Here is a 62,038-nt window from a genome sequence, read left to right on the forward strand (position 1 = left end):
ATATGATATGTCAAAATACATTCTACTGTCATATATAATAAAAAAGAACAAATAAATTTTTTTTTAAATTAAAAAAAAGAGGAAAGTAAAAATGGATAGAAGAGGTAAAGGACATTTTAGCCAGGTCACTACACAGCCAGAACTTCCCCCTCTTTATCTACTCTCTGAAAGTTTATACATTATAAAATGTTTATGTCGTGTAACTATGAATAGAAACCCTTGCAATTTTGTGAATTAAAAATAAATGAGTTAATTTGAAAATAAAACATTACATTTCCATTTTTCTCACAGATGCACATTCAAAACAATAAATTTCCTAGGTTGTTTGTTTTTGACCAAATCTCTCTTTTTTGAAATGCAGATGACTGAAATAAACATTCTTATAAGCTCCATAGAGTTCAAAGTGTCTTTTTCAGAGATCCGTTTAAAAATTCCACACCAATAAACCAGCAATGCAAGTACAGGTGATGGACTATTTGGGCCTAATGAGATCCTAAAACTGACTTTCCATCACAGAGATAGAGGAAATTAACTTTGCAGATCAAAAGCATTTACAGTGTCTTAGAGGCAAGCCACCTGGGTTCCCTCTCCACCCAGCCAGCATAGGAAAGGGGCATTTATAGTTTATCCTAATCAACCTAATTTCTCCTGATGAACCAAGAAAATGCATCCTCTTTCTCAATCATTCCTGTCTACATCCATCTCAATTTGAAGAGAAATGGTTGAGTTTGGGTAGAGGCTTCCATAACTAAATTCCAGATCCAATTATTGAATAAACATTGAGACTACTCAAAAATATTTTTTAAAAAATGACTGTGCTAAAAATGGCTAAATAAAACAGGTTAAAACAAACATAAAGCAGTATGTGGATACTTCCAACAGTTAGTAGCACTCATAGACCCTACAAGACTGTGCAAGAACTCCCTAATTTGGGGGCAAAGAGCATGTGCTTTTCAGGGGCTTTTGTTTTTTTTTGTACTGGAGATTGAACCCAGGAGTGCTTTGCCACTGAGATACATCCCACATCCCCAGCCATTCTTTTATTTTCTTTTAAAACAGGGTCTCACTAAGTTGCTTAGGACCTTGCTAAGTTGCCAAGGCTGTCCTCAAACTCACCATCCTCCAACCTCAGGCCTCCCAGTTGCAAGGAGCATTCTTAAAATGATCATGTAAACTGGGAAGGACTATAAATGCATAAAAAGCTTCCAGGATCTGCCTCTATATCCCTAGACACAGTCTCTACTCTATCTATTATCTTCGTATGTAAATATCTTCTGCCACAAATACTGAAAAGGGTCAAATCCTGGGAAGTCACTAGTTGGCTGTCAACATCCAAAGGAAGCACCTGCTGTAAGATGTTTCCTGTCTGAGGCCATCTTCCCTTGCCAATTTGTTGCTATATCCACAAAGCCTTCAGTGGTGCCTGGGGCTTAGTAGGAACTCAGTAAATATTTGTGGAATATTAAATGAATTAACAAATAAAAGTTCTCTTTGTTGGTGAAGTGCTCTCTTAACTAGCTGCCTTGCCACAAACCAGCCTTGTCCTGACCACTGGTCTCTGTTCTCTCTGAATTCTTGCCCTGTATGTCCTAAGGGTTCCCTCAAGTATTTCTCAACTTTCAAGGCTCAGCCTGGGTTTGGCCCACAGACACTGACCAGACCAGCAACGTTTACAACTGTCATAGAATTAGGCTATTCACCAAAGTGACTTCAGGACTTCATTACTCCTAAATTGAAGAGCTACAGTGACAGAAGACCATAAAGAAAGAGAGAGAGTAAAATTTGGGGGGGGGGGGGGCGGCAGGGGTTATTAAATGCAATAGCCAGCCTCCAAGATGTGTCTGTCTCTTGATATCCATGCCCTTGGGAAATCTCCTCTCCTTGAATATGGGCTGGACTTAGTGCTCATTTCTAACACATTGAATGGGGGTAAAAATTTAAAGATGTCACATTCAGATTTAGTTATAAAAGAGCACTGCTTCTCTCTACCCCACCTTGCCCCTCAGGTCACTCACTCACAGGCAAGCAGCTGTCATGTGGAGCAACCCCATGGTGAGGTCTGTCAAGCACAGGACTGAAACCTCTAGTCAACAGCCCATGAAAAGCTGGGATCTGCCAGCAACCACCTGTGCCAGCTGGAGGTGGCTTCTTCAGGCCCGAGCAATCCTTGAAAGGACTGCAGACCTGACCAATAGTTGACCACAGACTCCTAAGAGACTGAGCAAGACTCAGTTACAGAAGCCTCCCTCTCTGACTCACAGAAACTGTGAGATAGTGAATGTTGGTTGTTTTAAGCTGCCAGTTTCAAGGGTTTTTGGTTACATACCAAAATATAATTAATATGCTAAACTAGAGGTTGGCAAGTACTTTCTTAAAGGGCCAGAGAGTAAATATTTTGAGATTTTTCTGGCCATATGGTATCTATTGCACTCTTTGATTCTGACATTGTAGCTCCGAAGCAACCAGAGACAATATGCAAATGAGTAGACATGGCTACATTCCTATAAAACTTTATTTATGAAAACAGTCAGCCAGCTTGCAGGCTGCAATATGCCAAAACTTGCTCAAAACCAGTGTATTTTCAGTCTTTATAGTTTCTAATATTTTGTTGTCCCGCAACTGTTCCACCAAGAAGAAATTGAGCCACTTCAGAGAAGCGTTTCTTTTCCAGTGTGAAGAAAAGAGCCCTCCCTCTAAGATTTAAAAATCGAAGCTGGTGTCCAGGGGCAAGGAAAGTACGATGCAGGTAAAGACTCTTCCAGGGTGAAGAAGGAAAAGAAATCTTGAGTTTTTAATGCAAGACAGTTTAGGAAGAGAATAATGAGAACCTGCAGCAGAAGGTTGGGTGCCTGGTTTTACACACCATAGAAAAATTCTGTGTACAGACAAGGGGAAATGCTTCAGATACAACCAGCTAGGAACAGGAATCTCAGAACTTCAGAACTGGCGGCACAATTGTCTGGCTCTAGGGGTAGAAACCCTCACACAAAATGGCCCCAAATTCAGAACACATATTTGTTAAAAGAGCCTGAAATAACACCTGTGGCCTCCCAGGGATTGGGCATAGCATGCAGAAGATGCTAATGGCTCCCACATGGAATCAGACATTGCTGAGTGCTAAGGAAACCACTTGGACGGCACAGTCCAAGGCTGATTATGGACTGGGCCTCAATGACCATAGGCAATGGCAGGATCTAGGTTAAACCCCAAGGGACAGACTACACATTGACTTCTCTCTCCTCTCTGGAAAGGATCCTCTCTGACTCTTATTTTTTTCCCCCAAATCACCACTCTCCCAGGGCAGACACAAAAGTCAGATAGGACCAGCTGTAATACCAACAAGTTTAGCAGAGGCCACCAAACAAAGATAAATGGGAACAGATCCATAACCAGAGGCTGCTCATGAATAAATCCACTTTCCCACATTTACAGGAAGACACTTGGGGCCCCTTCCACCTTGTTTGCCTGTGAACCATCTTTGAAAGAATAGAAGTAGGGACAGGAAATCTGGAAGAGCTACATTTTATCCAAGAGTGACTGAGCAACCTCCACCTTGTGTGAAACAGGAAAGGATTGAAATACATACACTTCATAAGTTCACAGTGCTTTCCCTGACAGCTGGAGGGATGAAGGCTCAGGAGAAAGTATATCTCAGTTATTACATTCGTATTGCTACAAATATAGTGACTGAAAACAACAAAAATTTATTCTCATACAATTCTATAGGTCAGAAATACAGCAGGATCTTAGGGCTGCTTCTGTTCTCTCCAGAAAGGAGAGGTCTTAAGGGAGAATATTTTCCTTTTTTAGCTTCTAGAGAAGGCTGGCATTCTTTGGCTCCTGGCTCCCTCCTCTCACCTTAAGGCCAGCAATGAGAATCTTTCTGAGCATGCGCCACTGGCACATCTCTTTCCCTCCCCAGCCTGAAAGGCTCTCCCCTTCTAAGGATCAGTGTGATTAGGTTGAGTCCACCTGCCAGGTAAGGTAACCTATCCACAGGCCCCAGGCCTGAGAACACAGACATCTTTGCAGGGAAATGGGGAGAATATTTTATCTACCATTGTTATAGAAAATAAATGCTTTATTTAAATTCAGTTTCTGGTATGAATAAATTTGGGACCCTGATGATAGTAACCAACATATAAGTATAATTTATTTTCCACACATTTTGTAATTTATAAACCTTCCAAACCACAACACATACTATATGAGTAGCTAATTCCTTTCACTGAACTATCATTGAATTAAAAATTCAGAAAAAAAAAATACTCAGATTATGTCAATTTGAGGCAGCAGCATTACCCAAGAAAAATCCAAAAGCTTCCACAGATTCATATCTCACTGAAAACATATTTCTATGTGGAATTCCACCCAGAGTATGAATCTTTTGCAACCAGTGAGGGATAGATAAGACTTCCAGAGGAAGAATTTGCTCCAATGACAGCCTAACACACCCATGTGATCCAACATTAAAAGAAGTAGTCTTTTTAACTGCTTGAAGGCACCAATCATGTAAATCATACCAGAGAGTTGCCTAAATTATCACCACCAGCTTTAAAATATGGACACTCTAAATGAATTAAAAGTACCAATTATTACTATTAATGAGTATATAATACTTGAGCATTTTGTGCTAATTTCATTTTGTTGGAGAACTTGCCTTTTATTTGGAGAGTTTTGTTTTGTTTTCAGATAGGGAATATTATCTAAATGGAAGCTATGAGAATTATCATTGTGATTCTTTTAAGCCATCTGTTATTGTTTGAACTTTCAGAAAAGATGTTCAGATGCTTGATGATTAATTCAGAGAAAAATGCATCCATGTAGTAGATGACTGCCTTATCTTAAATAAATTTTCAAATATCAGGTTTATCAGAAAGTAGACAGGTCTGCAAAACAATGTTCCAGAAACAGAGAAGGAAACAATGCATCTGGCGAGTATAGTTAAAAAGTCCTTAACAGAAATCAAATGTGTGGAGTTCATACTGGTCGTGTATCATTGATGCTATAAACATTGATACAGTTGTACTTTTCCGAGGTCTTCTAGCTGCTGAAAATAAGTTCATTTTTACTAGAAAACATTCCTTTTAAGGCAGTTGCATGAAGACCTAAGCCCAAAATCTTTTTGAACACTAACAGAATTTCTGTCTTTTATCAAAAAATTCTTTGAGGCAAGCCTCTACGTATTCTACAGAAACGTCCTCAAAAGGCGTGAAAAGACTAAAACATTATAGTTTTTAATTGTTGTCCACATTTCTGCAGATTCCATCTTCTGTTGATCTTCTGTCTATTCAATCACTTGAAGGCAGAACAGAGAACGTAATCAGTTAATTCAACAAAAACTAACCACCTGCGATGGACAAGTGAGGCGGTGGTGTCACGTGGACATTTATTGTGTATAAGACAAGTAGCTGAACCAGATATGGGTATGATAAAAGAGAAAAGTTCTAAAGACATGCAAGAAATGCAAAACTGAATGTCACAGAAAAGTCCAGATAGGAGAGATGGTCCTACTGAACATAGTAAAGGAAAAATTCAGGGCAAGAATGAACTATTTTAAACTGAGCCATTAAGATTCAGAGGGTTGTAATGATTTAGGGAAAGAGTTTACGAGAGTCATCAGGATCAGCAATAAGAATTCCTGATTTGCAGAGAATAACAAACAATACACAGATGTTCCCAGCCTTAGCAAACTGAAGTAGACACAGATCTTAGACCACACAGAGGTAGAAAGAACACAAAGTCTGAGGGTTGAGGAGGTCCAGTCACCAAGGTCATTTACTGATTTGATAACCTTGAAGAAATTACTTTACCTCTATGAGCATGTTTAATCTTCTGTAGACATGGAGTGTGGTAAAAACAAGTCCGTAGGGTTGTTTGTGTTTGTAATGGAGAAGCATAGATCCTAGTGCATGACTGTTTGAAATAACTGTATTTTGCTATATTATTATTGTAAAGTTTCTTCATAGCAAAAATACCACAGACCTCCGTACTTCCTTATAAGTAGATAATTTTTCTCTTTTAAGATTACTCTGCATCTAACTTCTAAATTCTCTTTCTAAAATTAACTCTGGGATCTGGAGACTAGAATAATAGAAACCTCACATGACATTTTTCCAGGAGAAAGCTACTGAAAAACTGTTAAATACAGTAAATATAAAGAGGAGGGAAGTGGAAAACTATGGAATATAGGAATATTATGGCTATAAAATGATGAAGAAATCATGTGGTAAAAAATTTAAATGATAGAATTTCCTATAAAGCTTAATTGCATTTATTTTTGAAGAAAAACATTTTGGAATGCTGGGTTTTAAAAGATTTTCATATTTTTTGATCCACTATTTCCTATTAAACTGGAACTTCACCCTCAGTCCTCATACTAGAGATGTGTCATTATCTAAACAATCATTTCCATTTCAAAGAAATCCCAGGACTGTTTTTCTAACAATTGAGCCATAACTGTGATGTTCCCATGGTTACCAAGAGTTCTAATTTCAGTTCCTCAATATGTATTTTATCATGTTTGATTGTACAACACTTCAGAATAGGCCCCTTTTAGTTCCACATGTTCTTCTTTCTATTATTTTTCTTCAAGTTTCTCACACCCAATCCCTGTTGAAACTTCCCTTTTTGCTCTTTTTTTGGCTTACGTTTGTGTGCCCAACCTCGATGGTGATCATGTTTCTAGATAATCATTTCAAGGCAAAGAACCAAAGTTAAGGGGAAGGAAGTGGGCCAAGATTAGAAGAATTGGCTCTTCCTGCTTCACCATGGCTCTAGATTTAGCCCCATAAATCCATGGCCCTAGATTTTTTTCCCCATGATGGTAAGGGAAAGAACAACAAGAATTCCATACTAGGAGACCCTAAGAGTCAGTGATTCCACTTTTTATTAATTTGAATTCCTCTACTATAAAGGAATTTGGATGCTCATAGCTCTGGAAGATGCTTTCTGTAGACACTGAGGTCTTACACCAGAGTCCACAGAATGGTCTTCAGATGAACTCATCAGGGACCTGAAATTATGTGTCAAGGTGGGTATGTGAGTGTGCTTGTGAGTGTGTCTTCGGGTAGGTAAGGCATTTCCCTTAAATGGGAAGGAGGCCCATAGCCTTAATCAGATTCTCAGACATAACTGCATACCATAGATGGTTTAAGAAAATCATTTCAATTAAGAAAAATCTGTGATTTAGGGAAGATCTCTGTGTTAGTTAGCTTTGTATTTCTGTGAACAAAATACCTGATAAGAACAACTTAGAGTAGTAAAACTTTATTTTGGCTCACAGTTTCAGAGGTTTCAGTCCATGGTCAGTTTATTCCATTGCTCTGGGCCCAACATGAGGCAAAATATTACGGCAGAAAGGCTTGGCAAAGAGAGAGAGAGTGCTGGGGCTGGAGTGGGGACAGTTAAATCCTTACCTGGCACTCCATCAGACTTACTTCCTCTAACTGAGTCCTACCTCCCAATAGTCCATGTACCTATCAATGAATTAATCCATCAAATGGACTGATGAGATCAGAGACCTTATAATCTAGTCATTTCCTGAATGCCCCACCTCACCTCTGAACCTTGTTGCATTGGGGAGTATGCTTTTAACATATGAGCCTTTTGTGGGACAGTACAGATGCAAGCCACAGCAATCTCTGAAGGGCCAAGTTGTTAATAATAATAGTTTGGGTTGCATTTTAAAATTTGGAATATAAGTTTTGGAAAATCAATACTGAATTATTTAACAGGACCCATAAAGATGTTCTTCCTCTTGGATCCAGCCATTGCAATGCAAGGAATGTACCTGTAGGAAACAAGAAAGGCCAGAAAGTAGAAATGTTTACTTCAATATTATAAATGATGGAGGAGAAATAGAACCCAGAATCAGAGACTGGATGAGCAAGTACTATGACATCAACACAATGAAATGTTATCAGGTCATAACTACAGATACTCTAAGGAAAATAAAACATGTATGATGAAACATGAAAATGGAAAGTAAATATGAGTATGTGTAATATGAGTAAAACTAGGAAAAATATGAAAAGGCCTTTGCAAAATAGTTGAACTAATGTGATTTTTGTTATTTTTAAATCCTCCCCATTTTTAATATCCTATTAAATAAGTGTTGAATTAAAAATAAAACAGATTTCCTTTAAACACAGGAATTTGAACATGTCTTCATCATTTCCTTACCACACTCCACTAAAATAATACTAGAGATATGAAAAAAAATAAGCCTACAAAGGATATGAGGAAAGAGAATGCAATGACAATATCAAAAGTTTAGAATCTATAAAACCAACAAATGGGGATGATGAACTTAGTAAAAAGGGAAAAATTTAAACATACCAGCAATGGAGTAAGATAAGGAATAGGTTTATTGACCTCAAAGATCTCTGGGAAGTGTGAAAATTGAAGACCTCTTTTACCTCTGGACAAGTAGGCAAGAGTTGGGCTGAACCAGGTAGATATTTTAAAGCAACTTCCGAATCAGAAGGCAAAAACCAGTTGCATCCAGATCTGCCAATCCTAACTTGCTCAGAGACCTCCCTTTCACCACTCAAGAAAAATTACTTTTTATAGAGATCGAAGGAGAGGGAGCATACATCATAAAAGTCAAATCAGAAGGGACATAACTGAAAATAAAACTTTGAAAGGATGACTGACATACTGCTTAGTGGGACTCTGCTTTCTGCACCACCAGCCAGTGAGACCCTTTGGTACAAAATCTTAGGATAACCAACCTGTAAGAAAAAAATCTACAGACACTGATGGTCATAGATCCTTCTGTGAAACATCCAAGCCAAGCATGCCAGAAAGAAACTGATCAGAGTCCCCAGCCAGCCTCTGGTGCATAAAGTTACATGTGAGGGAAGACCAAGAAAGCACAGACATTTGAGGGCATTCTCTAACATAAAAAACACCAACCACACCACATAAGCACTAAAAGAAACCAGGAGAGATGAGATAGTGGAGACAGAAAAACCCTTCCCCAGACAAATTATTATCCACAAAAAGATAAATCATTGCTTCTATGCAACAAAAGGCAAGACACTATTTTTTTTACAAGATACTATTTTTTAAAGACAAGAATACAAGAAAGAGTGTTTGATATTTAAAGCATAATATAAGAAAGTTAAAATGTGTAGAAGAAAGAAAACAATCCAGAAAGTAAAATAAAAGATGAAGAATGAACCAGAAAAACAGGCCTGTATGTCCAACATTTAACTAATAGAAACTTCAGATGAAAAGAACAGAGAAAACATTGGACAAGTTTTGTCAAAGAAATGATCTAAGCAAGTTTATAAGAACTGAGCTTGCACGATTCTCAATACAATGAAAACAGGTGAATCCACACCAAGACACAAAATTGTGAGCTTCTGAAATACCAAGTGGGAAAAGGTCTTAGATCCTCCAAAATCAGAAAGAAAAATAGATTACACACACAAGCCAAGAATCAAACTCACATCATGTTTGATTTTTCAATGACAATCTGGTGGTGGAGTGATGCTTTAAAAAATTCTAAGAGAAAATGACTTTCAGTGTTGAACCCCATGCCCAAATTATACATCAAGAGTGAGAACAGACTAAAAATACTTCAGACATGAAAGATCTCAAGAAAATAAATAAATAAGTGTCTGCCATGCTCCCTTTCTCTGGAACTGATGGAGAAAGTAAGCAAAGAAAGAAGAACAAGGAGGAAGGAAGAAGGAAACAGGGTCTCCAATCCAAAAGGTAATTGAAGGGGTTTTCCACGATGATGAGGGAGATACTAAAAATGGCAGCTCTTCTGGACTAGACAGCACCAAACCCATCCTCCAGGAGGAAGCCTTTAATGCTTTTCAATGAGCTTGAGAGATCATTTGATGTGTTTGAATACATTGGAAGAAGATTTACAATCCTGTACAAGCAACAATAAATGTTGGAAAAGACGTGGGGGAAAAAGCATACTCATATATTATTGATGGGACTGCAAATTGGTGTAACCACTGTGGAAAGCAATATGGAGATTCCTCAGAAAACTTGGAACGGAACCACTATTTGACCCAGTTATCCCACACTTCAGTTTATACCCAAAAGATTTAAAATCAGCTTAACACAGTGATGCAGCCACATCAATGTTTGTAGCAGCTCAATTCACAATAGCTGAACTATGGAATCAACCTAGGTGCTCTTCAACAGATGAATGAATAAAGAAATTGTGGTGTATATATATGCAATGGAATATTACTCAGCCTTAAGGAAGAATGAAATTAGGCATTTGCTGGTAAATGGATGGAGCTGGAGAATATTATGCTAAGTGAAATAAGTCTATCCCAAATAACCAAAGGCCAAATGTTTCTCCCATATGTGAATGCTGGTTTACAATATGGGTGGGGGGAAGGGGACAGTAGAGGTACTTTGGATTAGGCAGAGGGTAGTGATGGGAGGGGAGAGGGTTGGAGGTAGGAAGGATAGAATGAATTGAACATTATTACCCTATGTACCCTATGTACTTGTGTACTATATCATGTATATCATGTATCATGAGAAGTTATACTCTATGTATGTATAATGTGTCAGAATGCATTCTACTGCCTTGTATAACTAATTACAACAAATTAAAAAAAAATTTAAAAATTTTTTTAAAAGATTTATAATTTATAATTCTGGCAAAAAAGTTTGATGTTGAACTATGATAGGTACTAATGAAATTAAACAAATGGGGAAAAAATGATACAATGTCACTCCAAGAAAAACAAAATTTATATAAAAAGGAAACTAAATCAGAGAGCACTACACTGTTCGTCAATGAATAAAATCTAGATAGTTATAAAAATATATCTTTGTTTTCTTCCTTCTGTTCTCCTTAGATTTGCTTGGATTTCACCCCTAATACTGATATCAATGAATTTATAATCTTTCTTTTAAATACTGAAGATACTGTAAAGTTATAAATGTAAATAAAATTTAAATAAATTTTAAAAATAAATTAAGGCTCTCTTTTGAAAAGTCACAACAAAACAATGACTTTACTATTAGAATAAAAATTTGAAACCTATTACTAGTCAAATTAGCAATCAAATATAATGTAAAGTAAAAACATTTAAAATACAGAAAGATTCAGAATGTTTACTTCCCACATGGCCTCTCCTTGGGAACTTATTTAGGGATGCTTTCCAGGAAAAGAAGGGAGGAAACCAAGAAAGAGAAACTTCAAGCCAAGAAATGGGGGACTCCTGCCAGAAAAGAAAGAATTATCAGTCACTAGATGAAATCTGCAAAGAGTTCAAAGGAACAGGCAGAACAGATGAGCAAAGAGGCACTCAAGCAATAGAAGTAGTTCTTAAATTTGATACTTTGTAATTAAAAATGTTTAAGTCCTTGATAAAGAAAAACCAATGCAAATTAGAAAAAAAGGATTAGAAACTCTAAAAAATTTTAAAAAGCAATTTAAGAATGAAAATCAGCATATAATTTATGGTACGCATAGTAGTTTAATAGTATTAAAAGATGAATAATGCTTTGTTGATCCCTTCTTTAAACTGAACCTCTACTATTAATTTTATTGATAAAACTAATAAAACTTTTGATAAAACTCAGACAGCAAACAGCTGATTGATTAGAGTAAGATTCATAACTAGACAAAATCACATGAAATTGTCAAATTTTTAGATTTTCTAGTCTATGAAAAGGCCAATTTTATATAGTTCATTCTAACACTTTAAAATAAGTTTGAGCACAGGGGTTGTGACTCAGTGGTAGAGCACTTGCCTGGCATGTGTGAAGCACTGGGTTCAATTCTCAGAACCACATATAAATAAATGAATAAAATATAGGTCTCTCGACATCTAAAAAATATTTTGAAAAAAATAAGATTGAAATTTCGTCATGAAAATCACAGACTCAATGAAGTCTTTTACTTGGGTAAAAGAATGGACACATAGGAATGAGATATGAAATACTGTCATGCGGATCCAGGATATTTCTGAAAAAGAAACTCTGATCTACCCACAACAGAAACCCAGACCTAAAGTCTACCGTTTGCTGCCATTCTAAATGAGAGAAGGATATACCAACCATCCCATTAATGGCCCCATTTATTGGCAAATTCAGCAATTATGAGTATCCATTGATTGGGTGGTTTCTTGCATTTATAGTGTAAGAAATAGCTACAAACAAGACTAACCATTGTATCCACAGAATCAGCCATGTACTGAAGAAATAGTGGTTATTCAATATATACCTCTTTAATTAATAGTATGTAAAATTGGGTCATGAGGTTTTGAACAAAAATATGGATACATCAATCTATACACTGAAAATGGTGCAGTTAGAAGCATCAATGGAATACCTACAAGAAGTAAATTATTAATAACAGAAACTTTCTTGAGGAATAATTCACATGCTTCTTAAATTCATAAGTGAGACATGTGATTAGCTCCCTACTATGCACACTCTGCACCAGCAACACAGAAAAACACATAGCTAATTTTCTTTAGGAAAGCAACTTTAAATCTAACTGGTGAAAAACATTATAAAGATAGCATACTAGCCGACAAGGCGTGTTCTACTTAAGTACTCAACAAATAAAATTGACAAATCGTAAAGCATTATATATTGTGTTGGATTTATTCTCCATGAAAATCAAACAGAAAGAAGTCAAGAAGCCCAGATTCCAGTCTTGACCATGACATTTTCTAGTAAGAATGTAAATTACCATTTAACAGGGTTAAGTTTGTTTATTTTGCTGGATTGTACACTCTTCAGTTCTTGAAAATTTTGAACTAATGGTCAACACCATACTAAGAAGTAGTAGTGTTCTTTTGAGGGTTAAAAAGAACTTTTGTGGAAGTTTTGTGGCAAGATTTCAACAGATGTCAACCTCAATTTGCATTTCAAGGGTTTAAAAAAAAATTTTAAGTACCATAATACTTTAAACACTCCAAAGAACCCTGTACCAGATGTTAACACATTGGTAACCACCAATTTATTAACTTATGTTTCCGGTTTGACTCATTTCTGAATGGGTCTCAGAATAAAGGCTTCTACAAGTGGATCCTGAAGTTACAAGGTAATCTGCTAAATACCTCTTTGTAGTTAATTTTCATGGCTAATTATGATTTTTATAGTGTATAAAAATACTAAAATAAATTAGATGTTAAGTGTCATAATAGCTCTGATTCCAAGTTTTGTGTTAATCAAAATACACCATTGATTTCATTTATTGCCTATGTAATGAGTAAATTTGTTCAGTTTGAACTCATAAAGTTGTTGTTACTAATAAAATATGCTCTACTTTTAATACAGTATGGTACCATTTAAGATTTTATTTGAAGGGAATTATTTCTGAAGGAAGAAAGAAAGAAAGAAAGAAAGAAAGAAAGAAAGAAAGAAAGAAAGAAAGAAAGAAAGAAAGAAAGAAAGAAAGAAAGAAAGAAATGATCTGAAGAGTATTACACAAGTCAAATAGTGTATGATTCTCAAAATTCTGCTGAACAACAAAAACATAATTGTCTCGTGTCCCAAGATGTTATAATATCACTCGTTATGCACACCATATGTAAGGCAACTATCAGAATTTGCTTACTAGTTGAAAACTTTTCTCTTCCCACTTGGTTTTGCACAACACCTGCAATTTAATCAGGATGTTTTTGGGTGTGCCTGCACTTCCCTGTCAACATTCAGTTTTGGGCAAATGCCAACCTGTAAGAGATTTTCATCTTGAGACTGTTTCCCGTCTTGCAACATCGGCTGTACTCCTGCCAAAAACATCAACCTACTGAGGAAACATCCCCCTTTACTCACTCCCATCTATTTCTTGGTTCAGACAATCAACACTTAGTCCTGCATGGGTCCACCTTTTAAAAAGATGTTCTTAATACCCTTGTCTATTTTTCTTTCTTTCTTTCTTTCTTTCTTTCTTTCTTTCTTTCTTTCTTTCTTTCTTTCTTTCTTTCTTTTTCTTTCTCTTTCTTTCCTTTCTCTCTCTCTCTCTCTTTCTTTCTTTCTTCACTTATTTATTGTAGTGCTGGGAATTAAACCTGGGGCCTCTCACATACTAAGTAAGAATCCAACCACTGAGCTACAACTCCAGTCCTTGATTTTTGTCTTCTGTCAGAGGACTCAGAAGATTTATAGCTGCCAAAATATCCATCACCCTAAGAGAACTTGACTCTTTAGTCCTGCACAGGAATAGGAAAGCTCTTTCTCTTCTTCCCCATTGTGGTATTTTTTAACCTCAAAGTTACTCCACATTACGTGTTATGAAGGCAATGCAAATTGAAACAACAGTGAGATACCAGTAGCAGTGAGAAGCAACGGTGAGACACTAGTGTAGAAGCCATGACACTCCTCCCAAATCCAGGATGCTGACAGCAACAAATGCTGATGAAGATGTGGAGCAGAGGAGCTCATTCACTGCTGGTAGGAAAACAAAATGGTATAGCCAATATAGAAGATAAGTTAACTGTTTCTTGCAAAACTAAACCCTCTTTCCATATGATCCAACAATCACACTCCTTGGTATTTTCCCAAAGGAGCTAAAAATTCATGTTCATACAGGAACCTGCACATAGATGTTAGGCATCCATTCATAACTGCCAAAACTTGGATGTAATCAAGACATCTTTCAGCAATTGATGGATCAACTTTGGCATCTTCAGATAATGGAATTTCATTCAGTGTTAAAAAGAAATGAACTATCTAGACATGAAACACATGAAGGAGACTGAAATGCATATTACTAAGTGGAAGAAGCCAATCTGAAAATGTTATATACTATATGGTTTCAATTTTATGACATTCTGGAAAATGCAAAACTATGAAAAGAGTTTAAAACAATTCGTAGTTGCCAGGAGTTAAGAAGGAGGAAGGGAGGAAAAATCAGAACACAGAGAATTTTTCTTATATTCTGTATAATATAATAATGGTGTACTCATATCATTATACATTTGTGCAAACCCACGTACAACAGGAAGAGTGACCCGAAGGTGAACTATAGACTTTGAGTGACTACATTATGTCAGTGTAGACTCATCAGTTATAACAAATGTTCATTCTAGTGGGGCATGTTGTGTTAGGGGAAGCTGTGCACATGGAGGGTAGGGAGTATATGGAAAATCACTGTCCTTTTCTCTCAAATTTTTGAATCTAAAACTGCTCTAAAACATTAAATCTCTAAAATAACAAAATGTCAGCTTTTATTATGGTTTGGATATAGAATATACCTCCCAACTGGGTACATGTTCAAGACTTGGTCCCCAGTGCAGTGATGTCCAGAGGTGGGATCTTGAGGAAGTGATTGAATCATAAGGACTCTGACCTCATCCTGGACTAATTCACTAATAGTTGAATGGACTGCCAGGAGGTGGTAGAAACTAGGCATGATTGAAGGAAGTAGATCACTAGGGGCCTGACTCCAGGGGCTATGTCTTGTTCCTGGTCCCTTTTTCTCTCTGCTCCATGGCTGCCATGACTTGAGCAGCTTTCCTCTAGCACACACTTCTGCCATGATGTTCTGCTTCACCTCAGGCCCAAAGCAATGAAGTCGTTGACAATAGATTGTAACCTCTGACAGCCTGAGCCCCAAATAAACTCTCCTCCTTTAAATTGTTCATGTCAGGTGTTTTGGTCATAGTGATGAAAAGCTCAGTGCCTGCATACCTGCAAAGACCTTTGTCCTTGAATTGAAATTCTAGGGGAGACAGTTCTGATCAGCAAGGAAGGCCTCAATGTGTTGAAAGGACAAACTTAATCTGAAACCATCCTATTGAAGATGGACAAGTTTTCCCCAAGAAAGAAGTTACAGACAAGAAGGTTGTATTTATCTAAATCTGGGTCTGTATTTGGCTAGAGAGACTTTTTCCCCATCACCATTCCACTTTTACTAGCAGAGAAAACTGATTGCTCAAATTGCTCAAAGATGTTAAATGTTTATACTTTCTTGAAAATCTTAAGATCAAGAGGAAAATGCACCTAATAGGAACCGTCTGCTGGAGTGGTCAACAGGCCTAGTTCAGACTGGGATGTTTTTGAATCTGGTGAATTATTTAAACTTGGATATTTTAGAGAGTACAAATATTAAACAGCTACCACATTCAATGATTTTTTCTTAAATAATATTGAGGCTAAGATGTTTCGAGTTAAAAAAAAAAATTCAAAGTCTATTTTCCTGGCATGCATAGATTCCTTCCCAGGGTACAAATTAGAAGGAAGTTTATCTTCAAATACCTAAAAAGTAATGATAATAAATGAGGTAAGTCATTAGACTAAAGAATAAGTTGAAAACTCTTTACTGTAGCCTTCAATACACTTTTTATACTACAAACTGTTCCCCTAGTTCTTTCTGTACAAGCCTCTCTGGACCTATTTTGGCTCCTCAACATAGCTGGCTTCCTGCTGGCTTACAGAATTCTACCTGCCATTCCTTTTTCTGGAATGTTCTTCCCTAATACTTCCCAAGACTTAACCACAAGAATGAGGAATTTTTTAAATTTAAATTTATTTTAAATGATATATAAAAATATAAAAATCATACATATTTATGGAGTACCAGGTAATGTTTTGATGCATGCATATGTCATACAACATGTAAATCAAAACAAACATCTATCTCCTTTAACATTTATCCTTTTTTTTTTAAAGGTGAAAACATTCAAAATCCTTTCTTCTAGCTTTCTGAAATCTTCAGGGTATAATTATGCTCCACAGTCACTCTATTGTGCAAGAGCACATTAGAACTTATTATTCCTCTGTAACTATAACTTAGTACTCATCAGTCAGTCTCTTCCCACACCTCTCTCTCCACCACTCTTCCCAGCCTCTGATAAACTACCAAATACTCTCAACTTCTATGAGATGAACTTTTTTTTTATATTTCACATAGAAAATGAGATTATAAGAGTAAGAACTTTTTAACTCAAGAGCCTGAATCCCAGGACACAGTGAATTAACACACGCAAGTGACTAGAAATGTAATTAAATTTTTAATTAATATGCATCACTATTGTTCTGGTTGTCATTGTTAGCCACCTATTGGACAGTAACTCCCCACAGAGGAGCCTCCCCTGAACGTTGAATGCAGAGTTTCTCCTGCCACACTTCCTTTGCCAACTTGTCAATCTCTGTCACATCACATTTCCAGTTTCCTTCTTGCAAATGAGGTTTGTCTCAGGAGCAGCATTTTATAAAAAAGCTGAATTCTGGAGGGACCAGCTTTATTTTTAATACTAAGAAATGTTTTCTCTGATTTTCACAGGTTAAAAAAATACACACACACACACACACACACACACATATATGAAGTCTGTCACAGTGGTGGTGACAAAGAGCCAACTTATTTTTAAGTGAATCGAATGACAGTGTAAGTGGCATGCTGGCACTGAGGTTTCTTGCTGTGGGAAAAGAGGCTGGAATAAGGAAATGCATGATTATCTGTAATGTGCTGTCTTTCTTCGAGCAAGTCAATGGAATACTATCTCCTGGAGACAGTGGCTAGGAAGGTAATGAGACTCTTCATATTTTGAAATCTAAGATAACAACATTGAGTAATTTATATTAAATTCGTGTGAGAAGGAAAGGTTAAGGAAGAAGAGAGTCTTAGGAATAATATTCCAGCCACCTCTCAGAGACTATGATTTTTCTTTATCCCTACAAGAAAATCATAAAATTTTTACTTGATGAAAATCATTGCCCAAAAATAAGGTAGTGGCTGAAAACCTAAATACATTCCAGAGATTTTAGATGAATTCTTGCATAATAGTTGAAATGAATCATTACAGTGTTTAGCTTCTAATTTTTGAATATTTTCCTTCCTGGAGACAAATCCAGAAAGCAATGTCCTTGGTACCCATACAAGAAAAGTCCTGGGATAGAACTGGTTGCTCTGACCACCCCATCTCTAATATAAGCACCCTGACATTCTGATATTCCTTCTTCCCGTTCCTTTTTCAGGTCACTATTTTCCTCCTCCCCATATTTAGATCAGATGAGAAAAATAAGAAACACTGCAGTGCAAAGTGGATGTAAGTCAGGATATTTTAGAACAGTAAATTCTTTCCTCTTCTTCCCACACTTAAATCTCCAGTCTCAGATCACCCTGTGAGAGAGGTTGAGTCCTGATCTCTGGGTTTCTCAGACGGTGATCTTTTCACCAAATTCTTGTCCAGTACTTCTCACCATTACGGCCTCAGTCATCACAGGCAACCCAGCCTTCTCATTTCCCAGTTATTTCTTTTACAAACAAGAAAGCTAAAGTCAAGAGAGAGTGAACAACTTATCAGGTTTATTCCAATGCAGAAAAGAAGACGATATTGAAAAAAATCACAACCAATAAATTTCTTGACTCACGGATGAAGTGAGAGACAAGTTATTTCATTTGGTGCTGGAAATAACTACTTATTCTCAAGTTTGCTTGTATAGGGCTCCCAGGATAAAGAGAAGCCTCACTCTTGCATAACCATGTGGAGTGGGAGAAAGGGAAAGTCATGTCCTGTGAGGACGGGTGGGAGGCAATTCAGAGGGAGAGGGATGGGTGGAGTGGGTGTGTGGAAGGCTAACCATGGAAGGATGCCGCATGGGCTGTGAAGAAACAGTGGGTCTTTGGACCAACAGGTCTGACTCAGCCCCCAAAACTAGATCATCCTCTTCAACTTTGTCTTTGCAAAGGAAAGGTTGTTTACTCACCTCATCTGATACCCTACCCTAGAAGCATTGAATGTATTTTCTCCTTTAATTCTCACAGCAATCCTAGATTAAAAGCATCACTGCCTTTATTTTAGGATTGATGTTAATAAAGTTTGAAGCAATTAATGAACTAACAGAAGATCATGTAGCTACTACATGGAGAAGCCAAGCTATCAATCCAGACCCTCCTGATTCTAAAGCCTTAAGCAAAGATAACTATGCTTTCCATAGGGGAAAAATGTTCTGTAGAGAAAAAGTAAGGCCTCTGTACACAACTGACTTCACCACAGCTTGCTCCCTGAGAACACAGACTTTTGGTGGTGGTGGAAGTCGTTTTCATATGCAAGTTTTCAATAGAAAATCCTTGCATGCATATCCAATAAATGTGTTTTACTTCTGTATAATATTCACATTAGCGAGGGGCTAGTTGTGGCTAATAATAGTAGCAACAGGAACTGATAGACAAGTGGCAGTAGAAAGATCTCTGTCCCTACCATCACTCAAATGCCTCCAAAGGATCATGGGCAAAGTTGATTGTGTAAGGCAGCTTTGAGAGGCAGAAATACTCACCAGGAGGACTAGAAGACAATTTTTGAGATTAGTCTGAGTTGAAGGAGCAGTCAGAAAAGGAGTCTATCAAAGAACCAAGGATTGGCCTACTCTGTCCTACTTTCAACATTAACCATGTGACCTAGAAGGTGTGTTGGCTCTCTGCTGCTGTAACAAAACTCTTGAGACAATTGACTTAAAAAGAGAAAAGGTTTATTTTGATCCATGATTTTGGAGGTTTTAGTTTATGACCACCTAGCCCCATTATTTTGGGCCTGTGGCAAGAGTGCATGGAAGAGGAGGAGGCCCATTTACCTCATAGAGACAAGAAAGTAAAGAGAGAGAGAGAGAGAGTGAAACCTGTGTTTCATAATTCCCTTCAAGATCAGAATGCATAATGCCCAAAATCTCCCAGTAGGCCCAACCTCTTTAAGTTTACACCACCTTCCAATAGTGCCATGCTGAGGACAAAGCCTTTAACACATAGGCCTTTGGGGGACATTCCAGATCCAAACTATAACAGAAGGTAATAGGTGTGCATTATAATATCATTGGCATCATACTATTGTATGTGTTTTAGTCCTTTTTCAATCCTTCCCCTTCATGCAATCACTATGTTCTTCAAAATGCAACAGACATCTCTAAACATGAGAAAGTTAAATCAGAAACTTAAAAATAAATACATTGAACTCCCTCAACCTCCCTTTAATAAATTTGTATGCTGCAATAAATGATATCCACTTTATTCTATAGTTCTTCACAGACTATGCTCACAGAGATTTCAGAAATTAAATTGGGCACATAATCTACTGTATTTTATTTTCTATAAATAGACTACAGGAGAAGAACTTACTATCAATAACATGACCTTTTCAAACTATCTCTGAAAATGATAGTATTTCCACTTATTTAGCTGTCAAAAATGATTTGCTATACAAAATCTAAACTAATATTTGCTGTCTATCTAAAAACATTTGTTATATATCAAGCTCTGCTAAATGATTTGGGGGATTCAGAGGAATATAGGGAAAAGGCTCTGCAACTGTATTCAAAATCTAGGTGGAAAAGGAAAACATCACATGTCAGGACAAGCAGGATAAGAACAGTATGTGCAAACTTCAGTTGAGTAACCAGGGTTGTAGAAGAAGAGACAAGAGGAGGGAGTCATCCAACTTTTACCTCTGGTGGCCAGAGATGCTTCATGAAGAAGACATGATCTAGAACTTGAAGGACTGGCTGAGAGGAATATAAATAATTATTTATTAATTGCTCTTATATTACACAATGTGGTGTTTCTCCTTGACTCCTTATACTCTTCTTAAATCTCTTCTTTCCTTTAGTTACTCCCTGAAAACTAGAAGTCATCTCTAACACCTCCCTCTCCCTCACTTCCCTGCATCCAATGCATCAAGTCCTGCATCAAGTCCTTTTGACTTCTCTTGCAAATGAATCTCCAATGCAACCATTTTTCTCTGTTTCCACTGCTAATGCCCTCGCCTCAAGAGCACTGCATTAACTTCCTTTCCATTCTTTTAAGGCTACTGTTGCTTCTTTCCAAACTCTTCTTTCATAGTAGCCAATGCAATCTTCCATTCAATGTATGTAGGATTCTATCCTGGCTAAGATCACTCAGTGACTCCTCCTAGCCTTTGGAATAACACGGATTGCCTTTAATAGACTCCTCAAGTCTGTGCAAATTTCTGGTCCTCATTGACTTCTACAGCTTCACACTCAACCATTCTCTCCTGGTAACAAACACCAACCTATCTGGACCCTGTTGCTGCACTATGAATCAAATATTCCTTACCTAAATTTCTCCTCCCTCAACATTCTCTTGTATGGCTTCTATTCAACTATTATATCCCACCTTAAGCAACCTTTCCATAAGATAAGACTTTGCATAACCAGTCTCAGTTACCAATCCTCCCACCACCATTCCTGATAATTTCTCTCAAAATGCCCTGTACTTTACAATTATATATGTAGGGTTTTACTTAAAGACCGTTTCCCTTTAGTCTTGATAGTCTATCGTATTAGGAATAATGTGTATTTTATTTACCACCCTATCTTCACTGTCTAGATCCCCCAATAAAAAATTAAATGAATAATTAAATTGCCCAATTTTAACACTTAAATTCATTTCCATTTTTTTCCACCAATACTGTTTCACAGTTTATTTTTAAGTATCAAAGCAAATATACTTAAAAAGTTTTGCAAGTTTTTCAACATCCTGTACATCTTCTTATTGGTCAATGCTACAAGCCCTCCCACTTTACTCTCAAATCCAAAGAATTAAAAAAATAGAAGTGCCATACTGCTGGGATGGGAATGTAACTCAGTGGTAGAGTGCCTGCTCAGCATACATGAGACCCTAGATTTTATCCCCAGCACAGCAAAAAAAGAAAAAAAAAAAAAATTCCATGCTTCATGCAGACCCAAAAGCACTTTATTTCACACTTCAGTTTCTGAATGTCTTTTTTTAAATTTCATTCTTTCCGGTTTTACTTCTAAACTTATTCCAAATATGCAAAGCTGAATCATAACTTCAGAAATATTTCCCCTTTTAATCTTAAAGTCCAGAAGAAGAAAAAAATAAACCTCCCAGAATCCTCGAGGGGAAGAAAAAGAAAGGAAACCTCAGAGATGGGGAGAAGAAAGCAACAGAGGCTCACTCTGGAGGTCAAACTCTGTCCCTAAACAGGTTTCCTATCCCCAGGGCTTCAAATACAGGCCCTTTCCTCCCCTGACCTTACTCTTCATATTTTATCAAAAACATTCATAGGAGTAAACAATTCCATGGGACATGTATCCCAAGATTATCCTAAAAATTAAAATAGTAGTAGTGAACTGAGTGTTTACTAGCCAGTCACTTATCTAAATATTTTACATATAGTAGAATACTCAGTTCTTTCCCAGGAAAGTCTATGTAGTAGGAATTATTTCTGAGGAAAGTAGGCCCAAAGAAGCTAAATAACCTGTTTAACCTCATTGAGTTGTTAAGCAGTATAATCATTTTTCAGTGATAGAAATGTTATGTACACGCTCTTGCATAGTTCTGCCCTTGTAACCAGGTATTTACAAGAACACTTATCAGATGACCTCAGCAGATACATGCATCCAACACTGTGCTGGGCTTAGGAGCTTCAAGAATGAGTAAATCATTCTTTCCCTCCTAGAGCGTACAGTTCAATAGGAGACAAAATAATGATTAGAATAAGAGACTCTCCATATGAGTCTCTGTGAACATCTCAGGAAACTCACACCTGAACTGGGTAAACTCAAGTCAGTGGTCTTAACTCTGAGTGATCCCTTTAAAATTACACAGAGTAAATACTTAAACCCCAACTTTCAACAAAAGAACAAAAAGAATGAATGAAGAAGTAATGTAGTAATAATCACTTGTCCTTGTAGAATCTGTTCCAAAACCCCCAGCAGATGCCCAAGTGGTTGATAGTATCAAACTATCTGTCTCTGTCTCTCCCCATATAAATTTTTTTTCTTACACTTACATGCCTATGACAAAGTTTAATTTCTAAATTAGGCACAAAAAGAAATTAACAACAATAACTAATATTGAAATAGAAAAAAATAGAACCTCGCTGTAATGAAATGTATGTGGATGTGCTCTCTTTCTTACTCTCAAAATATCTTTTTTGAACACAATTGACTGAAACTGTGGAGGTAAAACTGCAGATAAGTGGTGGTGGGGGTTATGGTTTGGATATTAGGTGTCCCCCAAAAGTTCCTGTGTTAATGAAGGAGTTGAAATGATTGCACTATGAAATCCATAGCCTAATTTATGGCTTAATCCATCTGATGGATTAATAATTTGAATGGATTGCTGGGTGGTGAGTGTGAATGGAAGAAATGGGTCACTAAGGTGTGTACCTCAAGGTCTATATATTCTGTCTCTGGCTCCTTTCACTCTCTACTTCTCAGCTGCCAAGACCTGAGAAGCTTTTCCCTGCCCTGCCCTTCCACCTGATGTTCTGCCTCACTCAGGACCAGAGCAATGAAGTTGGTCAACCATGGACTGAAACTCTGAAATTGTGAGTTCAAAATAAACTTTTCCTCCTTCAAGTTGTTCTGGTCAGGTAATTTGGTCAGAGCAATAAAAATCTGAGTAATACAGGGGACTACTATAGATGGAAGGAAGTTGCAGGGTTGTCCTGTGGGGAGATGAAGGCTATAGCCTAGAATTGGGGGTGGCAGAGCAATGAGTGAATTAGCTCTACAGAACCTCAAAATGGCTTAGACTGGAATCACAAGGCACCTCTCAAAGGCAACCTAAAAACCTGCCTGGAGTTTTTAGATGCCTCCCCCAATTCTGTAGTACCAGAAGAATTTCTCCCCACAACTATGGGCAGAAGATAGGAAGCTTACTTCCAAGAAAAACAACCTGAGAGGTTCTTAACTCAAAGAAGTCCAAGCACAGCTAAGGGCAGGGGCAAGGTACCAAGAGGAGATGGAAGACATGAAAACCTATGCACTGGATGATGAGGTCCTTGAGCCCTTTCCTAAGTCTGGAGTTATACCTCTAGGCAGGAAACTCTAAAATTCATCTCTGCACAAGGCCCTGGGTTCAATCCCCAGCACTGCAAAAAATTTTAAAAATAAATAAATTAATTAATTAAATAAATTAAAATTCTTCTCTGGGAAAGTAGAATGATCCCAGAGAAGAAAACTACAAGATATTGACATTTGGAGTCTCTCAAGGAGAAGATTGAGTCACAGCTCATCGCTTGCTGGCAGCTGGTCTGTACTGCCCAGGCACACAAAGCCTTTGTGGGCCCCACTCATAACCACGCACAGACAGGCAGGAATCTCCACACACTTGAGGACATCCTCTCACAGAAAGACATATCAAAACAGTGCGGGGGAAAGCAGGCAGGTGGATTTGACATAAGAAATAGAGATCTAGGCAACAGTCAGTAAGAAAATTTCAGGGAAAAAGCAAACTCGAATAAATACCTTTAAGAAGATGGGAAGATGCTGTATTTATAAAAGAAAACTGAGAAACTAAAATTTTTTTTAATTTATATCTTTAACACACAGATTATGTTGTATTATCCTTTATGCCATTTTGAAAATCATGAATATCCTTTTGAAAAGTAAAAAATATAACTAGACTGAAATCATAAAGCTTTATTACTAGTAAAAGATATTAGTTTTCTTATACTTCAATGAAACTTTTGATAAATGAAGAATTAGAACAGAGCTCATAGTTCTATGAAAAATGAACAGTCAGAAAATAAAGAGCTCTTGAAATTAAAATGACAGCAGGATAAGTCAACAGAAAGGTTTTAAGACAAGAATCAAGAATGTTTCCAGCAAGTAGAACAAGAAGATAAAGATTTTGGAAATGGAAAAGAAAGAAAATAAGCCAATCAAGTCAAAATATTTTTGACTTTTTTTAATTAATTTTTTTTTTATTTTTACAAACTGCATTTTGATTCATTGTACACAATAGGGTACAGCTTTTCATTTCTTTGGTTGTACACAATGTATATTCACATCATTCATGTAATCATACATATATATAGGACAATACTGTCTGTTTCATTCTATTACCTTTCCATCCCCCACCCCCTCTCACCCCATTTTCCTCTATACCATCCAAAGTTCCTTCATTCTTCTCTTCCCCTCCTCTACCACCCCCCCCCCCCCGTTATGTATTGTCATCCACTTATCAGAGAAAATATTTGGCCTTTGGTTTTTTGGGCTTGACCTATTTCACTTAGCATGATATTTTACTGACTTTTAAAAAAAATTTTTTTCATTCTAATTAGTTATACATGACAGTAGAATGTATTCTGACACATCATACATAAATGGAGTATAACTTCTCATTCTTCTGGTTGTGCATGATATAGAGTTACACAGGTCATGTAATCACATATGCACATAGGATAACAATTCTGATTCATTCTATTATCATTCCTACTCCCACACCTCTTCCCCTCCCTTCATGCCCCTCTGTCTAATCCAAAGTACCTTCTATTCTTCCCTAGCCTCCCTATCCCCCTTATTGTGAATTAGCATCCACATATCAGAGAAAACATTTGACCTTTGGTTCTTTGGGATTGGCTTATTTCACTTAGCATATTCTCCAGCTCCATTCATTTACCTGCAAATGCCTAATTTTACTCTCCTTTAAGGCTGAGTAATATTCCAATATTCCATTGTGTATATGTACTACATTGTCTTTATCCATTTACCTGTTGAAGAGCATCTAGGTTGGTTCCAAAGTTCAGCTATTTTTAATTGAGCTACTGCAAACATTGATGAGGCTGCCTCACTGTAGTAGGCTGATTTTAAGTCCTTTGGGTATAATTGAGGAGGTCAACTTCAAATATTTAACATCTAACTAATATAAGACCTCAAAATACAGACTAGAGCTTCAGCTACCATCTTATCTCTGTTCTTTCCTTTTTATCAAGACTCCTGGAAAGAGCTATGCACACCTGCTATTTACAACCCTTCCCTTACCTCTCTTAACCAACTTCAATCTGATTTTCACCCCTACCACTCCACTAAAACTGTTTTTTACCAAGATCAACCATAAAAAGTTCATTTCCCAGTCTTCATCTTACACTATCAGTAACACTGGACAAAGCATATTGTTCCCTTCTCCTTGGAAATCTTTCCTTGCTTGACTCATGGAACTCCAGGTATGCTTGCTTTCTCTTCTATCTACCTGACCATACCTCTCAGTCTCTTATGTGGTCCTCTACTCATCTCTAAAAATGGGCAGTTCCTCCAGTTTCTCCTAGGTCACTACTCTTTATAATCAACCCTCATTCACTCTCTGAGACCATCTCATCTAATTCTATGGGCATATGTACCGCTGGGCTGTTGACTTTCACATCTCCATGGCCAGATCACATTGGCCCCCTGAACATGCAGACCTAAGTGTCAAAATGCCAACTTCCATCTCAGTTTGAATGTGCAATGGACATGCTTTCAATATCCAATTCCAAATTTGCTCTTTTCCCTCCTCTCCCTCCCAACCAAAATAAAAACCTGCTTCTCCTGGACTGCTCCCTCTTTCAGTTTTTAGCAACTTCTTTTTTCAGACTTGAGTCAAAACCTTGATGCTATCCTTCCTTCCCTTTTGTCTCACCCCCTAGATGTGGTCTGTGCACAAATCATGACACCTCTTTTTTTTATTTCTTCTAATTAGTTCTACAGGATAGTAGAATGCATGTTAACTCTTTGTACACAAATGGAGCACTTTTCACCTCTCTGGTTGTACACAATACAGAGTCACATCATTCATGCAATCATACACATACACAGGGTAATAATATTGGTCTCATCCCACCATCTTTCCAACTCCCATACCCCCTCACCCTCCCTCTCCTCTGCCCAATCCAAAGTTCCTCCATTCTTCCCTTGCCCCATCCCCATTATGGATCAGCATTCAATTACCAGAGAAAACATTTGGCCTTTGATTTTTTGGAATTGGCTTACTTCGCTTAGCATGAAATTCTCCAACTCAATCCATTTACCTACAAATGCCATAATTTCATTCTTATTTAAGGCCAAGTAATATTCCATCACATATATTTACCATAGTTTCTTTATCCATTCTTCTATTGAAGGGCATCTAGGTTTGTTCCATGACACCTCTATCTTTAAGACACATAAAGGACTCAAGCACTGTGCACAGTCTTACTGCCACTAACTGATAAGAGCAACCATTACCTTTTTTGTGTTCTTACGACTGCCCCCTAAGTGGTAGCCTTCTTCTACCTTTGTCCTCCTTCAGACCATTTTCAACACACCAGCTAAAGTGATCTCATTAAGATATAAGTCAAACCACATTTCTCCTCTGTTCAAAACCCTCCGGGGCTCTTCTGCTACCCACGAGGTCTTGTCGTGATCTGAGTCCCAGCTGCCCTCAGCTTCACCCTCTCAGCTCCTCCGTCTGCATCCCTCACTATAACCACATTAGCTTATTCACTATTTCTGAGGTGCATGTGGATTTTGAACTTGAATTTTTTTCTTCCTGAAAGCTTTTCCTCCAGAAAAAGAAAATGTGAACTCCTCCAGAAAAGCTTTTCCTTCATTTTCTTTACGTTTTCTGAAAATTGAAAGAGGGAACAGCATAGGAGGAGCAGGTTTTTATTTTGGTTGGAAAGTAGAAGACAGAAAAGGGTAAGTTTTGAATAGGATTTAAACCTCACTTTCTCAGTGAAGACTTCTTTGATCACTCTATCTAAAATTACAATATCATTTATGCACACCATATATTAGAAACTCCCTTCCTTTTTTGTGGTACTGGGGATCAGACTCAGGGCTTCTCACATGCTAGGCAAGCATTTTACCACTGAGTTATAGCCTCAGCTCTTGATCTTTTCTTCTTTAGCATTTTTCACCACCTAATGTACTTTTATATATCTGTCTATGTATCTCTACCAAGAAAATGTGAACACTCCAGGAAAGTAATACTTTTTGTCTTTGTTTCTTCTGCTGTATCCCCAGAGCCTGGCAGCTTGCATAAACATAATAAAGATGTTTAATGATGAGTAAAACAACCAATAAAATAGAAAGGAGAAGATTATCAAGGAAATAATTCAAGAAAATGTCTTAGAACTGAAAGACCTGAGTTTACAACCTGACACCTGTTGCCTTGTTGATAAATAAGGCCTGTACCAAGACCCAACTTCATGATATGCAAAATGTTAGAATTTTTTTTAAAGACACTAAAACTTACTGTGGCAAAAAAAAAAAGTCATAATATGCAAAGAATTAAGGATTAAATTGGTATTGAACTTCTCAGAAACAATGCAATATAGGGGGAAAGCCCAGTGCCTTTAAGTTTCTGGTAGAAATTTATTTAGAAATTCGAATTCTGAAGATTGGAGTTTCATGTGAGCCCAGATGTGGTAGTAAGACCCAGAAATTAGAGACATGAGGGTAGTTGGCCCAGCTGAGTTATTGGTAGCCAAGAGGAAGCACCCACCATATCCATGCCAAATGACTGGTGGCTCCTTGGGAGAAGCAACATAGTCTGGAATGTGAACAGAGGCAGGGGAGACAGGAGACATATAAAGCCAGTACCTAATTCTGAGGGTAAACTACTATTGCAGCAAGAGAGTCAGAGGAGCTAAATTCTTTCTACTGCAGTATTTTGAAATAATGTCTACCTTTTCAAAGAAAAGTGATAGATAGATAGATAGATAGATAGATAGATAGATAGATAGATAGATAGATAGATAATGATAGATTAAGAAAACACCAGAAATATCTAAGAGGTGAATCTGGTTGCTCCTAAGGAATATCAAAATTTGCCACAAGAGACTGAGCAAGGACAGCCTTGCAGTATGATTTTCATGATTAACATATTTAAAATTATAATTAAGTTTAAACTAAAATGCGTGAAATCCTTCTATACAAAGAAAAAGAGCTCTGACCTCTCAGAAGAGATAGGAGCCCCTGGAGCAGCCTGCTGTGTAGAAGGTAAGCTCGTCAACAGGAATGGTAGGATATACTCGAGGGACATAGGTTGATGGTGGATTTTAATCTATGCTAACGACTTTGAACTTGAAGCTGTAGGACTTAAGGGAGTTAGTGAAGAGTTCAAAGTAGGAGAGAGATGTGGTCAGATTTGTAGAAATAGTATTCAGGCTGCATTGCAGAGGACACATTAAATAAAGGAAAGCCTGGCATAGGGGCAGGGAGTCCCTTTAGGAAGCTTTTAGAAAAGTCAAATAGAAAGATAGGTCTAAATCAAGTATACTGGAAACAAGGAAAAGATAGACCCACCATTTGTTAAGGACCTGTGGACCAATGGGAACCAACTTCCATCTTGAGCCGCAAGGGAGAAGTTAAGGACGAGTAGAGCAGAAAGATGCCAGTCATCCCCCCAGAGAAAGCAAGAATATGGCATTATTCTTGGGAACATCCCAGGCTGCATCCTATGTCCTCTGGTGTGAAGCTCTCCAAAAGAGGCTTCTATTTACCAATTCCAGTCATGGTTATTTCTTGAATATTTTAAGTGAACGTTTACAATGATTGCAATGGTGCCTTTCTAAATTACTAAGTGGGAGCAAGTTCCTGTGAAAAGCGACCTCTTAAAGGAAGAATTATTTTTAAGTGCTAACTCCTCCCTAGGCAACACTTCTTTCCTATTGAAAAAAATATATATATTTTGCTCTTATCCACACTGAGAACACTGCTTATGGCCTCATGGGATCTCAGTATTTCCTCCTCTTCTACAATCAGCTGTTTCTTCTTTCCTTCCATCCTTCCAAGTTTTCTTCTAAAATTCCATTTTAATTATGTTACTCATTAATTAAAATTCTCAAAGAATTTTTTTTCTTCCCTGTAGAACAAAACATTCTCCCCGTACAGTGTGTGTTCTACATCATCATTACCATTAATCACCCCCAGCAATCTAGAGGGCAAAGTATCATCATCGTCCTCATTCTGTATAGAAAAGGGTCAAAAAGGAAACAGCAATTTCTGAATCCAAATTGAATGCTTTTCTGTTTTTCCCCTTACTTCTATTTAGTCTGTTACCTAAAATGCTTCAAGATCTGCATACTCTTCCTATTAATTTCTTTCAAGATGTTTGAAGTGGAGAGATTTATGAACGTTACCAGGCTCCCTTCTGATGTTCGTGGGAAGGCTGTATGTACATAAACTCCTACCAATGCACATAAAATTTTGTGTTTGTTTTTTATGGCTTTTTGGAAGAGAATTCAAAATATTTATCAAATTCTTCAGGCATCCATAGCCTTAAGAACACTTCTTAAAAATACTTAAGAACACTACTCTGCAAGAAACCTGCCCCAAGCGATTGGGCTACGCTCCCTCTCCCTCCTCTGCTCCTTCTCTAGTTCTTCCCTTCAGCCTTACATGACTTCTCCCCTCATAAAAAGCCAACTTTCTCTCCCAGACCAGGGGCACATCTCCTTCCTTGCGGTCTTTGTAAGTCATAGGGGCCAAGCTCTCCCCTGAAGTTTTAGCACTCCTGTTTTATGTAACAAATCTAGTAATTAGTGATAAGTAATAGTGGTACCTCTTGTGTTTTTCTCTTTTGGCTACTGTGCCACTCTGTTATGTGCTTCATAGATTTTAAGAATCTGGGATCCGAGGTGTCCTCATACTCTCTAGAACTTCTTTCCCAGAGCTCTGATCAACATGGATATTCAATATATGTTTGCTGATTTGATATGAGACAAGTATATAACTCTTTAAAAAAAAAAAAAAAAAAGGCCAGCTTTAAGTATGAAGATTCCTCAGAAAACTTGGAAAGGACCCACCCATTTGACCCAGTTATCCCACTCCTCTGTTTATACCCAAAGCACTTAAAACCAGCATACTACAGTAATGCAGCCACGTCAATGTTTCTAGCTGCTCAATCCACAATAGCTAGATTGTGGAACCAACCTAGATGCCTTCAATAGATGAATGGATGAAGAAACTGCTATATATACATAATGGAATGTTATTCAGCCATAAAGTAGAATAAAATCATGGCATTTGCAGGTAGACGGATGGAGTTGGACAATATCATGCTAAGTGAAATAAGCCAATTCTAAAAAAACAAAGGCCAAATGTTTTCTCTGATAAGTGGATGCTGTTACATAATGGGGAGTGGAGTGGTGGGGGGTGGGTAAGAGAAGATTGGGGGAACTTTCAATTGTGTAGAGGGAAATGGGGGAGGAGGGGATAAGGAAAGATAGTGGACTGAAACAGATATCATTACCCAATGGACATGTATGATTACACAAATGGTGTGAATCTACATCATGTACAACCATAGAAATAAAAAGTTGTACCCCATTTGTGTACAATGAATCAAAGTGCAGTCTATAAAAAAAGGAAAAGAAATAAAGAACTTATTTTAGTTAAAAAAAAAAAAGGCAAGCTTTATTCCAGTGTTTATTAAATGCCTACGATATGCCAGGACATTTCATGGCGGTGGAAAGATGGAAGAACTCCTTATGCAAGGTTGAGAGAGGACCATTTAATCAGGACCTCCACTCGTGATGAAGTATAGGCAGAAGACATGAGAGAAGGACATACTCAAGGACATGTTTAAGACAACAACAACAACAAAAAAAAATGGGGGAATAGGAGTTGAGAATATCAGGAACAGAGAGAAACTTGTAGCCCCACAAAAAGATGAATAATAGGAGGGAGGTGATACCAATCAACCTTCCTTTATAATACAGAGGTAAATCTCGAAATCTCTGTACGGCAGTGGCCTGTGATCACAAAATGAATGTGTGTGAAGTGTATTGTGAGACACAGAGACACACTGAGATGACTAAAAATTTGAAATACAATTTTAACGTGTTGGTGAATTTAAAAATAAAAATTCAAACTTGACCCTTGGGGAGCTCCGTGTCAATCTCTATGAGGGCCACATCCAGTTGTGGGTGCATCCCATGCTGGTGGCTGTAGGGAAGAACACTGCATACTCCTTGTCTCCAAAATATTACGTATCTAGTTTGTGAAGTAAAATTAAATACAAAAACATGGACCAACAACATAGTTGATAATAGGAAGCTAGACAAAAATAAATGGGCATTAAGTATCGGAGTGCATTTGCCATTTCTGAATTATTTTTAAAAATTTAAATGGTAATCATGTAAATTTTATTTCAAAACCAAATTCAAAAATATTTTTTTGGTAATGATGTGCATGATCTTTTCTGGGTTATATCTGAACAAAAATCCATCAAAAACACTGACCACCAGCATCGAAATGACCCTAAAATGAAACGCATGTTAAATCAACAGAGAACACATTAATTCTAACCAATTCGTGACATGAGTTTTGGGTACTGAAGTTCACTGAGACTTATATTTAATGAGCTGATTTAAATTATATTTAAGATTACGAAGTTTTAGAAAGCACTCTGAAACAATGTTTTAATTGTCTTAGAACCAGGAACATATAATTAGACAGATTAATTTCACTGGAAATGAGTATTTTTGGTAGCCTTATATGAATAGGTTTTTAATTGATTATTAAATCTACTTTTTCAGAAAATGCTTCCATGTTCTAAGTAGAATGTCACCAATAGTTTTTCTTTGGCTAAAAGTTCTTTTTTATTTTTCTTCTAAAAATGATTATTTTAAAAAATGATGTGTTCACTATTATAAGCTAGACTTCATTTTCTCTCCAGATCCACTCAACTATTGCCACCCCCCATAACTCCCAAGAAGTCAGAAAAGTTATTGTCTCTTCTTTTTTCTTTGTATTTATCTATGTAAATACAAACAAGTATATGTATATTCTTTTTTGGAAATGTAGTATGCATATTCTTTTAAAATTTTGTTTTTCCTATTAACAGTATGTCCTGGTCACCTGTCCATATTGGTAGACTTAGAATTGCCATACTTCTTTTAATGAATGCATAGTATTCCGTTGTTTGAATAGAATTTTATAGGTCCCCTATTATTGGACATTTAATTTATTTCTAATTATCTCTATTATTTAACATAAAGCAATGACAATCCTTGTATAAACATATGTAGATAAATATTTTAAGGTAAATTGCTAGAAGCAGATTTACTATAATATACCTGCATATTCCCTTTAAATTTTAATAGATAATAGCACAATTGCCCTATGAAATTATTGTACCTTTAATAACAGCTCTTTAAACATAATTCTGATAGCATAGTTCAAAAATTTTTGAAGGTTACCCAGTTCCTAAAGAACAGAGTTTAAAATCCTTAAGGTTCACTGTCCTCTCCAATTTCAGATCGATCTGGTTTTGTTTCTTGTTTTTGTTTTTGTTTTTGTTTCTGGTCCTCTCCAATTTCAGATCGATGTGGTTTTGGTTTTTGGTTTTTGTGTTTGTTTTGTTTCAGGTACTGGGGAGTGAAGCCAGAAGTGCTCTACTTCTGACTTGCTTCCCCAGCCCTTTTTCAAAATTTTGTTTTGAGGTAAGTCTTGCTGAATTGCAGAGGCTAGCCGTTAACTTGCAATCCTCTTACCTCAGTCTTTAGAGTAACTGGCATTACAGGTATGTGCCACTATGCCTGGTTAGTTTTTAAAAAACACCATTGGGCCAGCATCTAGAGCAGCCCGGTCAGGAGCGTGACAGAGTGGCGCACGAACGTGAAAGAAAGCCGTGCCTTCCTGTCCCCAAGCCATTCTAGACGCGGGAAAAATGCTTTCTGAAAGCAGTTCATTTTTGAAGGGTGTTATGCTTGGAAGCATTTTCTGTGCTTTGATCACTATGCTAGGACACGTTAGAATTGGTCATGGAAATAGAATGCACCACCATGAGCATCATCACCTACAAGCTCCTAACAAAGAAGATATCTTGAAAATTTCAGAGGATGAGCGCATGGAGCTCAGTAAGAGCTTTCGGGTATATTGTATCATCCTTGTAAAACCCAAAGATGTGAGTCTTTGGGCTGCTGTGAAGGAGACTTGGACCAAACACTGTGACAAAGCAGAGTTCTTCAGTTCTGAAAATGTTAAAGTATTTGAGTCAATTAATATGGAAACAAGTGACATGTGGTTAATGATGAGAAAAGCTTACAAATGTGCCTTTGATAAGTATAGCGACCAATACAACTGGTTCTTCCTTGCACGCCCCACTACATTTGCTATTGTTGAAAACCTAAAGTACTTTTTGTTAAAAAAGGAACCATCGCAATCTTTCTATCTAGGTCACACTATAAAATCTGGAGACCTTGAATATGTGAGTGTGGAAGGAGGAATTGTCTTAAGTATAGAATCAATGAAAAGACTTAACAGTCTTCTGAATATCCCTGAAAAGTGTCCTGAACAGGGAGGAATGATTTGGAAGATATCTGAAGATAAGCAGCTAGCAGTCTGCCTGAAATATGCTGGAGTATTTGCAGAAAACGCAGAAGATGCAGATGGAAAAGATGTATTTAATACCAAATCTGTTGGGCTTTTTATTAAAGAAGCAATGACTAATCACCCCAACCAGGTAGTAGAAGGATGTTGTTCAGATATGGCTGTTACTTTTAATGGACTAACTCCTAATCAGATGCATGTGATGATGTATGGAGTATACCGTCTTAGGGCATTTGGACATCTTTTCAATGATGCATTGATTTTCTTGCCTCCAAATGGTTCTGACAATGACTGAGAAATGGAAAAAACATGTGTTTGATTTCCACGTAAGACGTGTTATTGTTTGTAATAACAGCTACGTATCTTACTACAGCAGTATGTTTTTTTTTTTTTTTTTTTTTAATCTGGTGGCACTGGTACAATCACACATTAAAGTTTATTAGTACATTTAAAATAAAAAATAAAAATAAAAAAATAAAAAACACCATTGCCTCACAGTTGGTTGAAGAGACATTGAGGAGAACCATGAACCTTATACTAAAGATGCTAAAGTCTATTCTCTAAACAAATGCACTCTTTCCTGTCACCTTACCATTCCAGGAAAGCATCACACTTTCTTCCTCTAGCATTGCTTATGCAGTGTCCCTTTCCTATAATTTGGTCACTCATTCATGGATAGAAAGTTCTTGTGATCCTCTGCCTGGCTATCCCTCCAACTCTCTTGTTCCTCCTTTCTGTTTTATGGCACATCCAGCACTCCAGTCTCCTGGCCTTGGTACCTGCCACGCTCTCTGCTTATTTTTTTTTTTTTTATTGTAAACAAATAGGATACATGTTATTTCTCTATTTGTACATGGAGTCAAGGCATTCCATTTGTATAATCATAAATTTACATAGGGTAATGTTGTTTGATTCATTCTGTTATTTTTTTCCCTTCCCCCCACTCCTCCCACCCCTCTCACCCCTCTTTTCCCTCTATACAGTCCTTCCTTCCTCCTCTCTTACCACCCTCCTTAACCCTAACCCTAAACCTAACCCTAACCCTAACTCCTCCCACCCCCCATTATATGTCCTCATCCGCTTATCAGCGAGATCATTCGTCCTTTAGTTTTTTGAGATTGGCTTATCTCACTTAGCATGATATTCTCCAATTTCATCCATTTGCCTGCAAATGCCATAATTTTATCATCCTTCATGGTGGAGTAATATTCCATTGTATATATCTATCACAGTTTCTTTATCATTTATCAACTGAAGGGCAACTAGGTTGGTTCCACAATCTGGCTATAGTGAATTGAGCAGCTATGAACATTGATGTGGCTGTATCTCTGTAGTATGCTGATTTTAAGTCCTTTGGGTATAGGCCAAGGAGTGGGATAGCTGGTTCAAATGGTGGTTCCATTCCAAGATTTCTGAGGAATCTCCATACTGCTTTCCAGAGTGGCTGCACTAATTTGCAACCCCACCAGCAATGTATGAGTGTACCTTTTTCCCCACATCCTCGCCAACACCTATTGTTGCTTGTGTTCTTGATAATCGCCATTCTAATTGGGGTGAGATGGAATCTTAGGGTGGTTTTGATTTGCATTTCTCTTATTACTAGAGATGTTGAACATTTTTCCATATATCTGTTGATTTCTTGTACATCTTCTTCTGTGAAGTATCTGTTCATTTCCTTAGCCCATTTGTTGATTGGATTATTTGTATTCTTGGTGTAGAGTTTTTTGAGTTCTTTATAGATTCTGGAAATTAGCGCTCTATCTGAAGTATGAGTGGCAAAGATTTTCTCCCACTCTGTAGGCTCTCTCTTCACATTACTGATAATTTCCTTTGCTGAGAGAAAGCTTTTTAGTTTGAATCTATCCCAGTTATTATTGATTCTTGCTTTTATTTCTTGTGCTATAGGAGTCCTGTTAAGGAAGTCTGATCCTAAGCCAACAAGGTGAAGATGTGGACCTACTTTTTCTTCAATAAGATGCAGGGTCTCTGGTCTGATTTCAAGGTCCTTGATCCATTTTGAGTTGAGTTTTGTGCAGGGTGAGAGATAGGGATTTAGTTTCATTCTGTTGCATATGGTTTTCCAGTTTTCCCAGCACCATTTGTTGAAGAGGCTATCTTTTCTCCATTGCATATTTTTGGCACCTTTGTCTAGTATGAGAAAATTGTATTTATTTGGGTTTGTATCCATGTCCTCTATTCTGTACCTGTCTATTTTGGTACCAATACCATGCCGTTTTTGTTACTATTGCTTTGTAATAGAGTTGAAGATCTGGTATTGCGATACCCCCTGCTTTGCTCTTTCTACTGAGGATTGCTTTAGCTATTCTGGGTTTCTTATTCTTCCAGATGAATTCCATAATTGCTTGCTCTATTTCTGTAAGGTACATCATTGGGATTTTAATTGGAATTGCATTGAATCTGTATAGCACTTTAGGTAGTATGGCCATTTTGACAATATTAATTCTGCCTATCCAAGAACATGGAAGATCTTTCCATCTTCTAAGGTTTTCTTTAATTTCTTTCTTTAGTGTTCTGTAGTTCTCATTGTAGAGATCTTTCACCTCTTTTGTGAGATTGATTCCCAAGTATTTTATTTTTTTCGATGCTATTGTGAATGGGGTACTTTTCCTAATTTCTCTTTCTGAAGATTCATCACTTATGTGTAAAAATGCATTGGATTTATGAGCATTTATCTTGTAACCTGCTACTTTACTGAATTCACTTATGAGTTCTTAAAGTTTTCTGGTGGAATTTCCAGGTTCCTCTAAATATATAATCATGTCATCAGCAAACAGGGATAGTTTGAGTTCTTCTTTTCCAATTCGTATCCCTTTAATTTCTTTGGTTTGTCTAATTGCTCTGGCTAGAGTCTCAAGAACAATGTTGAATAGGAGTGGTGAAAGAGGGCATCCCTGCCTTGTTCCAGTTTTTAGGGGGAATGCTTTCAGTTATTCACCATTTAGAATGATATTGGCCATGGGCTTAGCGTAAATGGCCTTTACAATGTTAAGGAATGTTCCCACAATCCCAAGTTTTTCTAGTGTTTTGAGCATGAAGGGATGCTGTATTTTATCGAATGCTTTTTCTGCATCTATTGAAATAATCATGTGATTCTTAACTTTAAGTCTGTTGATATGGTGAATGACATTTATTGATTTCCAGATGTTGAACCAACCTTGCATCCCTGGGATGAAACCCACTTGATTGTGGTGCACTATCTTTTTAATATGTTTTTGTATGCAATTTGCTAAAATTTTGTTGAGAATTTTTGCATTGATGTTCATTAAGGATATTGGTCTGAAATTTTCTTTCCTCGATGTGTCTCTGTCTGGTTTAGATATCAGGGTGATATTGACTTCATAGAATGAGTTTGGGAGGGTTCCCTCCTCTTCTATTTCATGGAATACATTGAAGAGTATTGGAATGAGCTCTTCTTTAAATGTTTTGTAGAACTTGGCTGAGAACCCATCTGGTCCCGGACTTTTCTTTGTTGGTAGGCTTTTGATGACCTCTTCTATTTCATTGCTTGAAATTGATTTATTTAAGTTGTGTATGTCCTCCTCGTTCAGTTTAGGTAATTCATATGTCTCTAGAGACTTGTTGATGTCTTCAAGGTTTTCTGTTTTGTTGGAATATAGATTTTCAAAATAGCTTCTAATTATGTTTTGTATTTCACTCGTGTCTGTTGTGATATTTCCTTGTTCATTCCGAATTTTAGTAATTTGAGTTTTCTCCCTCTTTCTCTTTGTTAGTGTGGCTAAGGGCTTATCAATTTTGTTTATTTTTTCACAGAACCAACTATTTATTTTGTTAATTTTTCCGATTTTTTTCTTTTGTTTCAGTTTTGTAGATTTCGGCTCTGATTTTAACTATTTCCTGTTCTACTTTTGGTGTTGATCTGCTCTTCTTTTTCTAGGGCCTTGAGCTGTAGAGTTAAGTGGTTTATTTCTACTTCTTTTGTTGAATGCACCAAATGAAATAAAGCTTCCTCTAAGTACTGCTTTCGTAGTATCCCAGAGATTTTGATATGATGTGTCTTTGTTCTTGTTTACTTCTAAGAATTTTTTTATTTCCCTCCTGATGTCTTCTGTTATTCATTCATCATATAATAGTGTATTATTTAATCTCCAGGTATTGGAGAAGTTTCTGTTTTTTATTCTGTCATTTACTTCTAATTTCAATCCATTATGATCTGATAGAGTACAAGTTAGTATCTCTATCTTCTTGAATTTGCTAACAGTAGCTTTGTGGAATAAAATATGGTCTATTTTAGAGAAGGATCCATGTACTGCTGAGAAGAAAGTGTATTCATTCTTTGTTGGATGGTATATTCTATATATGTCCATTAAGTCTAAATTGTTGATAGTGTTATTGAGATCTATGGTTTCTTTATTCAATTTTTGTTTGGAAGATCTATCCAGTGGTGACAGAGATGTGTTAAAATTGCCTAGTATTATTGTGTTGTGGTCTATTTGATTTCTGGAATTCAGAAGGATTTGTTTGATATACATGGATGAGCCAATGTTTGAGCACAGATATTTATGATTGTTATGTCTTACTGATATATGCTTCCCTTAAGCAGCATGTAATGTCCTTCTTTATCCCTTCTGACTAGTTATGGCTTGAAGTCCACATTATCTGAAATGAGGATGGATACTCCAGCTTTTTTGCTGTGTCCGTGTGCATGGTATGTTTTTTCCCATCCTTTCACCTTTAGTCTATGGGTATCTCTTTCTATGAGATGAGTCTCTTGCAGGCAGCATTTTGTTGGATTTTTCTTTTTAATCCAATCTGCCAGTCCGTGTCTTTTGATTGATGAGTTCAGGTCATTAACATTCAGGGTTATTATTGTGATATGATTTGTATTCCCAGTCATTTGACTTATTTTTGTCTTTTGACATGATTTGGTTTCTCCTTTATTTGGCTATTCCTTTAGGCTAGTTCCTCCTGGTGCTGATTTGCATTGTTGTTTTTCATCTCTTTCTCATGCAATATTTTGCTGAGATTGTTCTGTAATGCTGGCTTTCTTTTTGTAAATTCCTTTAGCTTTTGTTTATCATGGAAGGAACTTATTTCATCGTCAAATCTGAAAGTAGGTTTTGCTGGGTATAAGATTCTTGGTTGGCATCCATTTTCTTTCAGGGCTTGGTAAATGTTGTTCCAGGCCCTTCTAGCTTAGGGTCTGAATTGAAAAATCTGCTGATATTCTTATTGGTTTCCCCCTGAATGTAGTTTGATTCTTTTCTCTCAGGGCCTTTAAAATTCTGTCTATTTTGTATGTTAGGTATTTTCATAATAATGTGCCTTGGTGTGGGTCTGTTGAAATTTTGTATATTTGGAGTCCTATAAGCCTCTTGTACTTGGTTTTCCATTTCATTTGTCAGATTTGGGGAATTTTCTGATATTATTTCATTGAATAGATTGTTAATTCCTTTGGTTTGTTTCTCTAAGCCTTCCTCAATCCCAATAATTCTTAAATTTGGCCTTTTCATGATATCCCATAATTCTTGTAGATTCCATTCATGATTTCTTACCATCTTCTCTGTTTGGTCAACTTTGTTTTCAAGATTAAATATTTTGTCTTCAGTGTCTGAGGTTCTGTCTTCCATGTGTTCTATCCTATTGGTTATGCTTTCTATGGAGTTTTTAACTTGGTTTATTGTTTCCTTCATTTCAAGGATTTGTTTGCTTGTTTGTTTTCAGTATCTCTAGCTCTTTATTGAAATGATCTCTTGCTTCCCGTATTTGCTCTTTTAATTGTTGATTGGTGCGATCATTTAATGCCTGCATTTGCTCTTTTATCTCCTCCCTCAATGCCTGCATTTGCTCTTTCATCTCCTCGTTTGCTTCCCTGATTGTTTTAATTATGTACATTCTGAACTCCCTTTCTGACATTTCTTCTGCTGTGCTGTCATTGGGTTTTATTGATATAGTATCTAGGTTTGTTTGGGACATTTTCTTCCCTTGTTTTCTCATATTGGTCAGTTGTCAGTGGGACTCTGAGATATTGCAGATTTCCTCTGTTGGCTTTTAGTGTCCCTGTAGATTTCCATATATCACCTTCCAGCCTTCAGTAACCTGAAGTCTTAGAGGAACTTGATAATGCAGTGCTTCCGAAGAAAGCTACCCCTAGCCCGCTACTGGTTTCAGGGCTTGGAGGTGGCTCTGTGTGGAAAGGCTCTCACTGGGGGGCCTGCTCCGAGAAGCTGGCCATGTGGGAGGAGCCCACCGCCAGAGGGAGCAGGGCTACCTGGGGAAGACTCTAGCTGCCCTGCCCTGCTCTGATAAGCCACCCCTATCCGGGCCTGCCGCCCAGGCCGAGCTTCACCCAATTGGGGAGACTCACCCCAGTAGCTCTATTTTAGTCCAAGTCTCTCAATGCCTCCCCTTCTTGAATCCTGGGTTCTGGAGCAACTGGAGATGCAGTCACCCTCTAGTCCGCCATCTTGGATCGCCCCGTGGAAAGAGCCTGTGGTTGGAGGGGGTAAGGCCGCCTGGACAAGTCTCTGGCTGCCCTGCCCTGGTCCCAGAGGCTGCCTGCAGGTCAGAGCTCTCCGCTGGCTCTGGGACTTGTGGCTGGATCTGTGTAGAAAGGCTCTCACTGGGCGGTCTGCTCCAAGAATCTAGCCTTGAAAGGTGCCTCCCGCCAGAGGGGCAGTGCTGCTTTGGGGAAGTCCCTGGCTGCCCTGTCCTGGTCCCTGAAGCTGTCTGCGGGCCAGAGCTCGGTGCTGGCTCCGGGACTTGGAGCTGGTTCTGTGCAGAAAGGCTCTCACTGGGGGGCCTGCTCTGAGAAGCTGGCCGTGTGGGAGGAGCCCACCGCCAGAGGGAGCAGGGCTACCTGGGAAAGACTCTAGCTGCCCTGCCCTGCTCTGATAAGCCACCCCTTTCCGGGCCTGCCGCCCAGGCCGAGCTTCACCCGATTGGGGAGACTCACCCTGGTAGCTCTATTTTAGTCCGAGTCTCTCAATGCCTCCCCTTCTTGAATCCTGTGTTCTGGAGTGACAGGAGATGCAGTTACCCTCTAGTCCGCCATCTTGAATCGCCCCTCTGCTTATTTCACTTCACATGATGATCTCTTATTTCATCCATTTTCCTGCAAATGACATACTTTTGTTTCTCTTTATGGCTGAATAATACTCCATTGTGAATATGCTACATTGTCTTTATCCATTCCTCTATTGACATGCAACTAGACTGATTCTGTAACTTGGCTATTGTGAATTATGCTGTGCTAAATACAGGTATGCAGGTCTATCTATAGTATGATAACTTTAATTCCTTTGGGTATATACCAAGGAGTGATGTAGCTGGATCATATGGTAATTCTATTTTTTAGTTTTTTAAGGAACATGCATACTGTTTTCCATAGTGCCTGTGCTAATTTACATTCTCACCAACAGTGTATAAATGGGTTCCTTTTCCCCCACATCATCAGCAGCAGCTATTGGTATTTGTATTCTTGGTGATTATAATTCTAATTGGTGTGAGATGGTAATTTTCATTTATATTTTTCTGATGGTTAAAGATGATGGGCATATATTTTTTCACATAACTATTGGACATTTATAATTCTCCTTTTGCAAAGTCTCTGTTCAGTTCATTCGCCCACTTACCCATTGAGCTATTTGTTTCTTTGGTGTTAAGTTTCTCAGTTCATTATATATTCTGCATATCAATCCTGTCAGAAGAGTAGCTGGCAGCAATTTTCTCCCCTTCTATAGGCTGTCTCCTTGCTCTGTTTCCTTTGCTGTGCAGAAACTTTTTAATTTGATGCTGTCACATTTGCTATAATTTCCTGAACTTGGTAACAATATCTTAGTGGCCCCTTTGCCTTGAAATACCGTCACTTATGTCACCTGTGGGATCCATGTACTATCTCAACATAAAAGATCACATGGGGAAGGCTCACACAGAGAACATCACTTTGATGAACACTTTATGTTAGAGATTTTTTATTAGAACTTTATAGTTATACATAGTAGTTGGATTCATCCCAACAAAACTATAAATGCATGGATTTTGATTCCAGTTCATCATCCCCCCCTTTTCCTACCTCTTCCCTTTCCTGTCCCCCTCCCTTTCCCATTTTCCTTCCTCTACTCTGCTAGACTTTCTTATGCTCATCTATTTATATATATTTAATTGATTCTTTTCACTTCCACATAAAGGTGAACTTCCCTGTGGTGTATTTATATGTGCACACAACATGATGCTTTAAGAATCCATTCTGCACTGCCTCCCCTTTCCATCCTCCCCTCTGCCTCTCAGTTCTTTTCTTCTACTACTGATCTTCCCCCTATCTTTTTGATATCCTATATGATTGAGTTTTCACATCTGGATTACCTAGAAAACAAAGTCGACAGCACAGACTAAGTGTTAATCCTTTTCAGTGGATTGCGATATGAGGATAGCATGAGCGAGGAAAAAGTGATATGAGACAGTGAAGGATCAGAAGCTACACGAGGTCATGCATTACAGACACTGAGTCAGGATGTGCTGCAAGAAGACACAGCAGTTGCTAAGCAGATGAATCCTTTCGACGTGTGGCTTGACTCTGGACAGTTCATTGGAAAGACGAAGGGAGCTGAAACTTACTTTTCACTTGCAATTCCTCCCCCTCCCGCCTCCCAGTGAACTTCTGGGTTTTCATCACCTGTCCCTATCACATGGGAAGACAGGTTCCTACAACATGGTGTGTATCAAACCCTAATGTTTAATCAAGACTTGTGGCTGATCGACTTAAGCCAAAGAATGACACAGCCCATGAGAGGGAGGTAGGGCCAAGAGAATCATGAGCCACATGAGATGCAAACAATACCAGAAACTCTCGGACACACCAATCAGGCTTGGAAAAGAAAATCCCAATGATAAGGAGTGAAGTTTACAAGAAACATGTTTGGCTATTAGTCGCTGACTGGCACGTTTTTAAGGAAGTGGTACAGATCAAAAATATTAGATCACTCTAAGGAAGTTGGATTCAGTGGACAATGAAAATATTGAAACTGTTAGCATCCAAGGATACAGCGTACACCTGAGGAACTCATTCCAGTCGGTGCTTGTCACTGGTTATTGATTGGGGATAAAGGAAGCAGAGGAGCCATGAATATTCAATCTCAAAATAGGAAATTTAAGATCACGCAAACAAAATAACTGTCATTTTAAGTGAAGCATGTCATGACATGCATAGAGCATTACATCTACAGCCACAGTGGCAAGTATAGCTGCAGGGTTACCAGGAACTGCCATGCCAAGAGATGTCCATTTTGAGCTTGTTGCTTTGTCTTATTGCTTTATCTATGGCTTTACTCATCCACAGTCTCAAATGTCAAGAAGAGGAGCCTGTCCACCAGTTCCCTTGACCACAACAAAGATGAACCCCAGGCACTGTACTCTCCTCCAAGGCATCCTTGCTCCACCTTCATTCGTCACTAAAACAGCAACAGTGATGACAACCTCCATTTTTCTCCTGTCATCTCACCACCAACCTCACTCAAGTAATTCTTCCACCAGTAAGTCACTACATATTTTTAAATTGACTCACTTATTTTTCCAACTGTTTTTTTGAGTTCATTGTGTAACTTTAACATAGTATTGCATCATCGTTCTACATTACAGTACATATCCATTGCAGATGGAAATTATCATTAGAATCAGATCCTGCACAATTATTGCAATCTCCAAACATATGCACTAATGAGTGCATTATTGTATAATTAAATTATTGGTTTTATAAATACTTTATAACATGCCAAAGACCCTGTGAGATTACCATATATTTTTTAAAATTTTTATAGCATTATTTGCCCAAGTGTGATGCCCTTCAGGTATTGTATTATTATTATTATTATTATTACTTTGGTACTGAGGATTGAACCCAGGGGTGCTTAACCACCTGAGCCACATACCTAACCCCTTTTAATATTTAGAGACAAGGTCTCCCAGAGTTGTTTAGGACCTCACTAAATTGCTGAGGCTGGCTTTGAACTCATAATCCTCTTGCCTCAGCCTCCCAATCCTCTGGGATTACAGGCGTGCACCACTCGACTATTTTTTTCTTTTAAAGCAACGAAAAATAGGCTTTATTTACTGTACACAACACCTTGTTACACAATTCATTTGCTTTGGACTATGAAGGATGCCCATGTATGTCCATGTGTGACTAATATACCTCCGTGTTTACACATGTGCTTATATGTTTGTATAAATTTACGTAAACTTATGTATGAGTGTGTATACACATACACATGCATGTTTATGTGTATATATATAAACCACTTTTTCAGCATGCTGGGTTGGAAAGAATCACAGCTTTGGAGACAGACTTAGTGCTGAATATCAGTTTCCCTACTGCTGGTGCATCTTCGAGCTCTTAAGTGATAATAGGTCCCTTGATTTGGATAAGAGTTGTGCCCCGGAAACTCCTATTTAATGCAGGAATATTCCGAGATGAAATGATTAGATTATGGAAATCACAACCTAAACGGCCCATCCTAATTTGAATGGACTGATTGGGTGGTAACTGTAGGTAGGTGGAGCATAGCTAAAGTAGGTGGGTCACTGGGAATGTGCCCTGGAAGGGATCTTCCCTCCCTCACCATCCTCCCCCTGTCCCCCTGCTTCCTGGCTGCCGTGAGTGAGGCAATACTCCTCCAGCATACCCTACTGCCATGATGTCCTGATGTTCTCAACTTCAGCCCAGAGCAACATACTCTAGGCCCCATAGACTAAGCCTCTGGAACCATGAGGTAAATCAAACCTTTCCTCCTCCAAGTCATTCTTGCTGCATATTTTAGTCGCAGCAAGAAAAAATCCACTAACACACTACCTTGTAATTTTTCTACAAGGATTAAAAGGAATCAAGTGTGTAAATGATCTAGCAATAAATGGGTCTAGCACAAACTTCAGTGATTAATTTTAGTTTCTTCCCTATCAGTGCCTGTACACTTCCTCACTAAACTGAATTCCTGAGTCAAGGATCATCTTGTGTTCTAAGTACCTGCCACATACCACACACTCAATAAATGACATTATGATGAGGATGATTGCAAGCTGAAGCACTAGTCATTACAGGATGTTTAAGAGTTTTCTGAGTTCCTTCCTATTAAATGTAGGAACATTATTTCACAGCTATCTGGGATCTTTTTAATAAGCTATCACAGAAAAAAAGTTTTTCCTTTTCTTGTACTTTTCAACTTTGTATTTTCTACCTGAAAGTCTTATAAGTAGAAAGTATTGCTCTTTGTGGCAATTTTATTTTGGAGTGGCAATTCCCATTATATCCCTTGAAAGATAATCATCTGTTTTGTGTTTCTGTAAGAATAGAATAAAATCAAATTTAAACACAGACTAGATCTTGGAACTAAATGAAATTTGTCTTAGTCATTCTTTTACCTTTCCAGTTTACTTACAGGAAAGATTTTTTTTCTTATTTCTCACTCAAAACTTTGTCATCAATTTTCATCATTGTAATTTTTAACAAATTAGACCTTTCATTCTTTTTCTATTCACTAGTCTTTGCTGCATGTAATTCCCATTTTAATGCAGTATTTGTTAAGAAATACTGCTTATTTAGCGGAAGATACTACTGAATTGTTGTAAGTTTCTCAAATTTAGGTCTTAATTTCAATTAAACCATGCAAGGACAAAATATAACCCCACTAAATGTGAGACATCTGATCATTATAGCTTTGAGATTGACCAGATTGCAATCAACTGGAACTTCTTCTACTTAATTTTAATTCTATTTGAGAATTACCCTTGATAATTTGACCCAGGTCTCTCCACAGAGTAACATTACCTTAGAGTTTACAATTTCGTTAACCTCTTGTGATTAGGAAAGGGAGCATTTCAATCCTCCCACTTGATCACAGTGAGCTGCTATGGTGTCTTTGCATGGGTTAAGCTTATGTTTCTTGTATTTAACATGGCAAATTCAGTGTGACCAATGCAAGCAGATGCGATGCCTTTACAGGAAAACAGACCGTAAAGGAATATTATTTAAATCATATTCTGCAGCAGATTGCAGAATGTTGATTTTCAAAATCAAAACTACTGAGAAATTATTGTGGACAAATTCAAGTACAAAGATGAGTTAATGAAGAATCACTTTAAAATTTACATGATACAGTCTTACCAGATTGAATATACCTTAATAGCTTATTCTCATAATCAGTAAAGGAAAAGTATTAAAATTAATCTGTAATAACTTTTAAAATCTGAGAGAGAGCTAAGAGTAATAAAATAGGAAGTTTTAAATAACCTCTTCTCTAACCACAAGAGGTTAACAAAATTGCAGACTCTGAGATATAATATTGCTTTGTGAAGAGATCTGAACCAACCTATCATGGGATGAAATATGGAATTAAAATTAGAGACTCAAGTAATATTTTAGTAAATCATTGTGGATGACAAGTATTTCTAAAAGTTATCATATGTGATTTTAAATATGACGCTGTTTTAATCATTAGAGTGAGAAGAAATATTTAAGGCATGAAATCCAATACTGCAAAGGTGTTTAGAGCTCTTTTTCTTCTAAGGTTTAAAATAAATTAAAACAAGGGGTCTTAATGTGGAGCTCAGTTCCCTCTTCAGAGCTTGTCTTCTCAATGGAAGAGACAAACGGTAAGCACTTTAAGCAAGTAAAATACAGGAAGCCTTAGCTGGTGATAAGTATTCAGTTCAAATTAAACAGGGAAGGCAGGTACAGGGTGTCAGGTTGGGGAGACCTGCCTGGAATGTTAAGGAAGAGTGTGACTGAGCAGATAGAATCAAGAGGGAATAAAACTAAAATCATGCAGGCCACTGTGAAACTTTTACTCTGAGTGAAAGGGGGATTCACTGGAAGGGTCTGAACAAAGATACGACTATAACAGAATTGTTGGGGCTGCTGTGTTGAGAATAGAATGAAGCAGAACTGGAGCCAGAACAAGCAAACCAGCAAGAAGGCTGGTAGCCACTTCCACCATCCAGGAGAGAGATGATTATACTCATTGTCCCCTCTTTTCCAGGCAGCGTGAGAACTGCTTTATGTATTTAATATTTACATATGCTATTATCTAATCCTCACAAACCTATGAGGTAAATATTACCATTGCCATTTTAGAGATGAGGAAATTGAGGCTAACAATGTTAACTTGCCCCAAATCACTGAGTTAGCCGGGGGCTGAGGTAAACTCAAGTGTATGTCTATCTGTTAACTTCCCTAATACAATGTCACTTTGCATTCTCATATACGTTTTGTGAATGTTTTATAATAATCAGCCTCTTTATATCCAAAGATTGTGACAATACCCACTTCCAGGTTAGTACAGCATTAATAACAAAAAACGAACCTGACCTTTCAGCTCTGTTCTCTACTTCTCTACGCCATGAACTCTCTTCCTCAGCCAAACCTACTAACTTTCTATTGCTTAAATATTTCTTGAATTTTCTCCATGTCTTGTAATTATAGGCTTTTAGGCTTAAAAAAAAAAAAAAAAAAAAACTTAGCTAATCCAACCCTCAAAATAGGATCCTTGTCTATATATAGGCTGATAATAGGTCATTTGGTCTCTGAATATTTTCAAGTGACAGACAAGGACTTCATTGTTAGCTGTACCTGTCCATGTGCTAACCTGGGACACTGCCTGGAAAATCCCAGAGATTCTTGCCACAGATCTTGCAAAGAGTTGGTCATATTAAAAATTTGGGTTCAAGGCAAAAACATTCACAGTCTATCAGTTAGGGCTTTTATTTATTTAGAAATGTAGTACTAATGAAAACTAAGACATGAAATGAAACAACTAAATCCTGCTTCCATTACCATTAAAAAGCTGAAATTTCTTGACTTGAGGTCCCAAATTTCACATCGTTTAGGTTGCAATGAATTTTTACTTTTCTCTGTAACTCATGAAGAAAGTCACTATTGAGGGACAGAAAAATGGAACTATGAGTTCTAAGATTAGAATTTCAGTTCTACATTTATTACCACCTAGATGTGGGTTTCAGGAAGTAGCTGCCAACCAGAGCATATGATCACTGTGGACAATCTGTCTATTTTTATGGGCCTGATGCTTTGAATTCAATCCTGGGGAATGGACTAGGATGGAGAGGAAAGAAAATCACAATAGATAGAATGCCTTGGAAGTTTTGATTATTGGCCTGGCATTGTGACACTCCACTGGGGTCCCCAGATGGAGACTATTATCTCAGAGTTTGGTGAAAACACAATACTGTACAAAAGGCTAGAGACAGGAGATTGGAGATGCTTTCAGTTCTTCCATTCCCCCTAGTTCTTCAGACAGCAATCATAGAATTATGATTATAAAGTCCCCTCATTTCTTTAAAATCCATCTTCCTCTTTTTCCTGACTTTGGTGCCTGGGTGATAAAAGCTTAGGAGGAGCAGGATTAAAGAATAATTAACAGGTAATATTTATAACAAAATCTTAGCGCAATTGTCTCCATCTAAGCCACATCAAAAGACATTAGAAAAACAAATCAACTTCCCATTATCTGAGTACCTTCACTTCACTGAGATTGAAATTAAAAGCACATCTTCTTTTACCCAATGATCTTTTAAATACCATTTTTGTACTTTTTGTGTGTATTAATATGAAAAGGTTTAGATATACCGACTTCAAAACAACTGACAGAATTGAGAGCCAGACTAAGAAGTCTAGGTTACTAAAATAAAGAGCTTTGTATGGTGGTTTCTCACACTGTTATTACACAATATCATGAAGCAACTCTCCTTAAAACCTCATCCCTGGCTACTGCCTGAGTCACACGTCAAAACACTGGTATGGTCCTCGGCGTGCTCTGAGGCAACTTCTTAGAACAGGATGTGCTTCTTCTTGAGGTGACAGGTTACATACTGAGAGTCTTTTTTTTTTTCTTTTTTTTTTTTTTTTTTTCATCTCTATTGAAAACATCTCATTTGCTGCCAAACTATATGTAAGGGAAAGAAGCAAGGTCTGCCCTCAAAGGCTCCTTAGAGACTGAAACCAGAGAATAGCCGGACGTACACGCAGTATGAAAAGTCTAAATTAAACAATGGCTTTACAAGAGCACCTTCCCATGTGACTTTGAATCAGAGTAAAGGGAAGTTCACAAAAATCAAAGCAGTAAAAGAGATCTTTATTTGGAAAGTACTCATTAACTAGGCAAAGCCAAGCTTTAAGAATTAGATCTGTAAGGAAAATCCTCCTGGCAATGAAACCAGGGCTTTGATTTCTACTGGCTCATAAAATAAATAATAATATCCACTTACAGTTCTGAATTACCTTTCAGTTTACAAAGTGCTTGCCCATATATTATTTTATTTTATCTTCACAACATTCTTCCTAAGTACTGAGGCCTGACTGTTCCCTCGTAAGGGTTAGGAAATGGAGGCTCGGTAAGTAGACAGGATTTCCTGAAGGTCACATAGCTATTAACAAGCAGAGTCCAAACTCCCACTGAGAAGCTCCTTCCTCTGCTACATCTCTAAAGTTAGTAAGCCATAATTCAAGATTATCATATCTGGTTATGTGCTTCATTGGGAAAACTCTAAAAAGGCCCTGGCTACACAAGAGCTGGGAAAAGAGACCAGACTTGGAAGCACGTGGCCCTTCAAACTGTTCTCCATAGACTCCCTGTGACAACAGCAACAACTTCAGATACATTTGAAGACAAACAAAATTAAAATGAATTTTATTTTTTAATTTCATAGTGGATTTCTACTTTATATTAGAAACCCTGTCAATGTAAAACAAAACAAGTTCCCTGATCAATTTAGAAATAAGAAATAAGTTTTGTTAAGGATCTCTCTCCACTAAATTAAATACTCTAATGGTGCATGTTTAAAATGCTTGAAACTTGGGCTGTAACTGTAGCTTAGTGATACAGTGCTGGCCTACTGTGCATGAATCTGAAGGCTCAATCCCCAGCACCACAAAAATAAAAAAAATAATAATAATAATAAATTGGGAAATTGTATTTTTAAAAAATACTTGAAACTTTCTTTAGTTCCAGGGGCTGGGTTTTATTTATTTTATAAATGTGAATTATGATAAAGCAAAGAGCTATGAAGGGAAGAGCAATGCTTTGGCCGTCAGGAGGCTGGACTTGGAACCCTGTCCTTTGCCGGGTGGCCTGAGCTACTTATGTAACCATAGTGATATCTATATGATAGTGATATCTATATGATCTAAGCAACACTCTCAGAGCTTGTTCCTCACCCTTACTCAGAGGCAGCCTAGGAAAGAAGGCATTTACAAAGAAAAAAGTAGCATACTTAATTTTAAAGGGGGTCACAAAATTGCAAAGACTACTGGAAACTGGAAGTGCTTATTCACAAAAGTGAGTCACAGTCTCTAAGGTGCCCTTTTTCAAATAATCAAGAACACTGGGTAAGATGCTGTGGAGAATGCTGTACTTGAGAGGCCAGTCACTGCCTGCTGCCCACAGTCAATTTTCAGAGTCCATCCTGCTTGTGCTAAATGATACTCACCCCCTAACTTGATGAGGAAAACTGACCTATGGAAAATTCATCCATATTCAACAAATCGGGTTCTCTGACCTGGGCATATAGAATTTAGGCTTCGGCAACTGAGATAGTGAGATGAAGTTGGTGGGTCAGGAACACATTGACAGGTACAGAACCAAAGTCAGAGCAGGCCTCATTCAAAATCTATGTCCAAATAGAAGCCACGGAGAGCAGAGCAACCAGGAGGAAGGTGGTGAATATGAAAAACATAATCGAGGAGATGTGCAAAAGTACTGTCTGGAGGCCTAAAGTTCACTGAGAAAAGAGAGTAGATTTGGATGCTGATTTTGCAATTCCAGGGCATCTTATGGTCTAACAATACATTTTTCCCTGTGTGGAAATGTTTCAGAGATGCCCAGTAGCCTTTCAACGAATTATTTTCAGTAGAAAGCCCTTCAGGCATCCATTCCTTGAAAAGAAAAAGACTTAAATGTAATAAATACAAAAAAAAACAAAACGAAAAAGGGGCAGGGTCTGGGCTCAGTGGTAGAGCCCTTGCCCAGCATGCGTGGGGCTTAGGTTCCATCCCCAGCAATGCCAAAAGAAAAAGAGATGGATATTAATTATATTAATTTTTTAAAAGTAGAGAAGTCAAAGAACAAACTAAAAGCAACATGAGTGAGGACTGAGATAAATACAAAGTGGACATGTATTCAGAATTAGGTGAAGTTAAATGGAGAACTCTCGCAAACAGAATGAACTGAACCAAGTTTAGAAAATAGGGAGATGCCTGCAGTAAGAAAGGTATTTATCTAAGAGACTATCTGCAAAGACCCAATAAAAATTAAACCATGAAAAGTGAGATCAAAAACAAACTAATAAAACAGACTGATCTTTCAAAGAAATGTTAAAAATTGTAATTAATTTCATTTTGAATATTTATTGTGTTTTCTAATCTGAAGAAGACTTTAAATTACTAGATTGCTTTGAAACTCAGTAAATTCAGCATAAGTAATCTTTTACCAATTTTATTTTTCTTTAGTCCAAAATCAAGTAAGTCCTTAGTAGCTGGTCAGTGCTATCAATTTATATCTTATATTTAGATATACATATCTTACATTAAGATATACATGTATGTCACAATAGATCTATCTGAAAAGCCATGTGACAGTCTTAGAATTCTGTGTTTGACACAAATGTCATATGTCACCATCATAAACAGAGAGGGTTGTCAGATCAATCAATAATTACTGGAAAGGTAAGAACAGGTGACTCTAATAAAAAAGACAGAAAATGAATAGGAGCAACTATTATATGGCAGACATCTTCCCTTGGGGTTGTGGCAGGGTGCGGGAGGGCATTGTAAAGCCCAACTACAACTGCTAAGATACTGCTATAATTTGCATGTCAGAGAAAGGTTCAAACTTACTAAGTTAGTTCTTAAGGTCACTTATCTGTTGCATAAATATTTATGGAACTCCTATTATGTGCCAAGGTCTGGGTGACATTGTTTAATTAGAGTCCCTCTTTGTGGCACTTGTGATTGGGGAGGTACGGGTCCTCTTACACAGAGTTGCTTTAATGTGTCATCCCCATTCAAGCCTCTGCACCTTCTAACATGCTACCCCTGAGGATATGGAATCCACTGAGGACAGTGCCACACACACAAACCACAGAAACATGTGTTCAAGGGCACACACCAAAGTGCATATTTTTGTTTAGCTGTTTCTAATTCCTCAAACCTTAATATAAATAGAACCTACACTAGGAAGTTCTTTCCTAATTCTTTTGCTTCTAGTTTGAATGTCCAACCCCTGTGCTCCCCCATACCCTGTCCATGCTTCTATCAAAGCATTTATAAAAATATAATGTGCATGACTTAGCAGGTTGAGGAAGGGAATCACAAGTTCAAAGCCAGTATTATCAACTTAGCAAGTCTCTGAGCAACTTAGTGAGACCCTGTATCAAAATTTAAAAATTAAAAAAGGACTGGGAATGTGGCTCACTGGGTAAGCACCTTGGATTCAATCCCTGGTGAAAAAAAAAAAAAAAAAAAAAAAAAAAAAAGTTCATCTGCAACCATTGCTATTTATTGTGGACATCCCCTAGAAAGGCAGGGACTTGGATCTAGCATAATACTAGACTCACAATAGGTGTCCTATAAATGTTCCTTAAATGAAAAATAAATGAGCTACTGAGAAGCAGTGTTGGCAGATAACCTTAAAAAGGAAATGATCTTGAATATTGAAAAACAGTGGTTTTAGTTAAGACAAAAAAGATTTTGATTTGAGAACAGGAAGAAAAGACTATTCATCTCACATTGTCTTAGGAACTTGGAAACGGATTCTATTTAATACCTGAGTCTCTTAGGAATGTTACAGCCCGCCCTTTGTCAACTCAGCACTTTGATTTTGTGAGCACAGTTTGTGAGCACAGTCAGTATCTGTGAGACTGATCTAACACACATGTGGCAAGTGCACACACACACACACACACACACACACACACACACACATACACACACGCACCCTATAAGTCTCCTTAGGTGAATTCATGGAATATATCAGCTCACTATTTGGGGCACAGCATGCCAAAATATGACTCAACTGATGTTCTACTGAGGAATTAAATAAATTTTTATTTCAGAGAAAAGAATTCATTTGAAGTTTGAAATCTTAACAGATGATGCTAAATAACTTAACACATCTCTAGGACCTGGTTTATGCCTCATTATGTTGGGCTTCAGCTAAACAGCTTGGCCTCCTGATTGAAATGCAAGCCAGAAATGCATTTGGCATGTCCATGACATTGAGTGAGAACTTTAATTCATGCTTCAGTTACTGTTACACAACCTGAACTACAAGTGAGCTAAAGAAGAGTATGTAGTATTCTGTCACTGTCATTAGAAGGAAGACTTAGTGGAGCAACTGGGAGAAGAAAGCCCTTTTCTCCATCTTACTGGTTCCTTTGCAGATTCCAAGTAATTTGGATTTGAACTGCAGGGCATTTTCATAAAAGGGTCAGAGGAGACTGGGCAAGTGTCTCTGTACAATTAAAAACAAGCAAGAAAGAGCCCAAATGTCACAAAGTCTCCGGCAGAATTGAAGAAATGGGAAAAGGGCATGCACTCTCTAAATCTGTGCTTCTCGGTCCTGCACCAAGGATTTAGAACATGACCAGGACACAGCTTGTGTCACATGCCACCCACCACCTGAATCCAACAACACCTACCTGAATTGATCTATATCCTATTCAAAAGACAGTTCCACTTCCACGCACTTGGAACTCAAGGCAATGTCAAATTGCCATACAAGTCCTTCTTGTCTGTTCTTGCATTAATGCAAACAGAAACAAGTAGTCCAATGACAGTCTGCAGATCGACTGTGAGTATCACTGGTCTAAAACTCTTGGAGTTTTTCCTCTGTTTCTTAGGTTCACTACAAGGACCATTTAAGGTGGTCAAAGTTAATTGGTGATTTGTTCATAGTTTCCTGCAAAGGTCAGTTTATTGTATTTAGTCTAACTGAAGCTGAGAGCAAAAGATAGATTAACAAGGGACTGGCTTTATAAATAGACTTCTTAGAACCCCTGAGTGGGCAGCAGAGCAGACCTGCCTGTTTGCAGCAGCAGTGGCCTATTTTTAAAGACATTTATGTAGGACCAAGATGTGTGAAAGCTACAGGAATTACATCATGAGTGGCAGGAAGTTTACCCCTCTCTGCAGCTTATTCATTCTTTCTCCCCCAACCAACCTTCAGTTTTCTGACTTCAAATGCCATGCATAATAATTACTAATTCACAGGACTTAAAGTAATATTTATGGAAATAATATATTTAAAATGTTTTTTCCAGCCTATACTAACTACTCACCCAGGATGACGCAGAAAATTACAAAAGACAAAAGATATTATATCTCTATGAACTAAAACCGGCAGCCTATCAGAAGAATTCACGGGCTGTTTCTATTAAGGCTAACAGTCAAGGTGGATTTGAAATATTCAGAAGCCTCCCATGCTTCATCTGTTCAAACAGAATATCTCAGTCACCTAAAAATCTGAACAAGAACAAAACAGGAAGCTCTGGTAGTTCTCCTTATTCTTCTCCCAATCTTGTCTCTGACTTTGAGATTCACAGACTGTGGTCCTGGTGCTACTTGGCATTTTGAGGCAGCTAAAATTCGTCAGTCCTCCACCCTTTGAAGACCAATTCCAAGAAGAAAAAAAAAAAATAGCTGAATATTCTAGAAATGAATGGGTACAGAAAACATTCTAGCCATTTGTTCTTGGCATAGATTTCCAAGTACTCTGATCTATTACAGAAAAGTTCCCAAAATAAAGTTCACAGAAGAATAACATCATGAGATAGTTTTCAAAGGGATCTTATGAAAAAAGAATTTGGGGAAAGGAAGTATAGCCCTTTCCAGGATGTTCATGGTACATGTAACGATCTTTAAATATTCTATAGGAAATAATCATCACTAGATTTTTATCCATCATTGTCTAAATCTTTTTGCCTGGAAAATAAGTTTGTCACATAACAATTCTTAATATATTATGTAACAAGTATTTTGCAAAAACATACCAACAACACTCGTTCAGAGACGTAAAAAGTAGGGGTAAGACCAGTTCCCTTTTATGTGCTTGGAGTTGTCCTAAATGAATGCCTGGCTGATCCTAAGAGGTGGACCAGAAGACCTGCCCATCAATTTCCTAATATAATCAATTACCATCCAATTTTTATCTGAGGAGAGAATTCATCTAGCAACAGAAGAGTCAGTGAAGAAAGCCAAAGTCTACACACAAACCCTGTCTGATTATAAATATGAAGTTAAAAAGGAGACACTGTATTCTGAGATGGATAAAGAGAAAAGAAAGCATATAAATTAGTGCTTAAGTGGGAGAAAAGAAAATCATCTGGAAAACTCCAAAGGAGATCATTCTCTAGGAACAATTCCCTGTGCCGCTCAGTGTTGAAATTTTCAGTGAAACACACAATTCCAATCAAATGATAAAACTTACAAACAGCCTAATAGATTTAATAGACCTGAAATAAATTGAAATGTTTATTTAAAAAAAATGTTCTAAAAAATAACTCCAAACCCTAACCCTATTCAGAGTTAACCTATTATGTGGTTGCATTCTTTCAAGAAATAGATCCTTGCCACCTTATATAAACAATTCCAGGATATATAAAAAGACATGAATCCCCCTAGCTTAATTTACAAAGCTGGTATAATTGTGACACTGAAACCACACAAACCACACATGCACACACACAACTATTGCTAATGTTACAGCTACTGACAAACAACAGTAATGAGTACAAAACTCCTACCTAAAATTCAAGCCTGTAATCAAATTACAAACCATCATGGAAAAGTGGGATTTATCACAGGAATGTCCACTAACTGACAAAAAGCAGTGAAATCATACCCCAGTATATGTGTGAACAGTCGGATAAGATGGCCACTTCCTGTTCTATTTCACAGTGGTTCTCAGGACCTGGGTGACCCTCTTATTTCACAAGTTTTCTTCAGAGATCACACAAGCAGCTCAAAGATAAAACTGCTGCTTCTTATTTGGAGCCTAAGATCACTGAAGAAAGAAAGGAAAGGAGAATGTTCTTGAAGGCAGAGGAAGTACACTGGTTCTCCCTGCGGGAAAGAAAGTAGACGAATGTCAATGGGTCACAGGTAGTGGAGACCAGCGTGTCCTCAGTGGTGCTTTCCCAGGGAGACAGCCAGCACGTAGGGAGGCTGGGCTGTCAGCAAAGGGCTCTAACCACACCTAGGATTCCTGTGCATGGAAATGAAAGTAGCAGAGACAGGAAGTAACCAGTGACAAATGGGACAGTCCAAAGTGTTTAGGGTGAATTGAAGGCAAAAAAAGGAACATCCTCCAATCTACCATTGTGGCATGAAGACTTGCTTCAGCTATTCAGCCACAGCTGCAGTGGAGAAACAAGGCCATGAGAGAGAAGTCCACTCTTCAGAGTCAAATACATTCACTTACTTATAGAGGCAGATGCTGCATAAAGATGTTTCAACTGGTGATGGACAGACTATATAATAGAAGGTTACATTTGTAGTGATGTTGTAGACACCTTAGTTTCTATAAGTACACTCAGTGGTGTTCACACAATGACAAAGTCACTTAAAGACACGTTTCTCAGAATGCATCCCCCTTGGGCTGGGTTGTAGCTCAGTGGTAGAGCACTTGTCTAGTATGTATGAGGCACTGGGTTTGATCCTCAGCACCACATAAAAATAAAGTAAACTTATTGTGTTCATCTACAATTAAGAAAAAATGTTTTAGAAAGAATGCATCTGCCTTGTTAAGCAAGACTTGTTTTCTTAATATATATTCCAGCACTGTTTCAAGCGCAGGGGATACAACAGGGATAAACAGAAGGACATCCAGCCTCAAGGAGCTTGCATTCTAGATGAAACAATTACAATAAACAATTAACAAAATGATAAAGTAAGTTAGACAGTATGTTAAAAGGTTATACACTCTGGAATAAAAAAGAAGTGTTAAAATGCTATTGTCGTCCGGTCAAGAACATGGTAGTAGTAGTAGAGGTTGGTGAGCAAGGGTCAGATACTGAATAGATTCTGAAGGTAAAGTCAATACTATTTCTTCACAGATATCTTGTGGGGTGTGAGGGATGAAGAGTAGTGAAAACAACCCCAGGTTTTTCCACTGGAGCAACTGTAAGGATAGAATTGCTATTGACTGATCAGGGATAGACTAATAGTAAAGCAGTTTGGGAAGATGGACTGCAGAGATCCAACCTAACATTTTTAAGGTTGAGATTAAGCATCCAACCTATTTTGGGTAGGAATCAAATATAAAAGCCAAGGTGTGTGGTTCAAATTAATGTTTAAAGGGAAAGAAGAAAGGATGGAGGGAGAAAAGAAAAAAAGAGAAGGAAGGAGGAAGGAAGGGAGGAGGGAGCGAGGAAGGAAGAAAAACAGGGAAGGAAGAATAAAAGATGGAAGGAAGAGAAGAGAGAGTGAAGGAAGAGGAAAAAAAATAGCTATTAATCAGCTCTTTGTCATGGCAGAGGTGAGAACAAAGAGTGTAGAAGAGTACAAGGACATAATATACCCTTCAAAGACACACAGCCAGTGACCTACCTCTTCCAACTAGGTCCTGCCTCTCAAAGTTTCCACCTGCTCCCAGTAGGACCACCAGATGGAGACCAAGATTTCAACACGTAAGCCTTTGAAGAACATTCCAGATCCAAACTGTAATGGGAGGGGGGCATAAATGTGCTTTCTCACACAATAAGTTTTTGAACCAAAGTTCAATTCCACTATATAATTATCAAAAAATATGCTTTGTGATATTCTAAGATCTGTACAGAATTTGATTTAATCTGGGGGATATTGGGAGAAATCATGGAGATTTTGAAGATAAAGTATCAATTAAACAGGGCTTAGACAGATACATAGAAGCTTCTGAGACTAACAAATAAGACAAAGCTACAAAGAGCTGGAAAGTCAATATGAAACTTGACAGTGCAATACTAAGTAACCCAGCGTGACCAGAACCTCTGGTGAACGGGATGAAATGACTGTAAATGAAGAAGGCTGGTTCAGCTTGTGAAGGCTCTTGTGTAATGTGCTAAGTAATTTGAACTTCTTTTGCATTCATTTGTGTAATTACAACTGAGAACAGAAGTAGAAAATTCCCAGGCACCGGAGATGCGGTTGTTAAGTCTTCAGTAGGTGGAATGGAGTGAAGCTGCATTAAAGCCCAAGTAGCCACAGACAAAGAAGTTCCTGCAAAATATTGGCATATTTATTGTAAAATTTCAGTTCGGAGCTAGTGTCATCAAAAAAAAGTATACCCCAATCAGAAAACACACAGTGATCTAGGCAAACTTGACTAAAAACTGAACTCCTAATGTAGGGAACAAGGGTGGGGTGTTATCTCCAACTTGAACTTCATTCCTACCTATAATTCTTTGTATTTTGCTCTACTTATTTATATTTAACTGATGGAAACTGTTAACGTCCATTCTGCTTTCCTCAACTAATTTGTTTTAATCAGTAGTTTTGCCTTAAAAACCTCTTTGGTTATTATGAAAGATGTTTAAAACAGGAAACACAACTAATGCTTGCATTCAAAGTGAAATGTTGACCAGACCAAACAAACATCTACTGAAGGGACAACTCGTATCTAAGATATGCACAGATTTATGGATCTTTGCCCTTTAATCCAAAGGTCCTATAAGTCAGGGACACCTCTAGCTTGCCAAATATTTATTTTATCCTTAACTCAAGAAGATTCAGACCACTCTTAAGAAAAAGGGATAAAGATCAACTTGCCCTTCCATGCTTCTCAATTAGACATCTCACACAGAGCCATTGTCAGGACCACAGAAGCCTGGTGCAAGGTCCCAGGACATACCAGGTACTTCCTATCAGGAGATGAACACACAGTGCCTGGCTTCTGCAGTGCTTTCTGGGGCTGCAGTTTTACCGGAGCACTTCAGACACTGATGTTTTCTGCATTCTACTTTTTACCAAACCCAAATATCTTTCCCAAAGGCTCTTAACACTGCTCCCACTCCTGTTATCTAGCTATTTTCAATAGTCAATTTAACATTTCAATTAATCTCCTTCTGGCCTTGGTTTCTACTCTATTTAAAAACTTGAATTTGAGGGACTGGGGTAATAGCTCAGTGGTAGAGCACTTGCCTCACATGTATGAGGCATTGGGTTCAATTCTCACCACCACATAAAAATCAATAAATAAAATAAAGGTATTTTAAAAAACTTTAAAAACTGAACTTGGTACCTTTTATCCTTGGCAGAATTAATTAGAAAATATTTTTAAGCAAAACATAGCAACTAAAACATATTGAGATCACATGGACAGTAAATAATAAATATTTAGGGAAAACTGAAATAAAATATTATATTGACCATTTGTAGGAATAGTTTCAGGCATCCTACTAACTTATGGAATTTATTGAATTTTTATATAAATCCTCAGTGATTGACATCTCTAAGAGTATCACCATCCTCAGAGAACCCAGACCTACAAAACTTAGAGATGCTCCTTTTCAGGAATTTAACCCAAAGCTGGGTTTAACCCAAAGCTTGCACTGAGTCATCAGAGATCTGCACTTTCTTTTAAATGAAAGCAGCCCAATTATTTTTATTGGGGACTCTGGCATGAGGTGTGAATGTAGGGAAGACAAGCCTTATTCTTTTGTTTTTCATCTCATCATGAAATGAACAATCATTGCTACATATTCACTCCCACAATAAAAGCTGAAAGTTTAGCCAGAGAGATCTTGTCATAAATGTATATCGCCAACTCTAGGATAGTCAATGTTTAATTATGTACTTTATGAGTTTTCTAAACCTGATCTCCATTAAAATTTCCCTTTTTCCCTCTTTGTGATGGTTACTTTTATGTATCAACTTGACTGAACTAAGAGATGCCCAGATAACTAACTGGTCAAATGTTATTTTTTAGTGCATGCGTGAAGGTGTTTCCAAAAGAGATTAGAGTTTGAATTGATAAACTGAGAAAAGAATGTGCTCTTAATACTGCAGCTGGACACCATTCAATTTGTGGAGGGATCCAATAGAAAAAAAAAAAAAAAGAGAGAGAGAGAGAGAAAATGTGAATTCACTCTCAGCTTAAACTGGAACATCTATCTTCTCCTCCTTCAGACATCAGTGTTCCTGACCCTCAGGCCTTCGGACTTAGATAAACTCTGATGCCATTGTCCTCTCCCCCTCTACCCCATTCTTAAGACCTTCAAATCAGACTGAGGTTTACATCGCTGGTTCCCCTGTTTCTCAGGTCTTTGTGCTTGGACTAAATTCTATCCGTGGCTTTCCTGATTCTCCAGCTTGTAGATGGCAGATCATGGGATTTCTTGTCCTCCATAATCACATAAGACAATTCCTATAATAAATCCTCCTATATAAAACACACACACACACACACACACACACACACACACACACACACACACACGGGTTTCATTTCTCTGGAGAACCCTAATACAATCTTACAGTTCATTTCATCTCCTGTAATGAATATGTACTATTTTTATCTTCCCAATACCCTTCCCTTCCAGGTTCAGCCCCAGACCATTCCTATTTCCATTTCCTCCTGGGAAATCTTCCTCCATCACACCACCACATGGTTCAGGTGAGAGTCACTAAATCACAATAACCCATCCACAGGTCAGAGAAGTTGCACAGAGCTGTGACTGGACTCTTTTTAAGCTTGTATAGATTGGGACTTCAGAAAAAGGGACAATTCCTCTCTGATATCAAGGCCTAGGATTCAAATCTGAAAGCACAGTGTTGGAGGTGACCTTGTGCAAGAAGTCCATAGGAAAACATGTTGAAAAGAATGACAGCTAGAAATGAAAGAAGCCTGCAGGCATCTGAGTTTCTGTTTTGGGTTGTCCTGCAGCCCAGTTATATCCTTTGCGCTTCCTTTTTACTAGCAAAGCTCCAATTGCATTCTGCCACTTGGATGCAAAGGTCCTGACTAATATAGACCCTCTCATAATCCCTTTATGAAATACCAATCCAGTTCGTTTTCCTTAGAGTAGCAACTCCTGTAAAAATAAATTAATAATGGCGATAAGTTTAGCTCTGGGAGAATCTGAACCATTGTCCAGAGAGGTGAAGCTGCGGTGAGAAGGGAAAGGGGAAACGTCTACACTTCTATCCTATTAGACAATTGGATGCCGGCACCGTTCAGAAGGCAGCGCGGCACCCGGCCCCAAGCACCATGGGTACCCAGGCAGATCTTCACATGCCAAAGTTCTTGATGAATCCAGATGAGTTCACCAATGTGATCTCACTTCAGAGCGTTCAGATGAAAGGAAGTGTATGGTGTGTGTGAATCAAGGGCAGAAGCGAAACTCCCTCCTCTCCAGTCAAGTTTCCAGGCAGAGAAAAGCAAAAAGGGAAAAGATTCCAAAACCAGCTCACTCCTGGAGCCAGTCACCAGTGACTTAGCTCCCGGTGGAAGATTATCCTCGGGGCCCTGAGGGCGACTCCACAGCAGCCCAGCCACTCCCCCACAGTGCTCATATTTTCATGCTGCAATAACAGCCACTCCTTGTTCTGGTTTGGGTCCAACAAACAATCCTTCCCTTCTCCTCTAATACCAGCCTTCTACAATGAGCTCATGTCCTCCCTCTCTCTTCCTCTCCCTCTGACTCACAGTGCTCAAAGCCTTAAGAAGTAAAAACCTGTTGGATCAGCCAGACTGGGATCATCAACTTCCAATGGACCAGCCCTCCTGTGAAAGGGAATCTCACTTTCATTGTTAGCAGAGGGCTTGGAGTTACTTAACTTGGTCATGAAAAGCCCAAAACCCAACTCATTCTTCCCCCAGCAAAAACAGTAGTTTTATATGTCTTTAAAAGGAAAAGAAAATATTCCTTTAGTAAAACAAAATTACTCTCATATTTCAGCTTCTCAAATGGGGTGCCATCCATCCGGCATCAAAACTGAGTAATGAGGTGATCCCTTCTTCCCAGGTAGTGTTTGTGAATATAGTTTTTGGCTATGCTGCAAATGTTTTAAGGGAGT

The 62,038-nt window shown here is 37.8% G+C and overlaps 1 protein-coding gene and 1 long non-coding RNA gene across 2 annotated transcripts; both read left to right on the top strand.

The window, feature by feature from the left end:
• The first annotated feature begins 23,147 nt into the window (after window positions 1-23,147).
• On the top strand, window positions 23,148-60,636 carry LOC306660764. Its single transcript, XR_013763738.1, has 3 exons — window positions 23,148-23,255; window positions 43,325-43,517; window positions 60,562-60,636. It is a non-coding gene; the product is annotated as an uncharacterized lncRNA (long non-coding RNA).
• On the top strand, window positions 33,250-34,450 carry LOC306663043 (C1GALT1-specific chaperone 1-like). The gene has a single exon (XM_079143392.1). The coding sequence runs from the start codon at window positions 33,347-33,349 to the stop codon at window positions 34,301-34,303; it is 957 nt and encodes a 318-aa protein (XP_078999518.1). The 5' UTR covers window positions 33,250-33,346; the 3' UTR covers window positions 34,304-34,450.
• Window positions 60,637-62,038: the final 1,402 nt, after the last annotated feature.

The sequence above is a fragment of the Sciurus vulgaris genome, assembly GCF_902686455.1.
Source record: "Sciurus vulgaris genome assembly, chromosome: 5".
Lineage (NCBI taxonomy): Eukaryota > Metazoa > Chordata > Mammalia > Rodentia > Sciuridae > Sciurus > Sciurus vulgaris.

Excerpts from the sequence above, each read along its gene's own strand:
- LOC306663043 (XM_079143392.1), top strand. The coding sequence starts at position 33,347 with ATGCTTTCTGAAAGCAGTTCATTTTTGAAGGGTGTTATGCTTGGAAGC.